Source organism: Coturnix japonica, chromosome 2 (genome assembly GCF_001577835.2).
Source record: "Coturnix japonica isolate 7356 chromosome 2, Coturnix japonica 2.1, whole genome shotgun sequence".
Taxonomy (NCBI): Eukaryota; Metazoa; Chordata; class Aves; order Galliformes; family Phasianidae; genus Coturnix; species Coturnix japonica.
The window spans coordinates 91807881-91879969 of record NC_029517.1 but is presented as its reverse complement, the minus strand read 5'-3'; positions in this window follow the sequence as shown (position 1 = coordinate 91879969).

Here is a 72089-nt window from a genome sequence, read left to right as displayed (position 1 = left end):
CATCGTATCATAGAAGAGCTCAGCTGCAGCTGCATTGCAATCTGTTTCTGAGGGTTGCTAGTGAAAGAATGGGGCTGTGACTGGACTCACCTGGTTTGATACTGGTGCAACCTGATTAATACCAGTAACATCAGTGCAACCAGCAGAAGAGATTGAACCTTATTTGATGCTTTGAAGAAGTTACAAACCTTTCTGCCTCCTGGCAGCAAACTTTCAAGTCTCTTTTAATAACACTCAGGAAAGCATATCTGAAATTCTTGCCTGCTTAATGTCAAAGCTGCATCTGCTCAGAGAGCTTTATCTATGAAAAAGTGAATGGGGATTCAGATAACCTCTGTGACAGGCCCTTCAACTCTGTGTAGGTTCACAGCGCTAGGAGGCTGGGAAGTTTAGATTAGACTAAATATAAACGTGCTGCTCAGTGAGCTGAGCAGTTGATGAGGAGAGGTCAGACTCCTGCCAGAATCATGAGTGGAAGTTCCTGCACTACATAGTCTTTTTGTAGAGGCTGAAGCCACTGAGACATCCAGCAGGAATGCTCGCTGGATGGGGCTCTTGGCCCTCCGTTCCCAGTTGTAATGCAGAATAATAATAACACTTAATTACAGAGTAGGAATAGTTAAAAAAATGTCTAAGTCAGTTTTGGAGCTGCAAATGCTTTGAGCCTCTGAACCAGAAATGCAGGACTCCAGTAGTAACAGCAGTGTGCAGAGACCAGCTTTACTGACATGGCCACTTCTGCTCTAACACGCGCCCGTTCTGTGAGCTGCTTAGAAGAAGTAAAAATGTATTGGTTTAGACATTTAGAGTTTGACAGGATACAAATACTAAAGTAATAAGGAAAACTAACAACTGTAGAACCAAGAATTCAAAAGTGAATCAGTGTAGACCCTGTATGAAAGATATGTTTAAACTTTCCAGATTGTGGCAGAAGGATAAAGGCTTTATATCAGCCTCATTTCTGCATCCTTGTAAAGCATCGTTTCTGTATTTCTTTAGCCTTATGAAGAACATGGAGGAACAGGGAATTTGACTTAAGGACGGATGCTGCTGTTTGGTCAATGTGGTACCTTCTGCTTGAGCTGATGGCATTCCATCAGGCCCTCCATCAGGAGATCCTTTCATGCTCAGATGGAACCTTCATCCATCCTCCTCACACGAGGACTCATGCACTTGAGTCTATGAGTCCCACATCCACAGGCCAATATTATTTAAGAGCCTTAGATTCAGAGGGATCTGGGTGCTTGTGGCTAAGACACAGGGGCATTACTCAGAGCAGGACCTGAAGGGTGATTCCCCCAAAGAAGGCAAGGATATGAAATGTGCATTGGTATACCATAAAACTCTGAGTCTGGGTGTCTCCCCTAAGATTGTTTCTTGAAGTCTAACATTTCTTGTTGTATTTGCTTATTACCAACAAATTTCTGCTAAGTCCTCAATCATTATAGTCTGTTTTGGGGAGTATTTTTTCTGCATTAAATAGGTTTCATTTGATTAAAATCAGTATCTAAAGGTATACAGGAATTTCAGTGCTGCTGTTTAAAATATCTGGGTAATTTATTTTTTCTGTGTGTGGTGCTGGTTAAAAATGGCTTAACTAGTAAGCAGAACAATCCCTAAAAATTATTTTTCAATTTTCAAGCTAGGGAGAAACCAAAAAACATCTCAAGATACTCATAATGGAAAGTGACATGGGGAACAGTTTGTTCAGAAATGAAAAGTAAGTCAGACTTCATATATCTTTCCAAAGAAAAACAAAATCACTTTCCTTTCCTTGACATTAGCTTTAGCAGTGCAGTACAAGAGGGGTTGGAGCCTCATGATCCTTGAGGTCCCTTCCAACCCGGGTCATTCTGTGATTTTTTTTTTTTGTTTGTTTTTTTGTTTTAGCTTTAGTTGAGGGGATTACATATGCCAGTTCATGTTCTAGGGAAGGTTGGAATCCAAAGCTTGAAAGCTTGACCTGGATATATCTGACTAGACTAGAGATAATAATTTACATGAATATACCTGAGTAGTTTGCCAGGCTGTACTCCATCCCTTGCTGTTCATGCTGCAGTGAAAGAAAATAGCTCTGCTTTGTAGTAGCAGGAAAAGCTACACAGAAGTCTTCAAGGCTGGGGCTTTCAGGATATCCATAAAATGCAGCACGGCTGTTTCAGTGCATATGTACATGGAGCCTGGAAATGCCTGAGAACATGGCCAGCAATGTGGGATCCAGCTTGGCCATCTGCTTCTCTCCCACCAGCTCCCAGCCCCGAGGGAGGGCTGCAGAGATAGAATGTGGGTGTGCGGAAGGGATGGGTTGGAAAGCAGATGGAGATGCACCCATCCAAGGCTGCCTTGTTTGAGGGAAAGGAACGTGGGTTAGTGGGTTAGTTATGATCTCAGTGGTCTTTTCCAACCTTCATGATTCTATGGTTCTTTAACTCTTTGAAAAGAAGCACAGTCAAGCTCTTGGCCAGGTTTTATTTAGCAGTCACAGAGATGTTGGGACATCCCTGATAACTCCTAATTATTCCTTGTTGCCCCTCTGACAAGCAATCGGCATGTTTCAGATTTCCTTTGTCTTTGCAGCCAATTTAATCACAGCAATTCCTAAATCTGATGTTTGGCTACAGCCTTTGAGGTGAATCTGTGATCACAAAAATCACTGCAAGACAAAACAAACCCTATTTTGTTCAATGGGCAGCAAAGCTGCCAAAGCAGTTAGTCACTGATTTATTGTGGCTACTGTTATGGACTGGGAGCATAGAAAGGGCAGCTGGAGCAAGGGAGAAGAGACATACTGCCAACCACCTCCTCTGGCTCCTGTGGGAGGCAGGCAACAACTAAAATGAACAACTGCAAAAAGGATGGAGAAGATTAGAAAGTGGCAAAATTGTGAAAAGTAAACAGCATGTAAGGAGAAGCACTACATTCATCTATGGACTGTCTGAAGGACAGGGCCACACAGATGATGGCTGGAACATCTCCTGTATGAGGAAGTTGGAGAGGGTATCTTATCAATACTCATCTAATGAGTCGGAGTGAAGTAGATGAGGTCAGGCTCTTTTCAGCAGTGCCCAGTGACAGGATAAGGGGCAATGGGCACAAACTGGAACACAGGAAGTTTCATACAAACATGAGGAAAAGCTTCTTTACTTTGAGGGTGACAGAGCACTGGAATAGGCTGCCCAGAGAGGTTGTGGAGTCTTCTCTCTGGAGCTATTTCAAACCCCACCTGGATGCTCTCCTGTGCAAGCTACTGTGGGGAACCTGCTTTAACATGGAGCTGGACTGGATGATGTCCAGGGGTCCCTTCCAACCCCTATGATTCTGTGATTCTATGATGATCTGGCTAACACAAACTATGAGATGCTAAGCCTTACCTTTAAATTATCATCTATATATTATAACCAAAATAATATATAAGCAGTATTATAATAAGATAAATATTTAAGTTTAGGAAAAAGAAAACAATGAACAAACCCATGAGCACAGTCAGAGTTATGAAATGCAACAAGTTCCTTCTGTTAGGAGTTGAACTCAGTGATCCTTACAGGTCCTTTCCAACTCAGTATATTCTGTGATTCTATAATTCCATTATTCAGTGTTAGTGGAATTTTACCTGAGCTGAGAGACTCTAATCTAAGATAAATATCCAGTGCTAGTAAAAAGATCAAGTGCTGAAGCTCTGCAGGTTCAGAAGTGGAAATGATGAGTGCTCAGTTCTACACTTCTTACACTTTTTCCCTGTCTTCCTCCTTGGAGTCATTCTTGGTATAAAGCAAGGCAGTGGCCAATCTTTTTTCAGATGGTTGTTGAGTGATATGGACCCTACAGATAGAATAGCTATCACAAGGCTTAACCTATTTGCCCACTGCAGGTATTTTATTTTATTTTTTTCTTAGTTGCTGTCAGTGAGTTTCAAGGAACATTACTCATTTCTCATGACAGAAATGATTTATTGCCCAGCTATTCTTATGCAAATTCAAAGATACGAGAGATAGATTACTACTCAGGGACAACCTGATCTCTTCATGTGGAAGGCTGTTTTGCTTCCTACAAAAAGACCAAAGGAGGTAAGAAACTGGCTGCTAGGCCTTGTTCATGATGAAAGGGTGGCATACGCCTCCTCATTTTGTCTACCATGGCTCTTTTACTCAGAGACTTTGGCTGCCAGAACTTGGGCTGATATAAATCAGGGAGCATTAATTTAGCATGTCGGAAGATTTTCCCCTTGCTTACAAAGTGCTCAGTAGCAGAGAGATCATTTTTTGCAGAGCCCTGTTCTTTGGTTCAAATGTGTGGGCACAGGAAAAGGGTGGGAGAACTTTGGAGTTTTAAAACTCACTCATATTATTAGTGAAACTGCAAAAAAAAAATGTAAATATAGACTGATTTAAATCTGTTCTGATATCTCCTACTGTGTGCACTGAACAAAACAACTCTCAGGTTGCATAACCTGTCTGCTGCAAAGATTAGAGCAACTGTAATGGCTGATATCCTTCATCATTTCCAGTCCAGGAGATCAGCTTTAAGATGAATCAAAGCACTCAGCAAAGAACAAGTGGCACCTCTGCTGCTTTCCCAACTGGGCTGAAGTGTTGCGTGGTCTGCTAGCAAGAAGTTTATTCCTGCAGCCTAAGGAGGAAAAATTGTCCTGGCAAAGTGTAATGCTTATAAAGTAGGGCTTTATTTCTTAGAATCTGAGGACACAGATGAATCAGCTGGATCAAACCTTCCTTATAGATAAAAGATGAAATTGTTGCCTTACATTAGATGCACAATTGTTTTTTAGTGTTTCTTTTTACTGACTGTCATTCATTCAGCAAGAGTGGAAGAGTCTGAGATTACATGGCCATAAATTTGCACAGGGGAGGCAGAAATTGATTTGGAGAGAGCAGGCAGAATCTCTGCACATGAAACTCATACAGACATCTTCAGGGATGACACCGCTACCTGGAGGCTTAGTCCTGTTTTTGCTATATGGAATAAAAGATCATCGATGTTATGACAAGGGTCTAGTCTGATGTTTAAAGAGCCACAAAGTAACTAGATGGTGAATTTATTCTGTATATATGGGACAGTAGGATGGCCACATCAATGTTTTTGCCTTATGATGCCTCCAATAGAAGAGAGCAACAGCATTAAAAGTTAAAAGATACAGGGAATAGTTTGCAAACTGCACATATCTAAAGGCACAATGACATTTTAAATAAGGAAAAATAAGAATAGTGCATAACCTCATTTTAAGAACCATAATATGTATAAATTTGTCTCAACTTGAACAACCGCATTTTCTTTTAATTGACTAAGAAAGAACCTTATTCACATTTCAGAAAAGGAAGCAGGTAAAAGCACATTTCAAAACTAGCAGCTGTTCAAATATAAATTTCCTATTTATTGCTATTTCAGCTATACCAAAGTAAAGGTCTCAGAGAGGCTGAGCAAGTCAATCACTATATACCTTGTTAGTATGACAGCCCCCTGTGTATTGTTTGACTGGAAATAAAACACAAATACCCCAGTCCCCTACTGTTTCTGCTTCATGGTGCATAAATCTACTGCATGTCACGCCACTTAGAGTTTTGATGGCAGACTACCAAATGGCAGAGGAAAATACACAATCAAGCCTTCATTTTCATAAATGAAATAAAAATACACACAGGAAATACAGAACAGAAGTGTTTTCATTAGTGCTATTTCAAGGGCCAATCACTCAAATTGGAGACTTTCTCAAGTCATGCTCCACGTTTGATTACATACGCAAATGAATGGATTTTCCAAGTATGTGTTATTTTCTACTCCAATTTTAATGACATTCAAGATATTTTTTGTAATAATAAATTATTTTCAGAGGTATTATGTCCTGTACCTTGTTGGACTAAGAAGGATGGAGCTTTTGGCTACTGCTACCAGCTGTTGCATGCGCTCCAAGGGCTTCCCTTCACAGAAGCAATATTGGGTATGTATTTAGACATATTTAGACACCAAAATATGTGGCCTCCTATCTCAGCAACAGAATCAGAATGGATGCCAAAATGATGTTTGGGTTAGCTGCTGTCTTCAAGTCCTGTGTTATCCTTTACCTAACTATTTACATTGAGGAAACACTAAGAAATCATTGGCAGTTTTTGGGGGGGCACTGAACAGTACAAAAAGGAATAGAAGGATCTTAACTCTAAACCTTCTTATTGAAACTGGCATGTTCACCACGTTAGGTAAGCTAGTAGTTTTGGGAAAAAAGAGTAAACAAAGCAGCAGCCTAAAGAGAACAGTTTCCTCTTCCTCATATTCATGAACTATGGAAATAAGAAATAAAACTGATGACTTTGAGAATTAGATTTTGCAATTAGATTTTAAGGAAAAGAAAAAAACAGTACCGTCGTAGAAAAATTTGGCTAGTATTTTTTGGGTTAAGCTGGATTTTGTCAGTATTATCACTCTCTATTTCCACTGCTACTTACTTTCCTTCTGTTTGCTTTGTTTCACTGAGCCCAGGAGGTTCCATGATTGAAATCATATCTGGCTTTGGAAACTTGTCCCCCAAAGAGGCTTCTTTGCAACACAGCCCAGAATAAAGGAAGAAGAAATAATTAAAGCAAAGAGATGGTGTGTAGGATCCAGTCTGCTGGACCTGAGCACAAAGCTGGTGTTGAAATGCTGTGTGCACTCTAGGCAGTTCTAAAGCACTTGACAAGCTTCCTGTCCTGTCTGTGGCAAGAATTCATGTGAAAGTCTCCAATGGGAGCTCCTGTCTCTGCAAAGTAGATGCTGTTTGCCCTTGTTCACAAACTTCTCTCTCATCACCGACAGGAAAATTAACTCAATGCAAAAATTTATAAAAGCAAGTGGGGTAAGAACAAACAAGGAGCTGTATGAGTGCTCATCACTTGTGCTAAATGATGGGTGACCTATTGTTGCTCTTTCAGCTGTAACTCCCAGGAATTTACAGGAAGGACTTTCCCTGTTGTCAGCAGCTCTCAGGTTGGGCTGTCTGTGCTTGAGATGGAGCTTCCATTTTAACAGTACTTCCAGCATCTCCCATCTCCAGTCTAAATGAGCTCAGGTTTTATTTATTTATTTATCATTTCTTTCTTTATTTTTTTTACAACCATCAGAATGTAAAACAAGCAAATCTATATAGTGAGTTCCAAATGACTTAGAACTGCTGAATCTAAAACTTTCCTGGGAACTTGCTGCTTTGGCTGTATTTTAACTTCTTATGTAGATAAGTGGGCCTCAGATATGTACTCACAAACAATTTAGATCAATAATATGTAACTTCATATCTGCTGCATCTCAGGAGAGTGGCATAATCATCCATCTCAAGAAAGCGAACAGCAGATGGTACACTGCAGATTTGTATGTTTACACCACTTATTAGTTCATAGAATAAAGAAAGATTTGAAATATTTTGAAAAACATTTTCTCTAGATATGATAACAAAGTGCCTCTTGTTGAATCTTCTGTTACACACAGGCTTCTCTTCAAAGGATTGTGCTGCAGAAGTTATCTTCTGAGACAGAACCATAGAATCATAGAATCATTAAGGTTGGAAAAGACCACTAAGATCATTTAGTCCAAGAACCTCTTAACCTATATTTCCCTTGGTATATCTTGAGGCCATTCACTTTTGTCCTATCTCTAGTTACTTGAGAGAGGAGACTGACTCCATAACCTCCTTTCAGGTCATTGTAGAGACAGATAAGACCTCCTCTTACCCAGACTGAACAATCCTAGTTCCCTCAGCCTTTCCCCGTAATACCTGTGCTACTGAACCCTCACAGCTTCATGGACCTTCTTTGAACAAGCTCCGGGACTTCAGTGTTGTTCTTGTGGTAAAAGGCACAAATCTGAACACAGTACTTGAGGTGTGGCCTCAGTAGCAACAAGTAGAGGGGAATGATCCCTAGTCCTGCTGGCAAAATTATTTCTTATACAAGACAGGATGCTGTTGGTCTTCTTGGCCTCCTGAGCTCACTGCTGTCTCATGTTCAGCCAAGTATCAACCAGCTCCCCTGGGTCCATCTCTTTCACACAGTCTTCTGGATATGCTGCCCTGGACTGGTAGAATGTGGTTTTAAGTATTAGATAGAAATGATTCTTCATTCATATGAAGAGATCTAATTTTCCCTATCATGATTAATTCTGTCTGCATGTAGTATTAGTGCTTGCTATAAAATGGAGAAAGAACTGCAAAATTATAAATTAATAGTATATGTACTTCATCACTTAGTAACAGAAACTATGCAAAAGATCTTTCAGTAAAATATTTGACAGTGCTGTTTGCTGTCTACTTTGCAGAAAGAGTCAGATCATAAGAGCTACTTTAGGAACACTGGTATTGCTAACATTAAGTCCCAAAAGAGGGAATTTGAGTTTCCAGCTATTTGTTCTTGATTCTATTTTTTTTTTTTCCTGTGCACATTTTTCTCCTGTTTAAAAGCAAAAGCAAAGGGTAACAAAATCTTCGTCTTTTTGACTATACTGGTATTTGACCCCATTTTACTTAAGAAGATGCATTACGATTTCATTTAGAATGGATGTATGTATTCTTAAATTGAAAAAAAGAAAAAGGGATCTTTGATAAGTATCAGATTGGCAGCTCTGGGAATGGAAAGCTTGTACTCATTCAGTCAACTGAACATGAGTTATTACTGTGTGATACTCCTTCCCTCTACCCAATTAAGATGTTCCAACTCTTTATTTGAGAAATCTGTACAGTCTAGGATTTGTGCCAGGTTGGTGCAGCCCAACAGGGGCACCAGTGGCTGAGAGGATGTGGAAATCCATCTGGGAAGAAATAATCGGAGGGAATTTGACCAGGAAGAACTTGGATTCTGTGCCACTGTATATCCTTAGCTTCTTTGGACATGTAGGGGCTTATATTTAAGTACAGATCCCAAGCCACTCTCAATGGATACTTTCAAAATCCTCTTCCCTTATCCCTCACCAGGGCATGCCACACGGAGGTGCTTAGCTTCACTTATGAAGGAATGTTGAAAACTTAAGCACTGAAAATTAAGTTGTCTGATTTCAACTCAGCATACATACTTTACAAGATTATCAGCCCTCTACAGCTACTCTTGAGCAAACCTACTGACTTCAGCAAGGCAGCACTGACCAGAAAATAATCTGACATCCGTATTTATGATTTTCTAAGGTTTTCCTTAAAGCAAAAAAAAACAAAAAAACAAAACAAACAAACAAACAAACAAACAAAACAAAAACAAAAAACCCCAACAAACCAAACAAAAAAACCCCAAACAAAACAAAAACAACAAAACCCAACAAATTTGAAACATTAAAGCACAACTGTCTTATTTAGTTTCTACAAATAAGAAATTATATCCTAAACCTAGTTTCAGTTGGGTAAGTAATGGCAGGGAACTATCAGCACTTCTGTGCTCAAAGTAATCAGTGATAATTTACAGCTAGGGTGATCAATCAATATTCAGGAAGTGGCCTCATTTTGGGTAAATTGAAATCTTTGACCTGGTAAGGACTGATGACTTGATCTAAAATAGACTAGAAGGGATAGTCCAAATTACTGCATTTGTTACTTAAAAGCAGTAAATAAAGGGTTAAGTCAGTTCATATGGAAAGACTTCAGTCTTTTCTAACACATTTATAATGACCTATCTGAACAACTTACGAGGTATTTGTAGCATGCAGATCATACATGTAGCATACAATCACCCATGATTAACAGTGCTTCAAGCATCTTGCATCACACAAACACCAGATGTTAGGAGCCCTCACAAATTGGATATACTCTCTTAAAAGACCCCGCTGTCAGATCACTTATAACTTCGCCCATTTTCAGCTGGTATTTGTCAACTGGATATCTATTTCTGGATGAATGTTTGAAAATACAAGCCAAGTAATACTGGATTTGAAAATGTAAGTTGTTTCCACTCATTAGAAAAGCTTGGGAACGTATAAATAAGCTTCTAAATTTGGTTATTTCAGTACCTCTCCCAGCATGTATTTCACAGTAATCCTCAGTGGGAATATTACAAAGAGGCATATCTTGATAAGTTCTTGGAAATCCTCTAAACATATGTGAACAGAGAGTTCCTGCTCAAATCATTTCAAGATTTGTGAGCAGAACTTCCTAAATTCCCAAAGGTAAATTTGTTGAACAAAATAAGTGTCCATACCTTGGCTATTAAAGCACAAGGCAGTAGGAAGTGAGTGGCAGACACATCACTTGCTGGTAGGCCAGAAGACATTGGCCTTGCAGATCTACAGTCCTCCAGGAGCAGAGACTCACTTCCCACAGATATCTTGCACTGATTTGGATGCAGGTTTGTGCATCCAGAAAAAAACTGCTAGCAAGATTTTCCTGTTTGGGGAGTTAGGGTTCATCAGTTCACAGGTGCTAGCTGAAGAAGAGGAAGAAAACCCATGACCATGAAGAGACACAAACTCCCCCCATCTTAAGTTTTATAATACTTCTCTGCTTCTTTGTTTTATTTCTTTCTTCCTACTCCCACTTGGCACATGATTTGTAATGGTATCGGATTAGAAAATGTATCTTAAACTGACAGAGCAGTTTCTTGAAAATCCATGCTGATAAACTAGTATTTTCTAGGCCTCCAGCACAGGCTTAATTTTAGCTGAGATTCAGTGCTCCATGGCTCCAGAGACCTTTTCCTTGTTCCTCTGTAACTGACTGAAAGAAAAAAAAGAATTGCAGTCTCTGAGAAAAAAAAGCATCATATGGTTCTTGTCATGCACTTCATTCCCTTAGGTAGGGTCTCGCTGTGTCAGAGTCTCTGGTTTAATAATAATACTGCAACCATATTCTGTAAGTTTTCGGGTTTGATAGGGCCTTTGCTGATTAATGTTGTCAGAGAGAGATGTGCTGAAAAACACCTTCTAATGCATTACATGAAAGGCTCGATCTAACAGATGTACAAGTTCAGTTTATTGTCATGTTCTTTTACCAGGAAAAATCAAGACTTTGGGCTAAATCAATGGTGTAATTTGTTTAATGTGAAGTTTGATTTTGCTCGAGTCAGACCTTGCCACTCTTCTCTTTTTCTGATGCATGCTAATAAGTTTCTTTTTAAGTTTCTGATTTCCTTTATTTTTTTTCTGGATTTACTGCTCCTGCTGTGAGTTTCTTGAAGGATATTTATTCATAAAGTAAATTCTTTCCTGTCTGGTCTGAATGAAAATATCTTGCAGATTCTCCTGACTTTTTCAGAAGCATTTTGATCTTAATATTTCATGTACGACAGAAGTTTCACAACTATCAAGCAGGTGAATTTGCTTTGATGAAACTTCTAAATCTTTTGTTACGAAATATGGAAATACTCTGCTGCCCGTGTGGAAAATATAAAGACACTTAGAGTCAGAGCAGGAATAAAATCTGCAAAAGATCTGAAGATAGCATTGCATCCTTGCATAACACAGAATTTTATTCGGAAGCACTGAATGCAAAGGTCCTAATCTTGAATATGGATAAAAGACATGTCAATAGTAATTTGCACTGAGTTCCTAATTATTAAGAAATCTTATATATGTGGTTTTCCACAAATTGCACGTTTTGCACAAACATTTTTCTTTGTGGAGCTACTGCATATTTATCTCTGTGCTGTTTACAACCAGTTGGGAATATTGCTTCCTGAAGGAAGGTGCAGCCCATGAAAGGTCCCATACTGCAGCAGGGCACCATCATGAGGAGGAAAGTTGTAGAGAGACTGTTGGGAATTAACTACCAACCCCATTCCCCACACCCATGTCCCACTGAGGAGACAGAAGAGTCAGGAGTGAAGGAGCTTTTCCTTCTTTTTTTTCTCCCAGTGTCCGGTTGAGAAGGGAGAGTGAGCAAGTGGCTGGATGGGCATTTGGCTGCTGGATAAAGTTAGCCCACCACATCTGAACATGTATGATGTAGAACTTACTTGAATTGACCTTTATTTACTTTATTCCTCCCCTCCTTCCTGTTTAGATGTTAGCATTATTTTTTGTCAAAGCCAAATCAATGAATGTATTTATCTCCTCTGTGTCTAGCTATCATTCTGAGAAGTACTTATCACTTAAACATCAATTAAGATGCAGAAACAGAAAACAGAAGGAACACTAATAAAGAAAAGTCTTGTCTTCAGATCTGGAGAGACATGTTGTAGGTTTAATAGAGTAATGATATAGCTGTAAACAGGTGATCATGTAGGTCAAATTAATCTCTGAAGTGCATGAGTTTTAATGAGAGAAGTCTGCTTCCCCCAGTGCTCAGCTCTTTGAATAACCTGCACTAGCTCACAATTGTTTGTTGGCATTGCTGTTTGGCAAAGCACAATGGTCAGTGTCTGAATGTATGTTCTCCATATGAGCATCATGGAACGTTGACCTTATCTATAGGAGTTTGTCTTCCTGGGGCTTTTGAAGAGCTGAGACCTCACCTTTCTTTGCAAGTAATATTTGTTGGAGTGCAATTCTCTGCATAGTCGTGCACTACTATCTGCATGAAACGAGTCCGCACTTCTGCTTTCTCAGTGTCTTCAGGAGTATTTGATGGATCCCTCTCCTGCAGCTCATGGCTTCTCCCCAAGCTGAATAGTTCCTCACTAGCTGGTCTCTCTGTCTGCTTTTCATGCCTCAGAGCCAGCTGCAGTATTCACACAGGAGCCCTCTCACTACAAATATGCACAATTTGTCCATAAGAATTTTGGAGCTCCCCTTAAACATTGTGGTTCTACAAGCTAATATTAAGACCACAACTTCTTTGCTCTGTTTCCAAACCCTGCCCTTGCCTTGAGATTTGTGTTTTGATGTTACCTCAGGTCCTTGGCTGAAGCATCCACAAACTCTGATGGGTATGGGTCATTGCTGCACCCTGGTGAGTAGAACGGGGGGTCAGTTGTTCCTGACTTAGAAAGAACATACCCCGGATGTTTTGCCTGGTCAGCTCATCAGCTATGTTGAATTCATTTGTGAGTATGGAACAACATCCTTGGAGAGAAATAGTGCTGAAACCTGTTTGTCTGAGTGAATTATCTGGAGTTTCCCCTTTGTCTGTCTCTTGCCTGGTCCTGTGGCTGGAAGATGTTAGATGTTATCCCAGAAGGCATCCTGGGGTTGCTTCACCAATAGGTGCCCTGCTGCTCTCTATGTCCTGCTGCTGCGTCATTGCATGGAGAGTAGGGACAGATGAGCTGTTCCTGTCTTGGACCAACACACTAATGAAAATGCACCACAGGCTGTATATGAGCAACTCTTCTGAGTTGTCAGAAGAGCTTTTGGTTTTGCCGTGTATGCAGCTATGACTCAGTGAAGCTTTTGTTTTGTGTGTCCTACTTCTATATTTCTAATACCCATCCTCACAGACAGAAAGGCTGTATTTATTAGATTCTCAGAGATGATGTAGACTGAAAAGGAAAGCACATGCTGTTTTAATTCTTGCTCCCTTTTTAAAGCCTGAAAATGCTTGCTTGTTCAGTGGGGAAGGAAACAAACAGTATTTAACAACTAGAAAAAAGTTAGCAGAAACTGTCATGAGAAGTGATCTGTTATATTATCTAAGTTCCCTTTACAAAGGGCGGTGAGGGTCTGGCACAGCTGCCCAGAGAAGCTGTGGTGCCCCATCCCTGGAGGCACTCAAGGCCAGGTTGGATGGAAACCAACCAGCCCTGGAAAGCTGAGCTGCTGGAGGGCAGCCCTGCCCATGGCACAGGGTGGGACTGTGTGGGCTTCGAGGTCCCTTCCATACCAAGCCACCCTGTGATTCTGTGATTAAAGCATCCTCTTTCGAAGCATTTATCATGATCCAGACAATTAGAATATCACCACGGGTTAGCATTACAATTTCTATCACAGGAAAAGTGGTACATGGAAAAAATGATGGGGATTTCCTACCATTTTACAGATTTACTCTTCAGCAAGAGGTATTCTCCTTCTGCACATTGAATAAATGTTTTCTTAAGAAATCTTTCTATAGAGATTTCACTACTTTTGCATAACTTTCTCTGCATAAACTCAATCAAACACACACAGAAAAACAGTGATACAAGCATGCTAGTGTTTTTGTATCTTATTTCTTGGATATACCCCCATAAACTGCAAACCATATAGCATGTTTGGAAGTAGTGTCAGTGGCACTTTGTCAGCACCATAGAGCTCTGCCATCCATCAGAAAACCTTGTTGTAAGAAGAGTTTGCAGGGATCAGATGCATCCCTTCAGCCTGCTGTGCTGGGTGTCTGTCACATGGCCCACTAATGGCGAAATGTTGACACTCTGTCATTTCTCACAAAGTTGTAAGTGAGCTATGAGCCAAAAGCAGATAAAAGGACAAATTAGCTCATGCAGCAAATAGCAGTCTGCCCATGATCAGCCTTCGCTGCCCAGACAGAGGAAAGACTGGAGCAATACTTCCAAAAACTACTCATTATTATTTAAATTTCTCAACACGGCAGTTTTGAAGTGTGGTTGCATAATATTTATGCAGTGTTGTGTTAAGAGAAGTGCTTATCGCAGACCTGAGACCTCAATTTGGAAAAATAATGGTATCACATGTTTGATTAATGCTCTTCTCCAACACTGATCAACGGCAGTGCAGTGGGAGAAGCGTGGGCTTCCTCAATCTGCCAACAAGAAGGTCTTTCAAGCACGCCAAGAAAACTGCTATTGTTTGTGCCCAGGCCCTCGTCCTGCAAGCTGTTCTGTGCGGGTGGACCTCAGCAGTTTGCAGAGTCCTGGTGAATTTGTTGACTACAAAATGAAGAATTCTATGGCACAAATGTGGTAAATCCCTTTTCCTTGGAAAATGGGATTCAGATTCCTTTGAAGGACAGCTCAGTCTACTTGTACTCAAATAGGGTCATTGCTAAAAAGGCTGGATTTGGTGCTTTTTAAAGAAAGGAACAGCTAGAATATGTATTTTACAGTTTTTTACTTTCTAAGCTGAAATTCAAAGAAAGATGTGATAGAAAGATGAATTTCAAAGCAAATTTTGCTATGTCAAAACCATACAATATGTGTGTCCTGGTTGATGGGCAAAGCTTAAATTGTCAGAATGAGAAGAGCTCAGGATATATTCTCAGTTACATAACATAGCTTCTATTTGTAGGAGCAGCCTAAGGTTGCATGGCTGAGGAGTCAAAGCTGTGGGTCAGGAGCTATGTGTACCACTAAGCACTGTGGGAGCACAGAAAGGTGAATAAAAAGCTGTACAGAAGCTGGATTTTGGTTTGTTAAGACAAAAGTGGCCATGAAAGACAGACAAAGTTTGAATCTGGCATTTGGCATTTGTGTATGTGCTGGTGTCTGGGTACAGCTGACATTTCTAGTCACTAGGAGGCCTGGCAAGGTCAAGAGCAATGTAAAAACACTGAGAGTGCTCAGGTTAGAGGCAAGGCCATTTCCTCCTTTCATTTTCTTCTTAGTGGAAGATGCAATTGGACTGGTCAGCACATGAAAGGAGAGATGGAAACCCTTCTTGAGAGGGATCTGATTGAAACCTTTTGGTTCAGGGCTTGCATGGGGCTGAGGTTTGCAGTGCTGAGCATCAAGGGGAGCTCTCAAATCTGTAGACACCCCCAGGGTCCTCCAGAAACTATACAGACAGTGCATTTTAGACGTAGTGCCTAATTCTGTTTTAAAGAACCATTATCCAAAGTTTGCTTGTGTGAAGGATGTGTAGAATATCCAGTAGAATAATTGCATTAAACTACTCCAAATTTACTGTATTACTGACTTCCCTATTCTAATATGAATTAGATGCTTTAACTTTTGTTTTCGTTCATATTACCAGGTGTACCAAATTCATTGTTCTATTAAACAGACACTGTAAATAGTGAATAGAAAGTAATATCTCCAAAAGTACATATTTTTAAAGGTAAATTTAAGAAAAGACAAGAAAAGAAATATTTCCAGTATTGAAGAAAAGAGCAGGTGGAATATTGTGCTTGTAAACATCTGTATATTTCTCTTCCTTAGTTGCTACACAAGTGTTACTGGAAAATGTGGAAAACAATAATCAGCATAAATATACTACGAATGACACAAATACACTACAAATGGTTCTGAAAGCAATGACTTTTTGTTTATTCAAGTCAGGACTGGAAAAATATGCATTAAAATATGGGTTAGTTACTATTTACAGAACTCTAAAATGATTTTTCTACAGCTTTTTGAATGTTTCTTATATGTTTGCCATTTGAATTCATCACACTCAATTATTAAGGACCATCTTTAAGTTCTGTTAATATAAACATACCAGTTCCTGTGCTGTAAATTAAATTTTTATTTTATTTCTATGTATGCTTTCTCTTTTACTTTAATGCCAAAGGTTTCTCTCTTGTCTAATGGCTATAATGAAAGCTTTTACTGCTAAATTAAAATAAAATGAGTTAATGGGTACCTAGTGCCTTGTTCTAGTTAAAATGTGCATCAATTTGCAATGACCACTGCTTTGGGATTATAGTAAGTGTTTTATCTTCAACAAAGTGTAACGAACAGTGTGAAATTTTGCTTTTGAAGTACTTAATCTGCTCTTCTGTAAATCTATTTATAGTTTATTTCATTTTCTAATACCTTTTCTGCCCTTTAACAAGTAATGTTGAAATTTTCCATGGTAGGTAATTGCTTCTGAATGATTTTTTTAGTGTTATTGAAAATAGTTCAAACATTGAAAAAATGAGGTTAAGCAAAGAATAGACATATATATAAACATGCATATTCATTTTCTTCTTTAGGATGTGAAACAGCAGTAGATTTTTCCAAGACTACATTAAAGATCAAGAATTTTTAACATTTCCCATTAATATTCACCTGTATATGAATGAAATAAAGTCCTCAGAAAAGGGAAGATAGAAACCTGTTACTTTAAAATTAAAAATAATGTTACTTTCAAGATCTTTGGCTCTTTCTAAATTCCTAATCTTAGTATGTTTCTTTGTGTGCAACTGAAGCTACTGAAAGTAGCTTCATAGTCACAGGCACTGGTTATCACGGAAATCTTCACAACCCTAATGTTTGATGGAAAGACAGAACTGTAAGGCACTTGCAGCCCAGGAATTTCCTGCAGCGTGCGTAGAAGATAACTTTTTGATGCAGGTGGATAGAAGCCAATGAGCAGAGGAGTCTTGCTGCACCTTGTTCAAACAAAGAAGGATGGACCAGCTGGGAGTGTGAAGGGTAGGGGCAGCCTTAGATGTAGCGACCATGAGACAGCAGAGTTTCAAATCTTACATGAAAGAAACATGGCATTAAGTAGGATTGTGACCAGTTACAACTGTCTCCCATACTGTCATCATTACTAAGCTTAGGAAGTAAGGGATAGACACGTATACAGTGAGGTGGACTGAGAACTGGCTGACTGGCAGAGCTCAGAGGGCTGTGATCAGCCATGTAAAGTCTGGTTGGTGGCCTGTAACTAGTGGAGGCCTGGGCAAGATGGAGAGTTGGACAGAGAGGATCCTAACGAGGTTAAACAAGGGCAAGAACAGAGTCCTATATCTAGAATGGAATAAACAAATGCATCAGTATTGGATAGGGGGTAACATACCGGAGAGAAGGACTACCTTTGCAGAGAAGGACCTAGGAATCCTGGTGGAAAACAGGTTGGCCATGATCCAGCAGTGTGCCCTTGTGGACAAGAAGGCCAACGGGATCCTGGGGTGCATTAAAAAGAGCATAGCCAACAGATCAAGGGTGGTGATCCTCCCCCTTTGCTCTGTCCTTCTGAGGCTGTATCTGGAGTGCTGTGTCCAGATGTTGAAGGGCCTGGAGCACCTCCCTTATGAGGAAAGGCTGAGACATCTGGGACTGTTTAGCCCAGAGAAAAGCAGACTGAGGTGAGATCTTTCCAGTGCTTATAAATATCTAGCGGGTAGGAGTCAAGTAGATGAGGACAGGTTCTTTTCAGTGGTTCCCAGTGACAGAACAAGAGGCAATGGGCACAAACTGGAACATAGGAAGCTCCATATATGAAGAAAAACTTGGTCACTTTGAGAGTGGCAAAGCAGAGCACTGGAACAACCAGAGAGGATGTGGAGTCTCCTCCTCTGGAGATACTGAAGACACAGCTGGATGCTTTCCTGTGCAAGTTACTGTAGGGAGCCTGCTTTAGTAGGAGGTCAGACTGGATGATCTCCAGAGGTCCCTTCCAACCCCTATGATTCTGTGATTGTGTTGCTCTGTGATTCCAAATCAGATACTTATCCACTGACACTGCAATTGTTATGGAGCTGTGTGCAGACTTTTTGATGGGAAAAGTGGTGAGCTGATTTGTTGTGCCTGAATTTATGGAAATACATGAGCATGTAGGTACATTTGAAATCTGTGGTCATTTTATTTCCCGTATAAATAAGTTGGCAAGTAAGAATTAAACTCTTTAAAAAGCCTCTGTTCAAATGCAGTAAAAGGATCTTGGATCTTAAGAAAATATTTATATTAGCTAACAAATGACTGTAAACAAACACATCTAGCTGAATTATTTAGTTATATCTGGGAAATTAGTCATTTCTTTGATGAAATTATATATGAGCTATCATATTCATTAGTCCAACAGTTATGTAGCTGGCTGTAACATTATCTAGCAGTGTATCAGATAATTGTTTGTCCATCAGTGGATCAATGCATTATTTACAATATGGCTTTTTTGGGCATTATTTGGCCATAACTATTGGTGAACATGTTGTTTAGAGAAGTCTCAGGACAATTTGTACTTAATTATATTTGGCTGGTGTCAAGATTACTCTACATGGCAATACTGGAGAAACAAATGGAGTCCTTAAATTCTTGGTCAGCATTTTTTTTGTTTTGTTTTGTTTATCTTTTTGTTTCATAAGACACTTCCCTTAGTATTTGTCCTTTTGTATATTTCCACATGGAAACATAAAATATGGCACCATTTGAGGGTCAATATAGCCTCCAAGATGTGCTGCACATCTCCTTTCTGTGTTGCAGGACATGCATCCTTTGTTTTTTTGCGTTGGAAATAAGCCAACTGTTAATTAAAACCCAGCTGAGAACATTCTACCATCAAACAAATTAAATCTGCTGGCTATTGCAGGTTGGCTTTTAGACTTGCTGCAGAGATGAGATTTTGACTTCTCTGACAGTTTAGAGAGTAGAAGTGATAAACAGAGTCAGAATACCACACTTAAAACAGAAACAAAAACAAAACAACTTTAGAAGTGTACCAGGCATTTGAGATGCCCATTGATCAGCTGTCGATAACTTCCCTCTTCCCCACAGTGGAAACAAGACCTTGGGAATGGTTAGGATCCAGCCTGTACAGTAGGATGGAGATGGGGGGGACATCTGTTCCAAGACAGTCTGTTTTTGTCCTCAACAGGAAGTTACCTCTCTCTGAAGGACAGGGGCATGGAAGGCAGGGCATGTGTTATACATGGACATATATTATACATGGATATGCATTGTGAATGGGCATAGCGCTATATACAGGATGATGCAATCATCATGCCCATCTTAGGGAGTTGATCTCATCCACTGAGAGGTGTCAGGGAAAAAGTTACCAGTGCATTCAGAAATTGTTCAAACATTTTGCAGCCCACCAAACACTGCATTACTCAGTGTTTTCTCAGTCTTGATGGGTTCATTAAGCAAGCTTCCATTAAAATGGATCCTGCTGACAAACCCCAATGGTATTCTCCTTAGCAGCTGCAGCTGTCTCCTTTGGGGTTCACACCCATGTCATTATTATTATTATTATTATTGTTATTATTATTATTATTTCCCAAACTACTTAGATAATAATTTACTTCAATTTTCATTTAAAATTAAGCTAAATCCAGTCTTGCTGGGTTTAGTCAGGAGTCTGAATCCAATGCCTAGATCTATGAGGCAAGCTCAGGAAATTACACATGATAAAAACTTCCTTATAGATTTAGGAGTTACATAGTTGGGACTTTTCAGAAGATGTTATTATGGGTTTGTTTCTTTTAAGGTGAAATATTATTAATTTATGAACATTTCTTATTCCTTAACCCTCTGCCCTGGAGGTCTCCAGGCTCTTCTTTCCTTCTGGTTCCCAAGCCCTTGGACACCAGCCATTTATAGCCCCCTTCTGGGCAGATCCTACTTTAATCCCGCTTTGCAGTCTCTATCCTGGTACTCAACACTTCCGCAACTATATTCCAGATAATATCTGCTAGAAAAACTTCAGTCAAAAATCTGTTCCAAATATCTTCTGGTATACCCACAGTTGCTTATTTGCTCATGTTAGGGTTCTAACTTGCATATGAGTATCTGTTGTGAAAGGCTGCCAGTCATTTCAGGATGGATTACAGTAGTCATTCAAATGTTTTTCAGTTACCTCTAGGTATGTCTATAAATTTGAGAACAATAACGGTTGTATTCTCAAATGTAGCATCTTTTAACTCACAGTAAATAGGACCTCTGTCAGGGTCAACCACATGCAAGGAAAGGGGAAGGTATTTTCTAGCTGCTCTGGTTTCATAGAAATGATGGCTAACTAATAGTTATGGAATAAATTTGTATTTAAAGAGACAACGCAGTGGGCTATTTGAATTCACTACTTAACTTTTGGTCTTTTTATTTTTCATTAAGCCTTATTAGTCTTTTTTTAGTTAAAAATATTGATTTTAGTTTCACAAAGAAGGCTAAATAGTGGCAGCTTATTTTTATCCTTTGCTCAAATAGAGCAGGACAGGAATGAATCACAAGTCATTGAGATACCATATTAACACAAGTTCGGGATGTAAAATTGTGCATTTTATTTTGCTGATTCATTTACAAAGATAATTAAAATCAGACCATTCCCTAATAAGCTCCAAGGCTGAGTACATGCCCACGTACCATGGTACCCTTTATCTCCACCAGTACTAAGAGATGAAATGAAGAGCCTCTATTTGAATGACCCAGCCACCCTCACCCACTGGTCCAGGAGATTCATTTAGGCCCTGCTGCTTGGTCCTTGAATAAACTATGTTCTATGTATGTGGGTATGGTGTGTCTGACCCTGCTGACTTGACTTTTTTGCTTGCCCATGGGCCTGCCTTTGTGACAAGGAACATATCTGTTGGCCACTGGGCTATGAGCTGAATTGGAATATGCCTCTGGATGCCCCTTGGGATCAGCTGTTCCAGCTTCTCTCTGACCTCCTATGCATATATAGTATCTTCTGTGTCAGTTTAATTAACTTCGTTATCCTCGGCGTGCCTTTTCTGGGTTGGTTACATCTTTTTGAGAAAGGAACAGCTACAGCTATATCCCATGTCCACATGCATCCCTACATCAGGGATTTATGTAGCAGAACCATGATATTTTTTGCTATGCTAAGAATTATTGTCATTCAATTTGTCTGTTGTTGAGCACTCTGTCAGCGTTCTCTGAGAACTGTCCAAACTGACTCCAACATCCTTCCCCAAGCGGTAATAGCAAGTTTAGAGTCCATTATTTCTTTTATGCATGGACTTCTTCTTCCAATGAGCATTACTCTGCATTTATTGGCACTGAATTTAATTTGACATTTTATTGCCAAGTAACCCAGTATCGCGAGAACATTCTGTAAGTTATGTTAATTTATGACTATTTGGAAAACATAAACAAACATCACTTGGAAAGGCAGTTCTTTCACTGCTCTCATCTTTTCCATTTATAAACCCTGAAGAGTAGAGTTCCCAGCATAGAAGTACTGAAGTGTAATTTCTCCTTGGAGAAAGCTTGCTTTCTACTTCAGATTTTGTCTTCTTCTCAGTTGTTGTGTGAGACAAGAGGGAAGATTTTCCCTCTCACTGCATAATGATTTAATATGCCTAAGAAAAGGGATGGTGTTAGGAGCTATTTGATAAGAAGGGAACATTCTGTTCTTTGGGGCACTCTGAGCACAGCATCTTTCAAGATTTCTAGCAGATTAGGGGGCATGAGAGTTTACTACCAAATGGAGAAAATATCTTGGCTAATATATTTGTCTCTGTGATCACTAACGCTAACCTTTGCTATCGTTTCTACCTCCTTTCTATTCCACAAACACCCAAGTAAAAGGAAATAAATATTCAGAAATTTTCAACTACACATATTCATGTTTATAAAACCCTTGTTATTCAGTCACCTGAAGGCATGGTCTCAGTGGTGTGCTTGCCCTCATAGCACATCATTTTAAAATGGGATTTGGATCATCTTCAGTTGCAATGCAAGGAGATACCTGGCTACCACAGAGCAATGTCTATCACCTATAAGCACAATATACAACTGTGTGTGATAATCCAGCAGCCGAAGAGTCCAAACATTTATGCAACTAAGTGACCAAATCTTCCACTTCTCAAAACTTTCTCAACTATGAGAAAATGAATAAGAAATATTTTAAATAACTGCTGTGGATATCAGAAATGCAATCCTGTAAAGTGCACTGAGAAGCACTAGCAGGGCCATTTGTGAGGAGATCTGGTTTTCCATAACCCTCTTGCTTTGCAGGTCTGAGAGTGGATCAGGAACACAGATTCGGGGCAACTTCTGTGGATATACAGTACAGGTAGGTGCCTGGAAACTCTGTCTGGCAACATCAACTTAGAGCAAAATTGCATTTCCAGTAAACTTCATCATGTAATTTTTCAAGTTAAACACATTCTGTACTTTTCTTTGCAGACGCTTCTTATTTTGTTGTTTGCGTTAGCGGTGGTGCATGTACATAAGGCCTATACGCTAAGCAGAATCATGTGAAACAACAAAATGGTAAATAGAGCTCAAGTTTCTGTTTTTCTGTGAAATTCAGTCTTTCTCCTAGCGTGACAAAACAGTTTAGTGTGCTGACTGATTGCTAATTGAGTTATTTAATTGGAGAAATGCCTTCTTAATAGCTCCTTTTTAGTTATTTAGCTGTTAAACAGAGGTAGATTCTCTGTTCTTGAAGCTAGTGAAAGAGGTGCTTAATGTCAGCTGAATTCTGCTGTGATGCCTGGCTGAGGCTCATCATTCAGAGATCACCATCCATATGAGTTTATGTATCCATCTGTTGCGTTTGTGCTCATTAAGAACTCTCAAAGTAAAAAAGCACCTTTGACCACAGAAATACTGGCATTACCACAATGCCTTTTTCTTTCTTCACCCCCCTCCCCAGATTAGTCTGATCTAACCCAAGTGCTACACAGATAAGAGTCTTTTGGCTAAACATTTTTGTTTTGTTTTTTTGCACACTAACACATGTGGTTGAGTTACCATAATGCTATTATCATTTTTGTAATAGATCATTAGAGCATGTAGTTAGCTTAGTTTTAAGTGTGAGCATTATTATTGCATATTCACTTATAAATTGTCATCTGAATACAACTGATCTTCATATTAGGCTCTATCTAAACAAATTCCAGAACTTGCTGTCATCTGTCAACCAAATTTCCATCAGTGAAATGATAGAATTTTTTCTTTTTCTAATTTACAATTTATTTCTCATTTTTTTTCTTGCAACTACATGACCCTACTGAAGACCTATTGGGAATATTTTGAAAAAATGAATTTACAGTTTCCTTTGTAATAAAAAATTAATTTGTTGTAAATCTCTTAGTACTTTGCTGCTGGGAAATGCTAGATTATAACTAAAATGCAAAGGTTGTCCAACTGGGTAAAAAAAGAGTGGGAAATATTGGCAAAAGAGAAGGGAGGGCGCATGGGTAAAATGTGGCAAGGAAAAAAAAGCATCTGAAATGGCTTCACATTTTAAGACAAATTCACAAATCAATGGCCCATATGGGAATCTGTGATTAGAGCGAAGTTCTGTCTTTCTGCACATCTAAAGAGTGACTCATTCTATCCATTATAAAACTCCAGCTCTCAGAAACTAATAAATTTTTGTTATAATAGTTCTCACTAGGCTGATGCAGATTGTTCAGTGCAGGAGAAGAATATTTAGTATTTCATTTATTCATTAAAAACAAAGTTTTGGCTAGAACAATTACAGATGTGTGCTGGTTCCAAGGCTTTTTGTGATAACTGTTGGGAAAGCTTTCCTGACTGTATGATACCAGTTTTTCAGTAAGGAGCTCTGTGATGGATCCTTCCCTTCCAGGACCAGCAGCAATATTTCAGTGGCAGCAATGAAGTCATATATAAATCAAAGCTATTCGCCGATACACCTTTCATGTGTACAAACTTTCTGTATTGCTCTCTAGGCATGATAGTTTCAACAAACTGTCAGTTCCATAAACAACTTCTAAAGCCTCAGAGCTGTTTTCAGCCCCAAGTGAGCAACATCTCATGAATGTCTCGCTTCTTGGCCCTTGTGACCCAGACAGGATGAGAGAGAACGGCTTTGAGTTGCATTAGAGGATGTTCAGGTTGGATGTTAGGAGAAGTTTATTCTCAGGGCGGTGAGGCAGTGGCACAGATTGCCCAGGGAGGTGGTGGAGTCACTGCTACTGGAGGTGTTCAAGAAGCATAGAGACGTGGCACTGAGTGACATGGTTAGTGGGTATGGTGGGGATGGGCTGGTGGTTGGACTAGATGATCTTTGTGTTTTTTTCAACCTTTAATGTCCTTATGATTGATTCTAGGTGTCCTGCCTATTATGTCCCATTAAGTCCATCATTCAGACAACAACAAGTGGGTTGAGATCCACAGGTTCATTCTGTCCAAAGTTCTTTCCACTGTACAAGATGCTGTCATTGTGTTTATGCTTTGGATGTAAGAAAAATCACTGTTTGATATCACACTCACCATTCCTCTGATAGTAGAATGGTATTGGTTCTACTGTGCTAGACCTGTGTCTACTTATAAGACAAACTAGAAAATTTTGCTGATTCATTTGAAGTATATAGCCCAAGGGGAAAAAAAACTTCAGTTGTTTTCCATCCCCTGCTCCTATTTTCTCCCATTCAAATAGTATGCAGCAATTTCCTTGCAAACTGTCAAAATCAAGTTAATATTGAGCCTTGTAATGCGATGCCAAAATATGACACCAGCATCAAAGGGAAGCAGAACTGGACATCAGACCGTGCACATTTTGTACAGTGAATAGCCATGGTATAGTAGTTACTTTGTCCTTACATTTGACATAAGGTTTTCATGTGTCTAAAGATACAGAGTAAATAACAGAATTTTGTCTTCAAAATAATAACTAGATTGTGCCTTCTGTTTGTACCCTTTCAGATTCTGTACAAACATTGATATTAGGTGGTCATTTTTATAACTTCAAAAAGGAAGGATCTTCAGTAGACTTATTTTTTTTTAAGGATAGGTTTGAAATACATCCAAGAATGGAAATATGCAATATTTAAGTTAAAGAAAATGTTGAAATGATCTTTCATTCGTGGATGAATCTGGTGTTGGAAAGGTGTACCAGTACCTCTGCTTATTGTTTGCCTGTGATATCCAGAGATTCACAGCTCGGGTGTCAGATTTCTAGTACAGTGATCTTATTTAATAGTCACTGTCTCCTACCATTGGGACTATTTCCATGAAGAAAAATGTAGATTAATGTTGAATTCCTTCAGCAGTTCCCTTTTAAAAGTCCAGTGAGTTTCATCAGAGCTTTGTGTTTTAGTTCTTGGTCTGACTATGCAAATAAAATCAGTCAAAGATAAGTCTTGCGAGATTAATTACTTTTAAAGTGGAAAGTTGCATGGGACTTCGCACCAACAAAAGGATTTTCTCTTTTGCATTGAAGAGGTATCTATTATCTTTCTTCTGCAATAGTTTTGCAAAAGGTTGATTTTCATCTAACTCTAAAAGACACAGCGTGATAGCTAATTTCATGAGAAGTTTTTATAATCACTTACATGATTCTGAAAGAAGTCTCCCAGATACTTGAAAGAACAGCAAGTCCTACTTTTCTCTTTCTTTTCAGACAAGTACTGTCTTCATAAGCAACTTGCATACAACCCACGAATAACTAATCTAGATAAACTTTTAAATATAAAACCTGACTTTGTATCACAGAATCATAGAACCAACCTGAGCTGCAAGAGACCCACAGGATTATGGAGCCCAACTTCTCCAGTCTTCCTGAACCTGATATAGTCCAAATCCTATGTTCAGTACTACATAGCCATGCAAAAGGTCAGTTATGTCTAAGCTGTGACTGTAGGTTGACCCTCTTCAGGACACATGATCCTGACCTTGAAGTTGTACTCTGGTTGTACTGACAGGCCTGTCTCAACACTACTGGACAGATCCTGTCAATTTTGCACACCTTGCTCTTGTTACCTCTAGGGCTCACCTCAATTCTCACAGTGATTTAAAATGCTTTGTTTCACAGCCTAGAGAGCAGTCTTGCATCTATAGAGTAACTATTCTGCCCAGCACCCCACAGGACACTTGGAAAAGATCTGGCTGCCAGACTGGGATATATTGGTCATTAGAGGCAATTCGTGACTGCAACAGGTGTTCCCTTTGGAGAACTGAAATCTAAATCTCAGTCATCCCATCTTTCCCTAGCCATCTGGAATCAAAATACAATTACACTTGTATGTCCAGAACCTCAGGAGCCTCCAGAAAATTACAGCTGTTAGTTAATATCTAGCCTAAAGATGGATGGGCTTTTGAGTTCATATGTTGATCATAGCAGTATTAAGCAACACTTTCAGTGGCTACTAATACAGATTGAGGAAAGTGCCTTGGAACACAGTGTGAGGCACCACATTACTTGTCTGTCTTGTTCTGGTCCTATGAACACTACACATTTTTGTATTAGGGTACAGTATAAAGAAAAATGATATGTGGTGACTCAAACCTGAGGAACAGATAAGCTGGCCCTTCTTGATGGCCAAGTTGTGTTTGTTAACTTATTTTTGATAAAAGAGGCTGAACTGTAGTGCATCATCCCACTAAACAATTGCTACTGCACAGCTGGCCCTATGAAGGGGCTGGGTAATGGAGTCCCTCCTGTGAGGGTGAAAAGCTGAATAGTTATTGCATGTTAACTAATCAGTTCAAAACACAAATGCAGCAACACAGTACTCCTTTAATGTGAGTCAAATTGACTCTGCATCTAATGCAAAATGAGAACGTATTTGCTTCTGGGTCATTGTTTCTCAAATGTTGGTACTGTTGGTAGATGATAATAGGTCAGGACCACCTCTTCTTTATTTTTCTAGTTCTTTGGACTGTCTCTGAGCTTTTGGGTGCTATGCATTTTTGCTATGCACCCAAAATGATTTTTCTTCTCTCCAGCTGAGGTTTTATCATGATCACTACAAACAGCCTTCATCACACATTTCCTTCCTCTTGTTTTCTGAACTGCCTCCATCTAGTTTTCTGTCACTGAAACTCTCAACTGTTCTGCCCACTTGGGATTTAAGAGGTGCTAAAAAACTTTTACTTCAGTGTACTATATGAGTTGATTTGAAAATAATGTCTCTTGTTTTGCTAATGCTGGCCCATGATGTCAAAGGCAGATAGTGATGGTATGGCAGTAGAAGCTGAACCTTTGCACCAATATACATGTTGTATTACTTTTAGAGTGACCTACATACATTACAATATCAAGAATACAGCAAAAATCTCATGACTTTTTTGAACATGTAAACAAATGATTTTCTTACAATTTCTTTCAGCATGGAAGATGTACTCAGGAAAAATGAAAGATGTTTCATTTTCATTATTATTTTTCAGTTTGCTTCCTAAATTCTATTTAACTGACCAAAAATCATCTAAGGTATTGCTCTAAATCTTATCAGGTGCCAAGGTGCTTCTTCTTAACCACCTAAACACCTTTTAAAATCTGAGAATATATGATTTGTCTGGTTTTTTTTTGTTTTTTTTTTTTTGTTTTTTTCCGAAGGAGAGACAAGGCTATCTTTATTACCAGCTTCACCTGATTACTTTGTAGCCTTCATTTTATTTTAAGGAATCATGTACCTATAAATCAAGAAGACAAATTAGTGCAAATTTATAATTATCCTGCTTCTGCTACCCTATTTGTCCACAAAGACATCCGCAAAATAATAGCCCACTATTTATATTTAATTCCTGTCTTCATGGCTGTAATGGATGGTGCTTGGTTGCCCCAGATCAATAATATCTCTTCGGAAGTCTCATATCACCAGATCACTCCATGGAATAACAATCAGAATAATTTCATTTAAATGGATACAATTAGCGCTGGAGATGGAGCTGTTAAATAAAGTTCATTGATTGTTTATCAGGAAGTGAGGTGAGATAATTTAAGCACACTCACTGTTCAGAGTGATAAATAAATTGCCCACATACTAGTATGCAGTTACAACATTTAATTATTATTTGAACTTGTTTTAAATTACAGAGGCAAAGGTAAATAAAAAGGCTTATCTGAGTTCCTTTCCTCAAAACCAATTCAAGGACAGTACTGATGATTACCTTACAGAGAGCAAAGAAAAAAAAAGCATAGCAGGAATTTGTTCTTTTAGAAGTTACAGACTACATAGAAACACAGTGTGTTCAATATGCAAAAAACATATGACATACACTCAATATGTGGTAAAGTGTCAAATGAGTGTTTAATATGTTAAAATATAGGTAGATTTTCTCTTGCCAGTGTTTTAGAGGAGCTTTGATATTTCAAAAAAACAAAAAATTCATAATTCACTGTTTTTTTTTTTAACCTACTGAAAACTGATAGAATTCTTTCATCCATTCTAAAGCAAATCTATGTCTACTAAACTGTAAATATGAAGATAGAGCTAAGCTCAATATAAAATGCATTTACTGAACCTTTGCAAAACCTTCAATGGTTTAGTGCTGCAAATCTTTATTATGTAAGTCACTCCAAAAGTAATGCCTCCTATTTGTTTCCATGGAAACTACAATAGATAAGGAGAGCACAATAACACTGCTACAAAACACTATCTTTCATCATAGTCACCACCCTTAGCCAATGAGCCGATCAAGACTCTCCTCAATTTGTTGTGTGACAACTGTGCATGACTGTCTGAAATGTGGCTTGTTCTTCACATTGCTCTTGCCACTGCTGAAACACACCGCCCATCACCTCTGTGTGCTCACAACCACGGGTTGGTCTCCAGAAACATTCAGCAAGGGTTAATAAATGTCAGTAGGTGCCATTTTTGCTTCATGGAGGAATTCAGTGACGCACCTTTGCTTCATACGCACTTCCATGTCAGATGCCATTCTGTAAGAGTACCCCTCTGCTGCCATCTGTCACACAGCAACAACACGTAATGGAATATTGGTGGGAAGGTTCAGTGTCTATTGTCATACCACCAACATCTGCCTCTGACATGGTGGGCCAACATGATAAAATAGAAAACATTATTTCAGAGCACCCTTCCTATTTATAATGGCACAGTTTCTTTGAGGATCTTGTGAGACCAGGCTCCAGATAGCCATATTTTTGTCCCAGATTTGACTTATGCTTAAGAATGATTTTTGCAAGGCAATAAAGTTCTCCCTTTTATTCCCAGAAGGCAAAAATAACAGGAAAGATCTGGATCTCATTCAGTTCCAGTTCAGTTATTAGGAAAATTCCCGCTAACTCAGAGAGTAGAAGGACATGTCCCAGGAGCAACCACAGCAACTTCTCTGGGTCAGATGGTGGGACTGGAGAACAGAGCTGCTATCTCTTACCAGCATTCTTCCATGACTGGTGCTTCTTACAGGAACACTGAGGATTTTGAAGTCATCAAGTAAATTATTTATGGGAAATCATTTACCGCATCTAGTCTTTCCCTAAAACACTCAAATGCATGCCTCTAATGGGTTTATAAAGCTGTGATGAGGATAGCTGTTGGAAAATAAAACAGTGTACAAGTTCAAATGATTTAGACTGGATGAACACTGGGTTGTTAGGTTCTTTTGAGGAACACTTCTACAAAGAATAACCCTTTTTCATTTCACTTAATACTGAGAATGAAAATCCCCAGGAGCTCAAGAAATCAAAATTTCTTTATTTCAGTTTTCTTCCTCTCCACTTCCTGTTTTCCATAAAAGAGGGGAAGGGATGGTAGTGAATGGGGAAAACAACACAAACAAGAGAAATAATGCTTGCCTTTTGTGCTTTTACAAAAATCTGGAATTTTCTGAGTATTTTTTCAGGTTTGCATTCCTTTGGTGAGTTGAATTCATGTAGGAAGCAGCAGAGGAAATAAGCTGAGAGGATTATTTACATCCAAGCAAGGGCAAGATCCTTCTTATGTGCCACTTCCTGCGGTTCTGTTTTCTAATTAAAGAAAAAGCTAACACGAGTGAAGCCACATGCTCACGGTGCATAATTTTTGGAAAGGCAGCAGCAATTTAAAAGTAAATTTCACACTAGCTCTGAGACTCATGTCAGATGCTGCCTGCTCGCTCTAGTTCATGAAGGCCATTTATATTCTAAATTTAAAAATAACTTGGTGCTGGCACATTCCATTAATAAATTAGGACTAGAATTTTATGTTTTCAAAGGATATGGTGAGGTATAAATAGACTTGCTAAAAACAGCTGAAATTCAGTGTTTCTTTTTCACCTGCTTTTACTTCAAGCTCTCAATGCTTTATTTACCTCCCTCTTATCCCAGCCGTTGGTCTAAATCCTGAAATCCTTACTGCATGCTGATAGAACCTGAGGAGTTATTGTCATCTGAGAGGAGAAGATATCTGATGAACAAGACCACCAATAAACTTGGCTTCCATCTCATCCAGTGACAGAAAGGTGCTTGGCGAGGTCTCAGGAGGAATCATAATAAATTGCCTTGTGCAGTCCTGGAGTCTCAATGCCCAACTGGAATAGCTTTGCATGCTGGTGGCTCAGAGGGCAAATTTTTAATCGATACAGTTATTTGCTTTTTGGACATATGCCTACACCACAGAGAACATTTCAGAGCTCTGCTTTCTATTTTTAAGAGCAGAATAGTAGATATCTGGTCTAACTTGACAGATGCCAGGAGAGATTTTCTGGACTTAAATGACGGGTTTTGATTTCATTCATTTTTGTAATGAGAACTAGAGATCCAAGGCTGGGACAAAAAGCAGAGTTTTCAAAAACTCAAACATAGTCTGCCATAATCAACTATTCCTGCCCCATTTGTATGAACCCCACATTTTGAATTCTGAAACAATTAATTTTTGTTGTGGTCTTTTCAAGAGAGTTAATTTAGTAATTCCAAGTTAGTTTTCCCAATGGAATTCAAATACCTCAAGAACTTTATTTGGATCAGAAATCCCTTAATGAAGCCCAATATTATGATAGTGTCTAAACTCTGAAAACTGTGAACAGTGATTTTTCCACTATGTGGTCCTCATCCACCTATCCTCTAATGATTTTTTGGACAAAATTCTGACTTGTGGTAATGCACACCATTTTTTTGGACACGAGTTAGACTTCTCCGGAGCTTGCAGATCTACCTGATTTGGCAAGTTTAGGAAGGCTGTGTATGCTAGAGTGAAACACATAGCCCTGTGATACCTTTCTCTTGGTATTGTTTGTCATGTTGACGCGTCCCTGTTCTTAGAAGCTCCCGAAATTTTTGATGGAGACCAATTTATTTAGAAAAATACATACATGTGAGTGTGGTGCTCAATGACATAGTTCAGTGATAGACTTTGCTATGTTAACGGTTGAACTTGAGGATCTTAGATGTCTTTTTCAGCCTAAATGATTCTGATTTTATAAAACCACCAGGTTAGATGCCCAGGGCCCCATCCAACCTGGCCTTGAGCATCTTCAGGGATGGGACATCCACAATGACTCTGGGCTGCCTCACTGCTTTCGGAGTGAAAATTTTTCTTCTAAAATCAAATCCAAATCTCCCTTCATTCACTGAATATTGTGGGATAGGATATAAAGACAGACAGAGAAAAGAGAAGTTCAGAATTGTAGAATCATGGAATTGTTTGAGAATGAAGGGACCCTTAAAGGGCAGCCAGTCCAACACAGCTACAGCGCTAGATGAGGTTGCACAGAGCCCATCCAGATTGACCCTGAGTGTCTCCATGGACAGGGCATCCATCACCGCTCTGGGCAACCTGTTCCTATGTTCCACTAACCTTATTGTAAAAAACTTTTTCCCCATATCCAATCTAAATCTCTTTAAGTTTGAAACAATTTCCCCTTGTCCTATCACAACAGACCCTGCTAAAGATTCTGTCCCCTTCTTTTTCATAGCCCACCTTTAGATGTCAAAAGGCCACTATCAGGTCTCCCCGAAGCCTTTTCCAATCTGAACAGCCCCAGCTCTCTCAGCCTGTCCTCACAGGGGAGCTGTTCCATCACTTGCATCATTTCTGCGGCCCTTCTTTTGACGTGATCCAGCAGGTCCGTGTCTCTCTTGTACTGAGGACTCCACATCTGGATGCAGGACTCCCAGAGAGGTATCAGTGGTGCAGAGAAGAGGGGCTGCATCACCTCCCTTGATCTGCTGGTCATGATTCTTTAGATACAGCCCAGGATATGGCTGGCTTTCTGGACTATGAGGGCACGTTGCTGAACTATGTTAATCTTGCCATCCACCAGTACACTCAGGTCTTTTTAGCAGGGCTGTGCCTCATCCTTACATCCCCCAGAACTTGCCTTGACCCAATTCCAACACCTTGCACTTGGATTTGCTGAATCTTATGGTTTCTGGTCAGATTTGTTGGAACTCTTCTGGTTTCCACTTTCTTGGCAGTGCCAAGGTCCCGTGAGGTTTTATAGCAATGTAGCTTGTAGCAAAAGGCGGAAATACTTTATCTGCAAGTATTTGTGAATGCAAATACTTGTAATGAATCCTTATGAAAGAAAAACAATATCCTTTGTTGGCTAATGTCAGTGTAAAGCAAAATGCTCTCTTCAGAGGAAATCAAAGTCTTTGTTCTACACATGAAAGACCAAAAATCCCTTAGGCTTACCAATATGCTTTTCATGGAGTCAGTGAAAAAATACATAGGAGCAGCTCCCTGTGAATGAAAATTACAAATTTCTGTGTGGCAGCACTGCTTGTATGTCACCTGGTGGATACTAAATTTCATTTGAGTTTCTTTCTGATATCACCTGTAGTCAGAATATAATGAATATTGTTTGGGTCAGTGTTCTGACACTTTGAAAGCCTGCATCTGTTCGACATCAGAATAATTTATACTGTGTTCATGAGTACAAGTTAATACCAAAAGACATTTCTCTCTTAAGAAAGGGTTACAACTTAAGTATCCGCTTTGTTTTAGGACATATTTAGGAATCTAGTACAATATGGTTTTATATATTTTGTGTCCATTTACTTTATAGCCATACATTTTCCAATCACTGGAAACACAGAGGTCTCTATGGAGTGAGTTATTATTTGAAAGTGGCTCACACAAGAGACTTGAATGCATCTGTTTGCGTATTCATGTCATATACAAAGCTCTCTGAGTGCCCAGCTTGCAAATGTCTGTTTTGCAGGTGCAAAAAATTGCTTTGGGTCTTGGTTCTTATTCCCTAATTTGGGTCTCAGTTCTTATTCCCCGTCATGGTTTAATTGTGGGTTTCTGATGGTTTGTTTGCATTCTGATGTTGCAGGTATATGTTTTGCCATTGTTGGATGTCTGTATCCCACTGGATGCCTTCCTAAGACATATACAGGAAACTTCAGTCAGACACTGCAGCCTTAACTCTGCTTAAATTTAGCTTGGAACTCTTACGTCCTCACATGCAGATTGTATCCCAGATACTTGGTGTCTGATTTTTGTTACTTCAGCTAGTGCTATAAACAGCTTCCTTTACTCCCTATGATGTCAAGAGAGATAGAAGAGTGTGCAAATAAGGCAAAAAATGGCTCTAGTTGTTTGTGTGTGATCTGTTTGTCCTACATAATATTAGATAGCTCACCAAACTGTATCTACAAGGCTTCATAAAGCAAAGTTTCATTTTTATGTGTGACATCAAAAGGATGAATTCAGTGTAGTAGGAGATCTGTTATACTCCCCTTCTAAGCAGTAAACATAAGCAAAGAGCAGAAATTTATAACCTTTAGTTGTAAATAAGTTGAATGAAGGAACATTGTCTTTAACGGAACAAAAGTCAGTTTAAATTCATGCTTTGACCCATTTTACATGACAGTAAATTGTAATTAAGAGCATTCCTGTAATTTGCCCCTGAAACCCATCCCTTCAGCTGAACAGCAAATCTGCATTCCAATGAATGCTCATCAAATTTTGCATTACTTTCAACCTGTTGGTGTTATCTGAAGAAAAAATAAAACAAAAGATTTGTTTTTAAAAAACCCATAACAAACTAATTAGAATATCTGATGTGGTGCAAACGTTGAAGGGCATATGCAAAAAGGAAAGGAATGTAAAATCAAAATAGAATGAATGAATGTTTTTATTCTGTAGTAGGCAGGGGAAATCATTACTACTTTCTTTATCTCAAGAGCTGAGCCTTTGGCACTAAATCAGGAAAGACTTCTAACTCTAATCAGGATATTTCTGGACCTACTTGGAGAGGTTATGCAATATGTAAAACAGAAATAATGAAAGAAAGATCAACAGGTTTGCAATGCATTCCTTCTAGTTTGTTTCTCATTTAAACAAATCGTACTTACTTTTCTCAGTTCACAGCTAAGGTAACAGCATTAAGTATGAAGTAACTATCAAAAAACACAGGCTGCCAGCCAACCCTGGATGCTGATGTAGTAGAGCAAAGCATGCTGTATATAAAGGTCACCTTTCAATTCTAATCCTCATAGAATTCTGTTTAGGGATGCGTACTGTACCAGCAATGTGTATCATCTTCTTGTGGCAGAAAACCAATCTCTAAAGGCAGAGCAGACGATCTTGGGCTAGAAAATTCAGAGTAAATTAATAAAGCATGCAACAATAAGGTGCTACTACTGTAAGCGTCAAGACAGTAGTGCAGTAGTAGTGGTACTGGCAATACTAATAATAAGGACAGAAATAAGGAAAATTTTTGGAGAACTGCAGTGATCTGTATTATTTTAAGAAGAAAGACTTGATCAGTTTGGAACTTACTGAGATTGTAGAAGATTCCTGAGAGTTATGCCCAGAAGCCGTGGCAAACAACCCTGTGTGGGCTAGGCAGGGGTGTAGCTCTCTCCTTCTGTCCTTTCAGTGGGAAGTGCATTAATGGTTTTTTAATGAAGTGCATTATTCAATGCTCCCCCTCCCTGCTCTCCATTCTACAGTTACAAGTTGAACAATTTCATCCAGGGGAACTATTTTCTTTCTCTTTGCCAGGCTGTGAGGGTCTATACATTCTGTTTACAAAAAAAGTAGTACAAGTCAGAAACCAACATGCCGGCCATCAATCTATAAGGCATAGATCCATTTTCAGGCCCTAGTATGGTGTCCTGATTGGCTCTCTATCTGTTGGAGTGAATGGGCACAGCACTGCTTGCTACAAAAGTGGATGCTAACTGGTGGGGAAGAGGAAAAAGTACAATTTATTGCCCAGAGCATACGTTCTGCTTGTTCAGTGGTGACCAGCATTTCTAAAAATAAAATGTAAACAATGTAATGAAAATGTCATTAACTAGAATACAGACTAAAATATGCATAGTACTTTATTCTTTGTTGCTTCTGCTTAGAAGGAAGAGCAACTGAAGAGACATTAAGAAGCTATAGCCAGATCCTGCTGTGCTCTTGGCTGGAGGAAAACTTTCTGTTAAAGTCAATGCCCTGCTTTGCCATACTTAGGACTCAGTACAGCTCTGTCAGCTCTCACATTTCAGTTGACCATGATGTATGGATTTTCATGTCTTCAGTGCTGGTTTACTCTGTACCACTGCCACAGAATTGCAACACCAGTCAGATCTCTCTCAGTGCTTTTGCCTGTTCAGTGACAACTTGGGAAATGCCTCTGCAATATCTCTGTTTTCTAAGCAGACTTATTCATGTTACAGGGAGCACACAACAAAATAAACAAGTATTTCACCTGAAGTAACTGGAAAAAAACAGCATGGATTTCTCCAGTCCAAAACTGCATCATTTTTTCAAGCTATCAAGTCTTAATTATAAGGAAAACACCACATGTACATTCATTTTCACCTGTTTGAAGATGAAGATTATTCAATTCTGCAGCATTTTTCTACTTTATCTTAATTTATTTTTTTTTTTGCCTTTAATATTGCCCTTACACTAAACAGCATAAGAAGGAATTACATTTTAAATGAGAGCATAAAATGAAAAAAAAGGGGCACACCTTTGGCATTGAGTTCTTCTTCATGTGTAAGAGGCTTCTGAAGAGTTTTGAAAGACCTCGGAGATAACTCATTCAACCAATGAGATGTTGCAGACTTTGTTGCACTTTGCTTGTATTCCTTAAGTCTGGATCAGAAGTGTAGAGAAAGAAGCTTGAAACCTCAGGAACTTTAAATCATGCCCACATATACTAGTTTTGCCTTTTTGCTCTCATTTTCTTAGTTTCTCTACTATTCCTGTTCTACACAGACTCCTCCCTATCCATAGATCTGTTCACTCCATTGTCTTCATATACAGAGCAGAAGCAGAAGCCTGTTCATCATTCATATCCAAAGGATATTTATGAAGGATGCTCCTCATCATTGCAAATGCCTCTTCTTGTTAAAGAAATGTCAGCTCTACCATAATCTACAGCTGAGGATCTGTAGGTGACAGGAATATTCTGCTGTGTGGTGGAAAAGCTAACCAGTTTTTGGTTGTCAGTGGCACAGCAAACTTGTAACTTGCTCAAAATTGCCCAGGGCACAAATGAGACCCAAGCAAGTTCCCTCTCCCTTGCACACATCAAACTATGCCTCAAGCAAAGTAGCCTGTTTCTGTTTCAGGTGAGACGTTATTTGCACAGGAAAGGTTTGAAATCCCACAAACAACCTCCTTCTAGTAACACAGAAATCCAGTACAGTTTCTGGTGATTTAAGCATTATGGCTGAACCAGCTGCTAGGAATGGACATGGTAAACAGACACAAGAATCTATGAAAATGCAATGTGTAGGTGTTAGTGAGGATGGAAGCACACAGCAACAGCAATGTGGAACTGCTCACAGGCATACCTGCTCCTGAAGCTAAACTCACTTGTTATGAATTGAGATTGTTAGCTCTGACAGATGAGGTTTTAAAAAGGTTCATCACATACCCTGGCTTGAGGTGAGGCTGTTACTAAAGGCCTCTTTTATGGCCACTTTGTGCTCAGCTCTTCACTTCTTCCAGTGTGAACGACAGTGGTGTTTGACTGGCGGTTCTCCAGTAAAAGTCACAGAACAATACATTTTTCTGCTTACAAAATGTTAAATTTCACCCAAGTAGTTTAAACACACTGATCTGTGATGAAAGAGCACCTATTAGGAACTGGCACAAACCCAGAAGAATCATTTCCTTCATGTAACTGGTTGTTACACTCCTGAATTTTCCATTTTACAGATTTCTAGTGGAGAAGGATGATTGTTGTTTTCATTTCTGGCAAGGACGTAATCCTGAGGATTTCCCAGTGGTGTATGCAACACTTCAAAATTAGGCAGGTTTACAGCATAAATTATTGTGTTAAAAAGTTGACTAAAAATGTATCTTTAAGTTGTTAAGAAGTAAATGAGGAAACATTTCAAAAACATAAATTAAAATATGAAATACAAGATGCAGTATCATTATCGTATCTGATATTTAGGCTTTTTCGTTATAGTTGATGTCTTAATGTTTCAGTTGTTGAAATGTTGTGTATATTCATATATTGATATAAAATGTACCCTCAATTTTACATGTTAAAAATCTGCTTCTAATCTTGAGGATGAAAAGCGCAATGAAGATGCACATTAGAATTTAGAAAGTCAAAGATGACTATAGATTCTCATATAGAACAACAAAAATAATAATATAATAAAAATTCATTGGAGCTTTTTAATTGAAATGAACTTGGGGCTCCTACCCTGTGAATAAAACCAGCTGATAAAAACAGATATTGGTTAACATCTTAACATCATCATGCTTATCCTTTGTGACCTCACATTGCTTCTCTACACTGGATTATGCTTCCATACTTAATAGAAGAACTGTGAAATTATATTACGCATCCATAGAAATAGATAATACATACATATATCAAATATAAATGAGTTATCAATATCAAATATAACTGCAAACATATATGTGCATGTATATATTTGATGAACAGGTACCTAAGAGGGCATGTATATAAGGCTCCAGACAGATAAAAGACGCTGACTTTTAGATTTAAAGTTTAGAATGTCTACATATTCCCACACATATGTAAGGAAATATTTTGGTCATCTTTGCTTTATGAACTTTATTTCCTTTGCTGCCTGGTAAGCCCTAACTTTATTCATTATTCTTACACTTTTCCTGAGAAAATTAGTAAGCTCTAAAAATTCTCTGCTAAGAGATGTGGCTTATTTTTCACATTGCACATGAAAAAAAAAAAATCAAATATTTTAATTTTCAACTATTTCTGAAGATGCACAAAGCCAGACAACATGGAAAGAATTTCCCTGGCATCCTTTAGTAGAAAAGTTAATGCAAAAATAACTTATACATCTTGTAGGATCACAGTGTGTTTGTGGGGAGAACCATGGAAACCAATAAACCAGACATCCTGCTGATTCAGAAACAACACTGATTTTGTGTTGTATATGAAAAATCACTTCACTTTGATTTCTTTAACGGGCTTTTGTACTTTTTATACTTTACATTTCTATAGGAAATGTTTTTTTTCACTAGAAAGCACTTAATTTAGACACATTTCCCATACTTAAAAGTACTGTTGATTATAAGTTGCTCAGTATGTGTAGGAAGTAGTTCCTTAGCTTTGATAAATGTCTAAAAGAGTATGAACTCTTGGGATTCCATATTAAGAGGATACTAACAATCAGTATATGATAATATATGATAGTTCCCTCCTGAGCATGCTTAAAATATAACTGAACAATAGTAATTGTTGAGCTGTAATTCAAATTACAACTAGAGATTAATTTGTAGTGTTTCAGAATGATGTGAAAATTCTTATTAAATCATAAGAAACATCCCATGCTCAGGTTGCAAATCTTTCCCACTTCCACTAAAGTGTAGAACCTTAGCAAGCCTGGATTTTCCAATAAGTTCACTACACTTTGCCTCCTTGTACCTTCCCTTCAGTTCTGCTCTGTTACTGTTCATATCACTGATGCTTTCCTAAATAATTCATTTGAACTCTCACATATTGCAATGCCTGGCTGTCTTGAAGAGAGCTGTGTATGTATAGTCCCGTTAGCCTTTCCCTAGCAGTATGGCTGTATGGTGCCAGCTCTGGGCATCTATCTCCTGAAACTGAGGGGAAGCCTGATGGCGGCTGCAGCTCCTCACAGGGAGCAGAGGGGCAGCAGGGCCCGAGGGAACAGCATGGAGCTGTGCCAGGGGAGGGGCAGCTGGGGGTCAGGGACAGGGGCTGCACCAAAGGGCGGTGGGCATGGAACGGACTGCACAGTGGGCATGGCCCCGAGTGCTGGAGATCAAGGAACATCTGGACAGCGCTCTTAGACACAGGGGCTGGATTTTGGGTGGTCTGTGTGGAGCCTGAGGTAGGACTCAGTGATCCTTGTGGGCTTCTTCCAACTTGGGATATTCTGTGATTCTGTGATCACATCTTAACACAGAGACAGAGAGCACACTGATTTAACTTATTAGCAACTCTGCTCCTGACGCTATTGATCAAATCAGCAAGCAGCCTATCTACTTAAAATGAAAGAAACTCCATTTTGAAAATTAACTTTTGGAGGCAAAATGATGAAATAAGGTTCTATTTTTGTTAGGATTGGCCCAGTTTGAATGCTATTTAAAGATATAAAAGTGAATAATACCAGCTTTTCATCATTTAAGAACAATTTAGTAGACTTAGTTCCTTAGAAATGCTAAATGACATAATCGTCTAAGCCAAAAATCAGGGCTATTAACATACTTGTATACCCATGCTACTATTAAGTCCCTTTAATGAGTTCATTCCCTTATTTCACCCACCTTTAACACTTTAGTATGTGAAACTTCAGGCAAGCTTGGTGGTCTGTGGTGAAGGAGCTCTAAATTCAGCTTTAAAAGGCACATACAATCTTCTGACAGTAAGACTTAGGTGATAAGTGATGAAAGCATTTACTGATTAACCTACATAAAAGAAATATAAATTCTGAGCCCCTTTGCTGTAAGAAAAGTACCAGTGTTGGTACAACCCTTAAATTTAAACAACACTGAATATACAAATGTTTGTGTAGTTCTGTGGGTCAACCGAACCCAAACTTGTATTTCTTACTCATGAGCAATAATATATTTACAGAATAAGGCAACAGTTGTTTAATGATCAGTCTAAAAAAATAATGACAAAAGCAGAAAAATTGATACTGCTAAATGTTTTATTTTATTAAAGTTGTTGAGTTGATTTTTTTACAGGAAATTCTAACAAACATGCTTCTCCTGAGGAGCTGGCCATATAAATTAAACAGATGTAATTAGTTGTAGTCAATGAGAGGTGTTTTCTGAGAAGCTTTGTTTTTCTCTTTTGTTTTTAAAGAAAGCTGGAAGGCAAATTTAAATCCTGTTACATTATTGCCATTCTTTTTCAGTCCTGAAATAATAATGTATCTTTAAAGGAAAAAAGAAAAAAGTTTGTTATTTTACACTCTCTGATATGGACAGAAGGAAAATGAAAATTTAATTAAATCCACAAAGAAATCTAAGAATATTTAATGCATGAATTAAATAGGTTTATGATGCTGTTATTGTAATACTATTTTTTTTCAGTTTTCCTTTACCTGAAGTAGATGGATGTTTATGAAACAGCCTGCATCTGATGAGAATATGCCTAGCAACTTGTAAAATCTGCTTATTTTCTTATATATTCAAACAGAGGTTCACATACTTGATGAGAAACAACCCTACTTGAAATATGATTACCTGTTTGTGTAAATGTAACTTTTGTTCTCATGAAATAATGGATGTGATTTCAGAGGTCTGATTTTTGTATGATTTAAATTATCATTTAAAAGCCCAGGCACTTCATCACAGTGTTTTAAGGACATAAATCAGCTTCGGGTCAGCCTGATGGTCACAGGAACTGTATGAAAATAAAGCTTGCCACAACAGTTGTATTAATTTGGAATAATATGAGACAATTTATCTAACAGTCTGTGCTTCTCATATTGTTGGTCTATTTCTTGTAATTTTACCAGAACTGTAATTCAAATACCATTCCTTTGTATTTAACATTTTGTGGTAACTTAGAATCATAGAGCTGTTTGGGTTGGAAACAACATTTAAGATCACCTACAGCCCCCTGCTGTAGGCAGGAATACCTCTCTGTAGACCAGGTTGCTCAAAGCCCCATCCAGCCTGGCCTTGAATGCTTCCTGGGAAGGGGCATCCACAACCTCACTGTGCAGGCTGTTCCAGTATCTCATCACTCTCACAGTAAAGAATTTCTTCCTGGTATCTAGTCTATATCAACCCTCTTCTAGTTTGAAACCACTTCCCTTTGCCCTCTTGCTATTTACTCATAAAAAGTCCCTCTCCAGCTTTCCTGTAGGATCCCTTCAGGTACTGGAAGGCCACTATAAGGTCCCCTCAGAGCCTTCTCTTCTGTAGGCTGAAGAGCCCCAACTCTCTCAGCCTGTCCTAGTAAGGGAGGTGCTTCAGCCCTCTGATAATCTTCATGGCTTCTTCCTCTGGACCTGATCCAACAGCTCAGTGTCCTTCTTGCATTGAGGACCCCAGAACTGTACACATATGACAGGTGGGGTCTCATGAGAGCAGAGTAGAGAGGAAGAATCACCTCCCTTCACCTGGTCATGTTTCTCTTGATGGATATAGTTGGCTTTCTGGGCTGAACATGTTGAATCTTTCATCAATCGTCACTCCCAAATCATTCTCTTCAGGACTGCTTTCAAGATATTCTTTGCCCAACCTGTAGCTGTGATTGGAATTGCCCCAGCTTACATGCAGGACTTAGCACTTTACCTTGTTTAAATTCACGAGGTTGGCATTGGCCAACTTCTTAAGGCTCTTCAGGTCCTTCTGGTAACATCCCTTCTTTCTAGGATGTCATCTGCACCACTCAGCTTGGTGTCATCTGCAAACATGCTGCGGGTCCACTTGATCGTGATGTCCATGTCACCTATAAAGTTGTTAAATAACACTGGTCTCAGCACCAGTCCCTGAGGAATGCCACTCATCACCAGCCTCCACTTGGACATTGAGCTGCTGACCGTAACTCTCTGAGTGCGATCATCCAGCCAGTTCCTTATCCAGTGAATAGTCCATCCATCAAATCCATTTTAATGCAATCTGGCAACCAAGATGTCATGCAGGACACTCCAAAAACACTTTGCACAAGTCCAGGTATGCCAGTTGCTGTTCCTTTATCCAATTATGCTGTAACTCCATCATAAAAGGCCACTGACTTTGTCATGCATGACTTGTCCTTAGTGAAACCATGTTAGTTACCACTAGGCACCTCACCTTTATTTTCCACGTGCCTTAGTAGGGCCTTCAGGAGGATCTGCTCCATGATTTTTCCAGGCACAGAGGTGAGACTGACAGGCCTGTAGTTCTCTGGATCTTCTTTTATTCCATTCTTGAAAAAGGGGGTTATATTTCCCTTTTTCCAATAAGTGGAACCTTTACCAGACTGCCACGACCTTTCAAATATGATGGATAGAAGCTTGGCAACTTCATCGGCTAGTTACCTTAGAACCCACGGATATATCTCATTGGGTCCCATGGGCTTGTGCACCTTCAGGATCTTTAGATACTCTTGAACCTGATCTTCACTTACAGCAGGCAGATCTTCCTTCTCCAAGTTCTTACCTTTGTTTTCTGCAGCTTGAGCACTGTGGCTTCAACCCTTCCTGTGAAGGCTGAGGCAAAGAAGTCACCGAGAACCTCAGCTTTCTCCCTATCCCACTTGTCCAGGTCTCCACTTTCCTATAGAGGGCCCATGTCTTCCCTGGACTTCCTTTTCTTACTGCTATACCTGTGAAGTTTTTTCTTGTCCCTGGCTAGATTTAATTCTTTCAGGGCTTTAGCTTTCCTAACCTGATATTTGGCTACTCATACAACTTCTCTGTAGTCCTCCTTGGTAACTTGCTCCAGTTTGTATTCCCCATAGACTTTATTTTTGTGCTTAGGTAAGTCCAGAATCTTCTTGTTGATACATGGAGGCTTCCTGGCATTCTTGCCTGCCTTTCTTTTTCTTGAGATGCACTGCTTTTGAGCTTGGAGAAGATGGTCCTTGAATACTGACCAGCTTTCTAAGACCCCCTTTCCCCCCAGGTCTTTATCCCATTTCACCCTGCCAAGCAGTTCCCTGAAAAGTTCGAAGTCTTCTCTCCTGAATTCCAGAGCAGCAAGCTTGCTGTGCACCCTCTCTGATGCTCTAAGGATCTTAAACATTTCATGGTCAACTTAAATGATAATATATACAATACATGTAAACCTATAAATACATAAATTCACACAGTGGCATTTTCCTTCTATTTAACAAGCCTGGTGTATGCATCACTTTGTTGAACTTCAGGGCAGTTCAGAATGTGTACTCAGATGTCCTAAATGTGACCATGCTCTGACTGTTATGGGAACCATAGTTATATATTATTTCCTGGTTGAAGATACATTTGGAACACTAACATTGTATTAGGCTACAACTCTGTTTCCTTTGAAAATGAATGGTATAGATATATTCATTTGAATTTGCAGTCTCTTCTGGACCTGATAAATTCAGTGTCTGCTTCTTTACATCCTTCCCCACTGTGCAGTAGCTGCAAAAAGAGAATGATAAATTGCTCTAATTCTCACTCAGTAGTGTTTTCCATTCACTTTGCACAGGTGTAAATGAGTGCATGGGGATGAAGACAGTGACGAAGCAGAGCTTGAGCTTAAAGTAGAAACACAATTTTGCTTGTGGATTGGGTAGATTGCCAAATGTCTCCCAACAAGTTTTTCAGTTGTGCTTATGCTGCCGTATATTCTCCTGTCCTGCAAAAATTAGGGACTTTGTTGCTTCATTGGTGTATTAAAATATCCTTGAGACTTCTACGTAAGCTGCTGTGTATCTGGAAGGTCACATGTGAAGTTTTCTCGTAAGTGCACTGAAAGAAGATCTGCTTTATGCTTTCCCCTGGGCAACCAGCTGGGCTTCCATCAAACTCTGCGTGCACTTATGGGCTTCTGTTGATGGATGATCATGGATCCTTTACATGTATGTGTGCTCACATATGTGTGTGTATATAGAAATCTACACAGACACCAAAGTGTAACTGAGTAAATGTGTCAAATGCTAATAAAGGCAAAGGAAAATTTTCCAGTTGGATGTTAGGAAAAAATTATTCTCAGAAAGAGCAGTGAGGTCTCAGAATAAGCTGCCCAGGGAGGTGGTGGAATCACCTTCCCTGGAGGTGTTCGTGAGCTGTGTGGATGTGGCACTAAGGGACACGGTCAGTGGGCATGGTGGGAGTGGGCTGATGGTTGGACTAAGTGCTCTTAGTGGTTTTTTCCAGCCTTAATGATTCTATGATTCTAAGTAGTTAACCTGTGGAGAAGCTCATTGCTACTTGTACAATTCTGAAGAATTTTTAGAGTTTCCCTTCAAATGTTTAAAAGCGAAGTCTATGGGGCCAAAGCCAAATTTTGAGAAGTGTGGGGAAGAAGGCAAAGTATTTTGGCAAAACTACAAGCTTTGGAAATTCAAATTTGGAGTGAAAGTTTTAACTTCAGATGTCACAGAAACAGAAATATGTGTTCGGAGGACTTTCTCCTGAGTTCAGTAATATTACCTTTTGGTCATCAAATACGGTGATGTTCTCTTGTACCTTGCTTATTTCCTCCCCATACCTTCTGAGCGAGGCTTCTCCAAATGGATTATCTTCCTTCTTCTAAGAGGTTAGATGCTTCATCTGACAGGAAAACACACTGGGACATAACTGATGAGGCACAAGGGACCAGAGGTGGAACAGCACACTATATATTAAAAAAAGGTCTTCTGCACAGTTAGTAACTAGGGGTTGAGCATACAAGTTCCTGAACTCAGACTGACCTCTATTTGCTGAATCATGTTTTCTTAAAATAATTACAACGTTGACTGTGTTGATTGCCTGTACTGGGGTTATTTCTGTTTGTCTTTCCTGGTGTTGAGCCAAAGTTACCCTTGGTAACCTAGGTTTCGCATTGTAATTAAAACAGAGTCCCAAAGGCTTAAAAAACCTGCTTCTGGGCCCTGAAAGCCATCCCCGTGCCACTCTGTGTTGGTGGGTCATTGGGGTCCTCCCCCATGGGCAGGCCAGGTGCCAGACATGAGTTGGCAGCAAGCATGGCATAGCACAGGCATGAAGTCCCAAAAACATGGGGCAGAAGTGGGTCTATGAATTGGCACAGTCCCGCATATTCACCACCAGCTCCTTGTCCTGGTGCAGCTCACCAGCTATCTGCTGTGCAAAGCAACTGTGCTGCCAGGGACTGAATCCCTTACAGCTCTGTTGTTAGAGAGAAAAGGGGATTTTTTCTTTTTTTCTAAAAGGTTTGCATTTATAGGTGCCTCTGTATGGCTTGTTGTTGAGTATGTAATGGTTTTGATGGAGCTTTCAATAGCTCCACTCGATTTCTGTTGCACTAAAGACTTCACTTAATTGGGATGACTGGTAGATCTGTAGCAGTCCCAATTAAGTGGTCATAAAGTGTCATGGAGATAATAAGAGAGATAATAATGTTCTGAATAAACATATCAAGGTAGACATGTCTCTGTGCATGTATTCATTATGAGCCTTTTTTTTTCTTTTATTCTGTATTTGGATACACTCTGTATTAAAAAATGACAAAGCAAAATCTCATCACCTAGTGGAAGCATCAGTTTTCACCATCCATCTGCATCCTCACTATGTGTAATCCAATAATTCCTTGATCAAACATCTGTCCTAGTCACTCAGTATTACCATGCTACAGCTTCTCCTTGTTAGATTGGCAATAGAATCACTATCTAAATGAAGGAAAATATAATTAAGTGGTGTGTTGAGGAGTAGCATATTTAGAGGGTTCGTTTTTCTGCAGAGGGAACCATTTTGCCAGAGCTCCAACTTTTAGTTGTTGGTAATTATAGTGGAAACCAAAAGGTTATAACTTTATTTCAGGATATTAAGTAATTAAAGCACCTATTAAAAATAGTCTCTTTACACTAAGGAAGTGCGGATTTTTGGAAGTAAGTGTTCAATGTCCTTTTTCTTCTCTTTGATTTTGTATGGAAGGGTATATCCTATGTATCTAAAAAGATTATATATATTAAATGAAACATTTCCCTAATTTCTACTGGGCAGATTAAGTAAATGTTTTCTTTTGTCTTCAAACAGCACTAAAGATGTCAGGGTTTCTACCCCAACATATTGCAGGCACACATAATACTCTAATGAGCAAAAAAGAATAAAAGAAAGGGCAGTGCTTTAATTAGAGCACAAATGCACCAGTTATTCACTGAGAGACCTTGAACCCACTACTATGCTTTCCTATTATGAGCTCCATATGCTGGTACTCTTTAGGGCTCCTGGAGTGTTCAGCAACCTCACTTTTGCTGGCAGTCTCTTAAGAAGGGGGCTGCCACTGTGACTGAAGTGCAAATCAAAGGAGATGTACTTCCCAGGAAAGGCTTTATATTTTCATTAAAACTTGAAGCTTTTAATCAGGGTGAATCCCTATTAGTTCCATCTGTTGGAAAACATGGTTGTTTCATTGATTCCATATGCAGTGTCTACCTACCACTAATTATACTCTTTAGAAAGATGGAGATGCTTTCCATGTGACAACACCAGTGTCAAGATAATATTCTAATACACTATTAAAAAAAAATGTTGGCAATGGAATGTGTTGGACTGCCTGACTTGTAAAATTCAAACAGCAGTACTGAGAAAATGGGAATGTCACAGGCAATACAGCGTGGTTTTTCCCATAACATGCTTCATCTTTGCAGTGATAAAGCTCTGTCTGGGATGAGATGACAATGGAGTATTGCAACAGAATTAAGAACAAGAGATACCAAGGCACTTTGCAAGGAAAGGAAGGCAGAAAGGTGTGTCTTGAGTTTTAAATTCTTCTATGAGTTATTTCACTAACCAACTATTATGTTTGATGTTATAAAGTATATATGGCATATATCACAGCATAACAACCTCTCTGAACTGAGAACTTTGTACACTGGGATTAGTGCCATGTTTCTTGCTGTCTCTTTGCAGTTAGAAACAAAGTTTTTTTTTGCCAACATAATGGCCCAACTTCAAAAAAGAAGGGAAAGTAGCATTCTAACCTCAGTTTCCAGCAGTGGGTAGTCTAGTAATTGGGTTATCTGGGATATGTGGGTTACAAATTCCTTAGATTTAGGAGTGCACTGAATCTACTTTTTCTATTTTCCTGGACAAATGACTCAATAGATAGACAACAGCATTAAAAAGAAGGCATCCTCTAGTCCTGACATTTGTGTCACCACTAATAATTTTCTAGGAGGACACTTTAGCAGATGAAGGTATAAAATGTCAACAAATTTGAAAACAGAAAGTAGTAAAATTCATAGGAAAAATAGATTTTTAAAATTATTAACAGTGAGCAAAATCTGCTTCTAGAATTACTAAAGAAGAATTTTATTGGTTTTCCCATTATTGGAAACTTTACAATTGACATTGCCTGTTCTTCTAAAAAACATGTTCCAGGTCAATCACAGCTATTGAGTTTTGAAGCAATAATTAATTCAAGGAAGTCTCATGACCTGTGGGACTAGGTGATCATAATGGTCACTTCTGGCTTTAAAATCTATGGAGTTCCTTGCTTCTCTGCTGTGAATGCCAATGAGATTGCCAATTAGTGGGTTTATTTATTTATTTATTTATTTATTTATTTATTTATTTAATGTGGGCATGTGTTCATGGGGAGCTAGGCTGGGACCATCAAATTAATTTTTAAGCTATCAAAATAGTTCATTTGATGAATAATGATTGTCATGAAACACAATCGGAATATAAAAGAGAAAGTGCCCTATTCTTGGAATGAAAAACGTAAGAATATGGAAATATAAATACAATACATCCTTTTTAACATCTCATTCTTTCCCATCTCTGAATGTCATAAGTAAATTGTTTAGTCTTTCACTTCATTGTTATTGTTATTCCTTAGAATAGAGGAACATTACTAAGACAGTGCTTGATGGGGAAGGTTTGTATGCCAATACTAAAAACTAAATATCTAAGTAGTGGCTGATCCTTGATCCCTAGGGAGAGATGATGCCTTTTTCAAAAGACAGAGACAAATCTCAATAGTTAATCATCTTTAGTCTTGATTTTTCATGCATTTCAGATGTATGGTATGCTCTTGCATTGGTGGACCTGTAATCTTTTTATAAATTAATGGCACATCTATCATTTTCATAAAAAGACTTGAAGTGCAGCTATACATGTGGATTAAAGAAGATTAAAAGGAGAAATGGCTTCCAATTAACAGGAGGTTTTACATATTAATTAGAATGCAAGTATAGAAACATGAAATCAGTGACCATATTACAAGCCTTTGGCAGAGCAAAGACAGCAAGCGGTGAATCATACTTTGGGTACAACACAGGGTTACGTGCTTTCTCTGTATGCTTTATTTTATTTTTGTTATACCAGATAGCACTGGAGTGCTTAATACCAAAAGGTATGCACAGTAGCATTTCAACTGCTGTGGGATGGAGTTTTTTGCAAAGCCACGCAAGGTGAAAGGATCTTAAGTTAAGAAAGGTTCAAAAGTTAATAAAATTAATACCACTCTTTTAGCTTCAAGGTAGAGACACTATTGCAAAATCTAATTTTATAATCCTTCCTTTGATTACAGATTTTACTCTGCCTTTCCCTTCAATATGCTGTAAACTTCACAGTAGAAAGGCCATGCTAAATGAGAACACTTTTTTGGATTTGGTGGTAGTCTGTATCTCACACGGTACCTTGCAGCATTAATTTTTCTGTTTATTTATAAATGGGTGCAGTCTCCAGGGCTCAATCTTGAAACTCAATCTCTCCTCTTTAACAAGGTCTAATATTATTGAGTGACAAGAGAAATAAAGAGCACTTGTGATTGTCTTGCAGTTGGCAAACTCCAGGCTGCAATATGCTTGTTTCTTGAAGCCTGTTGCCATTCAGAATACTAAAATTGAATTTGCAATTACTGACTAAGAAATGCATTCCTGGTATTTTTTAAATCATGCCCCCTTCAGAACAATGAGGCCATTCATTTTTGTTTCATGTTGGACCAGTTTCTGAGGAAACTTCAAGAAATGAGACAGCTATTTCCCAGTTACCAATTGAACTGTAAGAAAGAGGAAAAGCCTTTACTTTCTTTCAATGAGATTTCCAAATATAGCAGCAGCAGCTTGCTGTTCCTATGTACTGGATTCTGAAAACTCACTGTGTGGAGAAAGCTAGCTGTCTGGACCAGGATGAGCTTGGAAGAAGCTTGGTTTCCTCAGTTTGCAAAATCATCACTGTAAGCCATGCTTCACAAAACCCTGCATGAAATCCTATTGGATGCCTGAGGAGGACTACCTAAATAAAATGCTCTCAGCATCTTTATACCAGGATGCTTGAACTATCTTGGGAGGGGAAAAAAATAATGTGGCTTTGTGAAGCATAACTACATGGCAGTTCATTTGAGTTGAAGGGAGCTATTTTAAAATACGTATTACTTCCACTATTCATTTTCTTTATTTGCTTACATGTTCAGGAAGGGCATAGAGAAGTTTTTCATTGTTTTCGGTTTTTTTTGAAAATCACCTTTTGGTGCTTTATAGACAACTGATTGCCCACTGATTCCTCTGAGAAACATTCATTATCACAGTTTTTTGTTGTTGTTGTTGTTGTTTTTTCTCCCATTTGCAAGAATAGGAATCAGATGATATAGTTGCCTTTTAACCAGTTTGGGATCACCCAAGAAAGGCAGTGGTCACAATTCAGTAATAAAGAAGGAATAACTTACCCCTTTCTGAGGATCAGGGCAAAGGAGGATTGCCAAAGGAGACAATCTCCAAATAAAGATGCTTCCTTTTTGGCTGCCAGCCCTTAAATGAGGTTGGGGAGGACTGGACCCAGGGTCTGCCCCTGCCAGTTGCACAGGTGAATTGCTTCTACCTGTGCTCCCAGGGTTGGCTACACCACTTCTCCAGGTCCTCCATCACTGGTTCACGCTGTGACCTAACGGTTCTCATACACTATTCAGGAAAATAAACCTCTTAGCTGAGAAAATAAGAGAAAGCCTCTAGTGACAAGACTTTTGCACTGCAGGGGCAGCTAAACCACTTCTTGTTTGTATGGACACAGAAGAGTGCTCATTATGCATGGATACCATTAGGTGTGGTAGTAGTAGTTCATAGGTAATTTTTCCTTTTTTTCTGGACCATGGTAGTAGGAAGAAAGACGTGGCTGAAATATCTTTATTGCACTCAGTATGCATAGCAGATGTCAGATGTGAAAGCTCTTTCATTTTAATGCCAAAAAATAGAGAAATATGCCTTACTGGGGGTTCCCGCTACAGACAGTGAGATAAGGTCAGCCAGTCTTCTGCCAGGGCAATTACCCAATAATGTTGTTTAACCTGGCAAGTAGCTCAGCACCACACAGTGCTTTGCTCATTCCTCTTGCTCCTGATGAGAGTGGGGAGAGAATCAAATTAAAAAAAAAAAAGAAAAAAGGATAAGTAGAACTCATGGGTTGAGATAAAAACTATTTGCTAAGACAGAAAAGGAAGAAAGAAATAATAGTAATTATATGTATATGTACAAAACAGTTGACACACTAGGGAATTGCTCACCACCAACCAGTGTTCAGTCAGGCTGCAAGCAGCTGCAGCTCCCCAGACCAACTCCCTTCAGGTTTACGGTTTTTTTTATATGACGTTTTATGGCATTTAAAATCCATTTGGCCAGTTGAGGTCAGCTGTCCTGGTGCTGTCTTCTTCCACCTCCTTGTACTTCCAGCCTCCTTGCTGCTAGGATAGTATGAGAAGCTGAGAAACTGAAATGCCCTTTGCTCTGCACAGCACTGCTCAGCAACAAGTAAAACAGTGTTATCAATGTTGTTTCCCTCCTAAAGCCAAAACACAGCATCATATCAGGCTCAATGTAGGAAAAATCTGCTCTGTCCCTGCTGAAACCAGGATACTCAATCACAGATGTGGGTAATTTTTGTGGCGAATCATTTATTCACTGAATCATTAATTTTTAACTGATTAATTCTACTTTTGTTTGTATACCAAGGTGATCAGTTAAGTCCAGCAGTGTCTCTTTGAAACAGTACTGTTTTTTGCTGCTGTTTTTCATTTGTTTCCACTTGAGTACATCAGGAGTTTTGCTTGTTTCAACTTCTTGAACTTTCACCCTACACCTCCTAGCTCTGCTTGGTTCATGTGGTGTGGTCTGAAGACTGATGGACTGAATGAACACTTATAAGTGTTGCTGTTTCATGCTTACTCTGTCGATAACTATAGTGCTTCCTTTGCCATTTTTTTTTTCTTCTGTAATTTTCTTGGCAAGATGAACATATATGTGTAAAGCTCCTTATTTGCCCTCATGATTACCTTTCTTTTTTGTATTTTTATTTTATTTTTTTAAGCATTAGTGTGGCTTATTTTGTTAGTTCACTTTGCAATTTGCAAAGCGTAGTAATTCCCAGAAGGCATCCCATTTTTCATTAGTTCAAATTAGCAAGATAAGACTGCGGTATTATTTTTTTGTTGAAATATTCAGTGCCAAAACCTACCATTACTTTTACCTAGATGTCTCCTAGGTACTTTATTATTAATCACACAAACAAAACCAGAACAGAAGTAGCTTAATGGTATAGGCTACCAAAGATGTAACTCAACAAAGTTTGCTGGGCCACATCATGCAAAGTTTAGTAATGGAATAGATCATAATTAAATATTGAAAGAAAACCCCACATTTAGTGTAATAGCTACTTTTCTCAGAGCAAAGATGAACTAATGGGAACACTGCCTAGCAAAAGAGCATTTCATATTGAATAAGGATTGATATCCTTTTGCACACTTAATATGTTAAAAAAATTTATCTATCTGCCTATTATATACGTACAATGCATTTGTATGAGTCAAAGCTGTTCCCAGAGTTGTTTAGAAAACATGTAGTGAGAGTTTTCACTTGTGCATGGATACAGTTGAATAAAAGTGGTTGCTAGCGTAAGGGTTTGGAGAGTTCTTCTTTTCTCTTACATCTTGGTAGAAGTGCTTTCACTTGATGAAATTTCTTAGTGTTCTGGCGTATAGTTAGTCCTATTCAAAGGGTGAAAGATCTTCTATTGCCTGTGTGGATTCCGTATTTCCATTTCAGCTCCTTGCAACTCTTTTTTTTTTTTTTCTTTAGAGAAGTGTTCTGGAACCTGATTGACATTTCCATAATAATTTCAATCTCTTGGAGTAAGGTGTGATAATCTGGTTTGAAATCCTGTTTGGCAGCTAACCAGTTCTCCAGATGCTTGTTTTCTTTGTCTGTGTGTGCGTGCAGTACTAAAATACTCCTATCAGACTTGCATATAGGGCAAGTTCTACTGAAAATCTGAATATTTATCTTAGTGTGGACAAAGGAGCACCTCACTGTATAAGGTGAAATTGTTTTCTTAGCCAGTATTTGGTAAATAATACTGAAATACAGAGCAATCTCATGGACTCTTCTGTACACCAAATGGACTGAGAAGAAAGATCTGTTCAGCAGTGTTTCGGTCTCTTCTAATACAGAGAATTATCATAACTCTCCATATTTCTTTTCTTTTTTTTCAAATTAATATGTGTCCAGATGCTACTTCTCTAATCAATTACATTTCCACTGTGGTAATATGTACCTGCAGTATCTGTGGATCTGAGATTCTGCTTAAGCAGTTCTGAGGTATCCAGGTTTTCTGGAGTAACGCTGGAAGTTGAAGGGAAATTTGCCATTTTATGAACATAAACATTGGCATTGCCATAAAAACTTTTATTCCTCGACAAGTCCAGAAAATAAACTCCAATCAAAATTGGCAATTTATATATGAAGAAGAAAAGGTGAGAGGTAAAGAGATGATCCTGTAGTTAAGATTTAAGATCCCAGAACCAGATTCAGTCTTCAGTTTGGCCTTGTGTTTCTCATTGTTTTAATGACAGACTGACTCTTTGTGCTGCAGGGCCCATGTGTAAACGCTAATATTTCTATCCCCTTCTGTTTTCCTGCAGAGACAGCAGACTCTTCTAATCACTCATTTACTGCTTAGTGCAATATAAGCCCTACTCAAACACAAACTGCAGTAATAATGAAGGGGGACAAACTGTTTCCTTCTTATTTCTGGTCCTCACAAATCCACACATCAAAAACAATTGGACTACTCATTATCTTTCTATCCAGAAGCAGAAAAAGTTTTCCTAGCCAATGAAGACAACACATTTTTTTCTGAGAGGATACCTGTTGGGTTACAGTCGGCTAATTTAATAACACCCACCTGAAAGACATTAGTTTCAATCTTAGGTGCATCAGGAGGATGGGTTAATGACAACTTACCATTTATAACTGTATTTACAGTCCCCAGGTAAACATAAGAATTTAAAGCCAGCAAGTAAATGCATCCAGGAAAACAACTTTCCCACACATACCAATAAACAGCAGAAGTTCTAGGTTTCACAGGCAGTTTTGGCTCCCAAGGTATCCATTTTTTTCTACCAATATCTTGAAAGAAAATTACAGCAACATGATTAGTGAATTCATTAGATTCAGATGAGAGAAATATTCTCCTTGCTGTATTTGCAATGTTCTACTTCAGTACTGGGTTGCAAAGCTCTCAACAGCCTCCAATCACCCTGATACCTACCCTGAACTTTGCAACATAAGCTGATAAAAGGTAATTTAGTCTTATCACTTATGTCTGTAGCATTTTAGAAGAGCTGGCAGCAAAAGCTTGAGTATAGCTTGCTGATGCAGTTTAGTTCAGCATTCCTGCCTTGGGGATACTTAGGTTAACCCTCTCTCAGTTCTGAGGAAGCTCCATTGCATATCCCCTTTGCTGTACCTAGCTCTTCCCAGTATGCTCCACTATTACTCCTGCTGTCTTGAAAAATCTTTCTAGAAACTGAAGAATAACTTAAAGCTTATTTATTTATTATTATTATTATTATTATTACAAAAAATTAATTAGAAAACCTGGTTCTTACAATCTATTTGTACAGTACAATTCTATTAATGGAGGTTGGTCCATATCACACCCTGAGGTTCCTTTCAACCTCAACCATCCTGTAATTCCATTTTTCTTGAGCTGCATGCAGTACTGTCTGGAAAGGTTAGAGATTCTTGCAGAAGTGGCCTCCATCATGTGAGGTGGCTAGAGGAAAATTATCACTGTGTATGAACTGAGTGAATCCTTTCATTCTTTAAATGAAATTTTCAATTTTCCCATCAGCTGTCAAAGATACAGATAAACCAGCCAAGATGCCATTCAGATCTTGCATTATTTTGTCCTTTGAGACCTCTTCTGTAAGAGGAACAATTGATTCATGTTCAAACGTGGCCAGGCAAACCAATAGCAGTGTGCTTAGAGTTCCCTCCTATGGCTACTCCATAACATCTCTTCAGAAATTAATAAGACCAAATATTCTGTTGTTGCTGGTGGTGATAGAAGGATATTTTTTCTACTGTAGGGAGGGAGGTAGTAGTAAATAAAACCAGTACAACACAACTGATAGTGTTATTGAAGCAGATTTCTAGTTTTCACCAGTCATCCTGGACTAGACTTTGTGAAAGGTGTTTTCTTCTTCTGTAGAAACACTGTCACAAGCACAGCCCTTTTTTATGATAGCATGGCTGGATAAAGTGGCAGATTGGAATCCTCTTGGGTATCCCACATAAAGAGTTGAGGAGACTTGGCATTGCAGTTCCCCTAGGTGTTTAGGGATCATAGGGATGATGGCACATTGAGAAACCTGCTTCTCATGTATTAATTAGTATTTGTGCTGAATCAGGAGTATGGGAATCCCTCAGTTTGTGTGGGTCAGCAGGACATGTGGCAGAAGAGAAAGCTTTGCAAAATAATCAATGAATTGAGGGAACATCTCTCTTCCATGTCAGACTGGGTTAGGTGTGATTTAACAAAGCATGCAAGTATGGGATAATTTGATCAGTGTGCTAATGGTTTCACTCATCCACAATGGTAAAATGATACTCAGTTATCTGTATTTTATGTTATACATGAAGTCAGTAGTATTAGTTTAGCTTCTGATGGATTGCATTTAATTGTTCAGGTGAGCAAATATCTTAAAAAGAGACCTGTATCTGTCAGGTTGACCAGTTGTTATTGGTCAAAATCCAGATTCACTTTGACATGTGGTATCAGCAATAGTATTTGTATGTAACTCTGCACTTAAAAGAAAACAAACAACAACAAAAAAATCCCCAAATCATACAATGATTAAAGTTGGAAAAGACCTCTAAGACCATCTAGACCAGCTGTCAACCTGTCACCCCCATGTCCACTAATCCATGAAGAAAGGAGCTGTTTTGGAAGATAACATGCTTGTTGTACAGTTTGGGATTGTGAAATAACTGGATAGCTTTCAAGAATACAGAAGAGGTTTCATAAAGGGGTTTTTAAAACCTTCTCTTGTGACTCTGGAAGTCCATGATGATTTCACTTGGAGTGGGCTTAGTTACTTTGTACTTGCAAATCTCAGATGCACTTTCAGTACAGAACAGATAGGCAAACAACTCAGAATTTGTCCACAGTACGAAGCAGTGGAGACAAACCATAATTGTCAGTATTCTACTGTAGGTACTTTAGTACTGTCACACTTAGCTCTTTTTTGCTCAAAGGCAATGAACTCAACAGCCTGCAGTGTTCGAGCGAATGAAATCAATTTGTAAAACTTGCCGTGAAAATACTTATCAGGATTTCAAAAAATATTTACTGCTTTGACTTCAATAGAGCTTACTTACTGTCTCAACCAGGAAGGGAGAGCATCTATTTCTCTATAAAGTGCTTACTGTTTCAAAGAAGTGTTATAACCCTGATGCAGTGCAAATGTGTTTTGCTTTTTGATATCTTGAGCTTGGACCTGATCCTGCAGCATTTATTTACGTGGTTATTGCATTTCAAAAGATTAATTCTCCTTAATTAACTTGGACTACATGAGAAGAGAGGTAATTAGGGGTAATTGTGATGGGACAAATTCCCTGACATGGCTTTCTTGGATGGGGTTAGAAAGCTCCCAAAAAGAGAAAGAAAAACCCAGTTTCCAGATGGTTGTACTGAGAATGTCTGCACGAGTCAGCCTGGAGAGGGGAAGAATTTTGTCAAGGGAAGTATTACACCTGTGGTTAACCTGGAAGTTATATCTCTTACTTGGAAGAGTGCTCCACTGTTGCCTTAGAGAATCAAATCTGTTGAGAGTGAACACGTTGCATATGCAGGCTGTGTGGTGTATTCAGTGCTAGACCTACTTTGCACTTGCTTTCTGAAGTGGAAGAATGATGACGCTCAGATGATGTGGACAATGACTGACTGTGGGCCAGCGGCCTGCAAGGCACAGGGAGAGATGTCAAGATGCTGCTGGGCTGCCACAAAAGGTAAACTTCCTAGCGGCAGGTTTCTGTGTTTTTAAATAGTCTTCTCTATCTCTTAAGGATAAATGCTATTAACAGAAATGTTTTCTGAGAATGGTTTGAGATTTCTCCATTCTTTGTGTAAATGAAGCATACTTTTATCTAAAAAATAGTATTTTACTATTTCTTTTATTCTATCATTTGTTTCTCCTGTGTTTCATGTGTTGAAGCTGATAAAAACAGATGTTTATGAATTAATTATTTTATGATCAGACCTCTTCATGTTTTGCTAAGTATTCCTTAAAGAAAATTAGCTTTGGAATACTGTGTATCTTTTATTGTCATTCTTTCCTCCGAGAGGAGTGTCTGAATGAAAACACTTTGCTTTTTGAGAGCTGATCATCTTCTGTGACTAATTACCTGTTGTTCACAGCAACAAATGTAGTTCTAGTAAAATTATTGTCATTACAGAGAAGTATGACTTCATTTGAGTAATCAGCAGTGGAAGAAACATTAAATTCTGAGAAGCAATGATGTTACTTTTTATATCAGTATGTCAAAATGGGAGAAAGATTAAATATAGGGCATTTGGCACAATTCCTTCTAAGTGGAACAATTTTCAACATTTTCCGTGTACATACAGCTGCTCCAGAACAGGTGTGCTCATTTCATGGAAGCTTTATTGAATTTGAGTTAGATTTTAACAAATTTGATGACTGTCTGCTCTTGAGAGCTCCCCCAAAGTGGATTTTGTCCCCTTAAGTCATGACTTTATTTCCCAAGGAATCCTTAATCAGTGTTTCCCTTTGAATTTCTTGAATAATTCCCTTGCAGCTTGTTGTAGACAACCTTGGATGAGTAAATCTGTAATGCATAAATGTTCTACTAATTCAAATTTTCATATCTTGTAATTAGATGGAAAAATAATAAGCAGATGAGATTAAGAAGCAACTTAATGACTATATGGTATTTCTACAGTGAGCAGAAATAAATAGGAATATCGTGCTAGTTCTGTAATCTCCCATCTGGTGGTCTACCTATGCTCAGTGCTGTGTACTGATCAGTGCCTTCCTTTGCCTGATTCTGAAATGATTTCTTTGTCTCCTTTCAACTCTGACTTTTTTTTTTTTCCTTTTGGTATTATCAATTCCAGAACTCTAAATACACTATTTTCTGATCAGTGCTGTCTACTTTCTCTAATACACAAAGTACTGATGCCACATCACTTCCATCCCCTCATTTCCTCAGTTTGTTCAGACATTGCCTTCTACATCTCTGTGTTCTTGCCATGTGTGGCACTGACCTTCTCACCCCTCCCACAGTCTCAACATGGATATTTTGGCAATGGAAACTACCACTGAAACAGTTTGTCTTTAAACTCTTCCAGCCCTCCACTACTTCATGTTACCTGCAAATGCCTCTTTGCCTTTTGTCCATTTGCTTTCTTTTTATCTCCCCAGTAGTCACTGTTGAGCTGTGATGTTCCTCTCAAAATTAATGTGAACACTGAGAGGAAAGGGGGGTTCACATTTTCAGTTCCTACATACCAAATCTGTAGTGGAAAGAACATTTTCCTTGGGCAGGAATGCTTCTTGCTTCTCCTTGCTGCTTTCTTCCACACTGACATGTAGATTTTCACAATTTGTATGGGTCACCCCAATTTATTTAACTTGTAAATCAGCTTGTGGAATCTGGCAATATTAAATGACGGAAAAGATAACTACAATCACCCAGACAGATGGCATGTGTATTTAGGCACAATATATCAGACTATTTAGTGTTCCTAAAAAGAAAGGCAGTGTTTTGGTCCTAGAGACAAGTCTTCAATTCAGAATAATCATCACTGTAGTTTGTATTAACCTAAGCCCTTGAAAGCTGCCTGAACAGAGAAGAAATTACAGTTACATCCTCCTTGACCTGGTTGAGGTATGATGATATTGTGAGGAAGTTTCTCTAAATATCTTCAGCAGGCTAACGTCAGGCTTCTGCATTTAGACATGCACTTAAGTACCAAACAGTGCCTCTAGAAGCTGCTGGCTATGCTCTATCAATAAAAATTCTGAAGGGCTTTGATTCTAATGTGGTGTGTTGAGCTGCTCCCACTCTGCATATTTCCACATGAATTGCTGGATGAGCCTGTGAACCAGTAGAGGTGTGTGTCAATATGCAGGTAGAACTAACACAAATATGAGAGAGAAGTCAAGAAAGCATTGGAGATTTCCCAGTATGATCTTTTTAAACATATGAAATGCATAGTAAATTTGATGAATAAAGCTATAGTCCAATGGAGAGGCTAAAATCCATATGAGGCATCAAGGTAATTTTAACTGGCAGGAAAAGAATTTGATCACAGTGACATGCCAGCCATATGACAGCACTTAAGCAGTTTCTGTCAATCAGATGCTATGTGTCAGTACTATTATTTATTCTTTTGGGGCACATATCTATTTACATCACTGTCATCTGAAGGAGGGAACAGCATTACTGAAAATAAAAGCCAGTGCTGGTAACCAAGTGAAGGAGAAACCAAAGATATCCATCACTGTAGCATATGCATGGTATGGCAGGGATTTCTGATATTATTTATAGGAGAAGCCATTCTAGGGCAAAAAAAAAGATAAAAAAATCCTGAAAGTAGGTTTTAAAATTTGGATCGGAAACAGCAAGGAACAGAAGAGACAGATGTGCATTATTGGGTCTTGAGACATGACTACTTCAGCTTATGTAGGTTAGTGTCCTCATCTGTGGAGACATCATTCTGAGCCATTTGCTTTATTTTCAACTGTAGCCCCAATCCAGCAAAAGATTTAAACATATGCATAATTTTAAGAATGTATTGTTAAGGGATTAGAAAGCAATTATAGCTTGTCAAACCTTCTCAGACATCAAATCCCTTCTCTTCATCACAGTCCTCTGAGAATTGCCGCATCAAAACAGGATAAAACTTCAGAACCACTGGATCCCAGTTTTTCTGCCAAGGTGGGACTTCCATGGGCACTCTTTCCTACCCTTCACATATCCTATTTTCCTTTCTAAGGAAAGGACATGTGTAAGTGTAGGGCAGAGTGGAACAGAGTTTGAGGAATCAGGTTGCTAAGGTGTTGAGTAGTGCACCGGGAGGATGGCATAGAGCAAAACTTGTTAAAAGAGAAATTGTGTCCAAAAACATACTACCTCATTCTTTTCCTTCTCCTCAAGACAAACAAAAATGGCATTTACATATGATGAAGAATATTGAACTGTGTATTTTGAAAGAAATTATTAGATGAAAATGAATGCATTTTCTCTGTCCTCAGAGCAGTGGAGGCAGGTTAGCAACTTGTTAGAGGTCTTTTCTACCTCTTAATTTTTTGGGACATGATTACTTTAAGTCAATAACATAAATACATACCTTTTCTCCCTGTTTACAGCATGCTTGTAAAAAAAAAAAACAAACAAAAACCAAAACAATATTGAAAAAAAAACCCACACAACTCTGTGAAAGCCAGTTGCTGTATTCTTTAGTAGTGTATAACTGTACAACATTTTCTTTTGAAAATGGGGTTCTGGGGGCATACAACAATCTATGGAACAAGCTGTTTGAAGGTATGCTTGACACTCCCAAATGGCTTTATTTATCACTCTTTATGGTGTCACTCAGAGGCATCAGAAATGAAAGCCTTCATCCAAATATTATTTAGATAGCTAAAATTGCATAGCAGTGGGCCACCAAATAGATACAGAACACTGTGGCCTCATTTATTAATTTCTGGTGTAAAAAAAAACAGCAAATGAGCTGCAAAACCTTTACTGAGCAACCAACTGAATCATAGGAACAAAGCTGTTTGCAGCAAATGAGGAAAGGTCGTTTGACTCACTCAAGCTCATTAGTCTTATTTAATATTGCCCTTATCCAGTACCACTTGATAGTTGCACAGCCTTACCTTCAATGCTTCATCCCCAAGGCCATGCCTTACAACTCAGTTTATCCTAATAAAGTTCCTTTGGAAAGCAACAACAAAAGAATGAGAGATCTTTATTTGAAATACTTTTCTTTTTCTCAGATACATTCTCTTCAAGTTTGCATGCTTGGTTTGGCTGGGGTGAAAGTGGTGACCTTAAGCTATTTATTACTGTTCTAAGACTTTTTAAAAGGTATTAAGCTAGAAAAGTGTAGTGAGAAGCACAGATATAGAAAACAGGTAATGGTAATGGGTTGATCTACTGAGAACAAATTGTATCATTTTGGAAGTCTGATACCTGTTAAAAACCTTATGTATTCTTGAGAGGAATGTCAACAAGCAGCTGACTATTTGGAGAGCCTGAGGCTTTGGTTGGAAAGGAAATCAGAGTTTTCTACTTGGACTGGTGAAGTGTTCCTTCCCTGATCTGAGCAGCCTTTGGTGCTCAGAATTGACTCCCACTGTGCTGGGAGCAGAGAAAAGCAGCAGAGTGGAGCAGGAGCTTTCAGCCCCTTGGAGGCAGGACAGACATGGGGTTGCTACTGCAGGAAACTGGGATTTTACAGAGTATTTTGTGTTGGTCCAGCCAGAGGGAGATGTAGGCTGCAATGAGAAATGATGAGGACAGTCTCATTCAGAGACTGCTGTTGTTAGTGACAAAACATTCTCCAATGTCAGAGGGAGCAGAGATGGACAAGGACAATGTGCTACTGAACACAGCTATCTTGCTACCACTTCTCAGCTCACTCATTGCTTGAAAGCAGTAGCCTGTGGCAAGGGATTCAATCAGAAACTAAGAGGTGAGACCACCAACTAAATCATACAGTAACATGAAAAAAGTGAATTACAAAGTGAAAAAAAAAAAAGTTTTCAGTAACTCCTGCGGGTAACAGACTCACCTCTCAACAATAAAGTCAGTGCACTTGGCCCTCTTGCCAGGAAGGAGTCACTGCTCACTCCCTGGCCATTTGTTAAAAATCACAATTCTTATGTGGTTGGAATGTGCTGAACTTTAGGACTCAGCAACAAGTTTATTGTAGGGTGCATGCACTGTGCTACTTTATTTATTTCATCATGTGACTAAGCCATAGATCTTGACTTTCATGCGCTGGCAACCTGAATCCTTACCAATAATCTACCAATGCAAAATGTTCAGGCCAAAATTTCCAAATGTAGTTGTCTGAACTAAAGCGGTAAGAAAGGACAGAATGCCTAAGCATCTTCTAATTCGCTTCTAGCTTATACTGGTTAGTAGTAAAGAGTCAGAAACAGTCAGAAGCAGAGATGGAAAGAGGAATTACATCATTGGAAGAGAATGGCTGTGCTGGATTGAAACAAAGGTCTGTGAAGTCCTTATCCTGTCTTTAGTGCAGTAAAAGTGTTTGCAGAAGAACAAGAGGTCCAGCAAAGATACTTCTTCCCAATCAGCTCCTAGCCATCATCTACTGTTGGCTCAGGGAATTTCCAAAAAGAAATCCCATTCCCTTCATTTTTTGTCCAGTCTATTTAGGTTGTAAGCCCTGAGACTGCATTTTCTAACTATTCAGTTACCAGTGTTGTGGTGTCACATGTGGGCACCCCAGGAATATGCATGGGATACATCTGGGCATGTGTGTCTGTTTGTATAAATATGCATTGGAAAAATTATTTTGCATTTCTTGAGATGAAACCTGAAAAACTTAACTGAGCCAATAGAACAAAATGATAGAAAGCTTGTTCTGGCTCAGACTGATTTTTCTTTCATTTTTTCTTTCTTTCTTTTTTCCCCTCTGAAAACCAATAACAAAGGATCTACACCTTAAGTCCCCCTTTTCCTTTATAAAATATCAATAATAGTTCATCTCATTTGCTTGGTTATGGTTATTTCTTTGTTCTTTTCCTCCCGTGTCTTTAGGGAACTCATTTGCTGTGCAGTAGGTAAGAGGTAGAAAAAAATTTGGTTAAAAAAAAAAAAGAAAAAAAGAAAAAGAAGAAGAATGAATCCTATTTTCTGTCTTCAATATATTACTGATCTTCACAGAGAGAGAAGTCTAAGGAGAGCTGTCATATTACATAACAAATACTTTACTTCTTTGTCCATAAGTAGTTTTATTTGTCTGCATGCTATTTCAGGCTTTTCCTCTTTTTGCCTAATCTCTTTCTAATTTTCAGCTTTTTGTCATGCTGAAATTTTTTCTCTGACCATGAGCTGATGCCAGCATAGGCCTGCATCAGCCTATGCAGGGTTGCTTAGGAGGGTCTTGGAAAAATGAACCTCCTACATCTCTCCTGCTGCTTTCCTGATGAACTGTAGGGGCAGGCAGAAAGATGTGCTCCCCAAGTACACTGCTCTCTTTTCTTGTCTGTTCCCTGTTGTCCTTCATGTTCTGTTGTGCTCTGTGCCTTAAAATAGCCATGCTCTGACCCTTCTCATAATCATCAGAGATCAAGGATATCTCTCCAAGATGACAGTGTCTGCACTCTCATTGCATCCTTCCAGTCAAAAGCCCCATCTGAGAGTGCATGTACATGTAGAGCCATGTAAGAGGAGTTATTTGAGACCTGACAGCACATAGAGCAACACACAGAGAAAGTGAAAGAAACATATTTGATTAAGTCATGTGGCTTTTAAAGATGCACTGGAATATCAAAGTAATTACTAAAAAATATGATAAAAGAGAATACCTCTAGTAGTCCTGTCATGGCGTTAGTACATGTTTCGGTAGACAAAGGGTTACATGACAGAAATACGTGAACATTAATACTGAATTTTGAATGTCTTGGTATTTGAAACCAAATGTCAGAGTTTAGAGAAAACATTTTTCTATTGACGTAGGCATTGACTGGACATCCGTAAGCCAAACATCTCCCTTCATAAAATAAACATTTTGTAGCAGTCAGTTTAGACAAAGGTGAAGAGAATGGCACTGGTTTGAGTGGTTGCTATTGAGGATTTCTGTGTTTTTAAGAGGTAGTTTTTATGAGTATTTTGTTAACTTTATAGAAAGGATTGCTTAAGGAACAAAAACATACCCTAGAGGTAAGAGTGGTTACAGGTGGCGAATGAATCAAGATAATGTAAGTCAATGTGAATAAAAGTGGAGAGCCTGTGAGGTACAATATAAAAAACTCTATAAATGTAGCTTTAAAATCAAAGCTGTCACAGCCAAGTCTTATATTCATTGTTGAAACCCACTGGCAATGACTTCTTTTAATTTTGTTCTGTTTGCTTTCCACTTCAGCAGTTTTAGTTTCTTTCTAGTGATTGCCATAAGAGGCTATACAAAACTTTCTTGGAAGCCAAACCTTGGGTCTCTGCATGTCAGCGTGTAGTAAGTTCATGCACAAATCTTATTATAATAAGAAGATTTGCAATGCATCTCTTTCAGATTGCTTGGAAAAGGTGTTTTTCTGGCTCCTCTCTAACAATTTCTCAGGTTCTTGACTCTACTACAGAACATTAAGAGGAAAAACTTATTTTGCTTGTATTTCACCATAAAACCTAATATGACTCTAATCCGAGGAGTGAATAAATATTGCCCCTTTGCTACTGCTTTATACAATGAAATAGTACAGTATTTTTTATTTCTTGGCCTTCTGAGTCATGTTTGTTTGGAGATGTCTCTTGCCCTGTGTGGGTATGTACTGAGAGTAAGAAGTTTCCTGCTCACCTCTGCATAGCTGTTGTGATGATGCAAATGGCTGAAGAACAGCCTGTTCTACAAGCAAGTGTCTAGAGGAGCAAGTTGTGATATCCAAAGAAGGTCACTATGACTCTCACTATATCTTGTGGCTCTGGATTGAGGAGCTCAGGGGACTGTTGGGGGAGTAACTTGTCTGTTTCCTCTGAAATCACAGGTGGAAATAAGTCAGTGGATTATATCAGGCATAGGGGAGAAAACAAAGAAAGGAAATTAGAGAGATTCCTGAGAAAAAGCCTCAACATTTAGTAACAATCACTCTTTGGGAAACCAAAGAAAAGTACAGATGTCAAGTAGGATAGCAGTAGTAAAGACAAATTATCAGTCCGGAAATAATGACATTTCATTACAGAAGTTATAATTCAGCCTCACTTTTTCAGTTTCAACACATTTCAGCTGGCCACATTAACAACTCATGATGATCTGTACTGTCTTACTGCTAAATCCCAATGCATGGCCTACTCATTTACAGAAGAAAAGAAGTCTCTGAGCCCTTAAGCTATGTAAAAATGCCATGAAAATTACCAAGAATGTGGAATTATGTGTTTTACTGGTGGTACTCCTAGAAATGAGTAAAATTACTGTGTAATTAGTTCAATTTCCTAGCTGGACCAAGCATGCACTGTGGTGGTCCTGCTCACATATTGGCTTCATACTTAGGGAGCTGAATCTTTGGGTCCCCCATGGCGACGTTAGAAGAAGACCTAGCAATGTAAGAAATCTTTTATTTACTCATTTATTTTTTGCTTGAATTGAAATAACCATGATGTGAATGGCAAAAGTGGCTTCAGAGGCTGAAGTTTTGCTCTGACGTATTAATAAACATTAATACTGACTTATTTCAAAGTTAGTGGTTAGCAAAAAATAATCTTTGTTCCCACAAACTAGCTTTTTAAAAAGATGTGATCACAGAAGTAGATAAAGTGGCAGCAGCCATTCTGAAAATGAATTATATTATAAATTAAAGAGAGGAAAAAGACATACAGCCTGTGTTTCCTGCTATAAAAGGGACACTTTCAGCATGTCATGTACTTTCCTGGAAAAATTTAATGAAGTTTCAAGGATGATTTACAGGTTTAGAAAATTACTTGCAACAGGTTTCTTCCTTTCTTTAAACATTTGTAAGCGATTGTAGAAGGTACAGCCAATTAAGGCTTTGTTTCTCACGTTAAGCACTGTTGCTATGGAAATTATATGGCATAGGAATAACTGTAACTGGTTGCTGCTGCAGATAAGGTTTTTGGAAAACAATTTAAGGAGTAAAATCTACCCTTTTTTTTCCAAGGGGGTAAGAAGATAATAAATTGATTATCGCCGTATCTTCAGAAGGATGTAAACAGGCTATAAAAATAATAACAGACTGAGATTTGGTGTGAAATAGCCTCTCTTTATAAACTCGGAAAAGAACTAACAGCTTCACAGATACTGTGAATAGGGAAAAAGTGTGTTCTGTTTTAGGCAACTTTTTGTACTTGATATAAAACAAAAATTGTTACTGAGACAACAGTTAGGCTACCACTGCACAACTGCACAATGGTGACTTTTGTAGCTCTCACAGTAAGTGTAATATTTAAATGCCATCACTACAAAAACACATATGTTTTAAAGAGGAAAAAAAGAGTTAATATTGTTTAAATGTTGTCCTCACTAAAATATGTATTCAGCTGCTCTATTTTATAAGCACTGAAAGCAAAATATGAAACTGCATTTACTGCATTTACAAGCCACTGTGCTGAAGGAAGATTAATGCCTGAAGTAAGTCTGTCCTTGTCTGGTCTGAAAAATATATGTGGCAGAAACTCCTTGTCCTTGCAGCGTTTGTTTTGGGTGCTTCTTTGGTCTATTCAGAATTAAAAGCCTAGCCAGAGCTTGCTTACCACGATCAGTCAGATGACAGCCATGCACATAGAACAGGTTTCTGAAGGGCTTTATGGTGGACTAATCTTTTCCTTCAATGGGAGAACGATTACTGGTGACATTAATAGTGGAAATGGGCCAAAGACGAGAATTTATGAGCGACTCCTGCTCATCGTGTTCATCTGCTGATAATTAAGTGAGCGTGTCTGACCTCAGCCTCAGGGAAGGGCACGCCTGGCTAGCAACTACCCCCAGCCCTCTGCTGCTCATGCTGAATCCAACAGAAGATATAATAGAGCATTAGTGCCTCAGGCACTTCCTTGTCCCACCCACAAAATTTTGGCAGTGCACTCATTATAAGCCATAAATTAAAACTGTCTTGTTCGGCTGATAGATAACTCACCTCAGCAGCCGCAGAGCCTGCAGCCATCACAGCCTCTGGTCTCCCTGTTCGTATCAGCTCCTCTGGACTGCTGTCAAGTTCATTTAGTCATACTGCTTTAAATTACTCTGCTTCTTTCCTTTTCTCCTACAGTCATGCTACCTCACCTCTTTAGAAATGGAAAAGGGAGGGGAAAAAATAGAGTTAATCACAGGTGTGACATGAAATACATGGTTATGTCCCCTATAGTTCTTGGTGAAATTTTCACTGTTTTCTGGTTGTATAAATATACTCATAGCCTGGTAAAGGTCTTTGTTCTTTTCATTCTTATCAAAGTCACACCCAAAACTTCCAGTGATGCACAGTGCAAATCTGCAACTGTTTTAATTCTCCTTCCCAGACATTTTTCTCCCTACATCTTCATTATACTCTGGGTGATGGTTAATACTGACTGAATGAGTCCAAATGGGAGGATCTGTTACAAGGTACAAACTGTCCAGAACAGGGACAACTCACATTCAGAAGCCCAATATATGCATGCATACTTCCTACCTTTACCGTGCTGCTGATGAGTTCTCTATTGGATGAGCTTGTTTACTAGCCTGCCTTTTACACACCTGAGATACAGCAGTAATAAATCTGACTAGCTGAGTTTCCTTCTTGAAAAAATTGTTTGAAAAAAATGCTTTGAGAAGACTTGTTGAGGAATTAAATTCCTGTTTTGAAATTCAGTTTTTGTAAAGATATTGAAAACAACTTTGCCCAAAAAAAAAAAAAAAAAACCAACAAAAAACATTGGAATTCCATTGGTGGAAAAACCTTTTTATATTGATGTAATTATTTATCGTGGACAAAGAAGAGGGCAAACTACATTAGGAACTGATTTATTATGTCCTGCAGCCACCTTAAGCTACTAGACCTTGTCTATAAATACAGTGTTGGATTTGCATTGGAGATTCAGTGGTTGGCAATAGGAATAAGGTATATTGGCTGAAGAACAAAGGAACAGCCTTGGTTAATGACAAGAAAAGACTGTGGAATTATAATGGAATTATTCCCCTGAACACCTCTATCAGCTGGATTTGCAAATCGAATGAGGTATTAAAGCATAACAAAAGTTATTCCTGATGGGATTCCCTTGGAGACTTTTCCAGCATGCTAAGACAGAAAATCTGTGTTGTATATAGCTTTTTATATTATAGTTCCCTTTAATACTATACACAGTGTTATGATGTATTAAACAGGCACTATGCCCTCTGGGTTTTCTTGGCAATTATGCATGAGTACCACTGATGTGTACTGCAATTTGTGCTTCCCTATAAGAACCCAGTGGTGAAAGGATCCTGAAGGTATGGAAATCAAGGAAGACAAGCATACCAGATATGCAGGAAACTTTGCTTTTTATAGCATGCCTCCTGTTTTACTTGCATTATTCTTACCAGTCACCATTAAATTTCTGTCATCAATACAACTGTAGAATTTGTTAATGGTAGTAAGACATGGGTTATGGGAAGTCTGAAGAACATATAATCAGAGTTGCCATGGTTACTTGTGTATTCATATGTTTTATCTTATCTAGAGAACTATTAATACAAAATGATTGAAGATGCCTCTCAAGAATGAATTGACATGTTGGATAGATTAACACAAGGCTGTAAGCTCAAAGTTAAGTTCTCCAGTTAGATACAAAGGTGTAAAAAGAAAGGAATAGAGACTGAAGAGTGTAGGATGAAGCAGAATTATTACTTTCCAAGCCAAGGCACTTCTTCAGAAAATGAACATCCGGAAGTTATGACTTCAGCTTGCTCAGGAAAAGCTGATAATTGCAAAAGGAGACTGGAGAGTAAGAGAGAGATCTAATTAATAGTTCAGCCTTTGATTTGTCTCATGTAAATCAAGTTTTTCTGGCTGCATCACAAACCTAACAATGTTTTTCTGCCCAACTGGTTTCAATAGAATCTTATAAATGAAAATGAATTTGAGATGCAAATCAGTGCAAAGCCTGAATGCATGGTATCTTTGAATGTTGCCTATTCATGAAATGCCAAGCTTTTGAGGAAGATTGTTAGAAATGAATAGTTGCCTCAAACTGGGGAGTCTTAAGCTTATTTATTTTTTTCCCCTTACACTGAGGAATCATGGTTATATCCTAGATATATCCTGTTCTGGACTTAAGAATGAAACCAGACAGATGGAGAAACAAGAGCTACAATAACAGTCATGTTATTATTGGGAAAAGCTGGGTGGTGACACTGCAGGTAGCCTTATTAGATTTATTTATTTGACTTTACGAATGAGGAAAGACCTCCAAAGACTCTTGGACTTTGCTGTAGCTCAGATCTTTCTGCTGTCTACATATCTCAGCCTTTGTTTTGAGTTATTCCAAAAGAATTAGGCACAGAACAGTTGAACAGTTGAGTGGTTTGCATCAACATCTCATGGAAGCAGCAAAAATTTACATCTAAAACTTGAAGCTAATACCCCACTATGTTCTTAAAACAATATGTTCCTAGCCTTGAGGAAGTTATCTTGTGTTATTCTTCATAGTGTAAGGTTCTAAGGTTGCAAAGCAGGTTGAAAAGAACTCTTTGAAACAAAATGAAGTTCTTGAGATTCAACTTTGGTCTATGTCTCCTTGGCTACTCGTTAGATCAATTTAACACCTTATTGCAATACATCTCTACAGGGAGTACAAACAAACAAGTACTGTGATCCACAGATTGCAAATAATCAACTGTGTGTATCTAGTTAGTTAAATGACTCATATGGGATATCCAGAAAAAAGTATTTGATTTGCTGCTTAAGTTATATTTTTCTCTTGTGCAAACTGTAATTAACTATAGACTGTGTTTAATAATGGTAAATATTTTTCTCACAGCACCACTGTTGTATTTAAATTACTTATGTTTACTTGTGATTACTTATTGTAACTAAAAATGGTTACCTCAGAAGTGAGAAAGAAATCATTTTAAGTCGGCAAATCCTTATTGATATCACTGTGGGCAAATCTTTGGTGATAACAGTGTATTTAATAATGCATCTTTTACTCTTGAAAGATATAGGAAGTTTAAAACCATTGCTTATGCTGGACATTCTTAACTGACTACAAGCTTACTAACTTTCTTATAAAAGCGAGCTTTAATGTGGAATTCAAAAGTAGGAGAAGTTCCCCTTCTTTAGAATTAACCTTGAAATAGTGAGAATAGAGCAGGCAGTGAAAGTGAAAGACAAACTAACTGAGTGATATGTTTTGTATGTGGAATAGGAAGATAAGAAATAATTTGATCTATATTTAGGTCTACTTGGGAGTATCTGTAACTTTGGGCTTGTAAAATCACATACCATTCACTTAGGATGAGAAACGGCCAGTGATGCTGAATTCAAGTGCCCAATTCAGGACATGATTTAAAGAATTCAAAGAACTAGGAAGGATTAAACTAATTGGTGGTCTGGTGGTTGACCCATGGTGATCGATACTTCACTACTTAGTCTGACATTCTAAAGAGAAAATGGGGAAGCACTTATGTTGTTCTTCTTCCTTTCTCTACAAGTAACCACCTTCCCTTCTCCCAGAAACTTGCTTGCTAGTTCTCATTGTATTTGATGAAGTAGCTGGATGTTTTATTCCATTGGATGGTAGAGATATTCTCAGTGTCTGGTCTAAGGCTGCAGTTTGCACTACAGTCATGCAGTTTGCAGTGCACCATCAAACACTGGAGCATTCACAAACAATTCTCTGTGTTTCTAAACCATACAAAAGCTGAATGCCTTGTTGGATCCCAGAGAATCCACTTGCTGTTCAGAGTATTTTTCTCCGTTAAAGAAGGAGAATGATACTAGGACCTCAAAAAATAAATATTTTTAAAAACAAACAAACAAAAAGCTACAAAGGCATAAAATAAAAAATATTTTTCAACATTTTTCTACATTGTGAACAACCACGATCCTCTTCTGCAGTTTGCCATGAAGAGGGGTATGGGTCTTAAAACAGTATCAGGACTACACAGAATGTCATTTTTTATGTCTATGGTTTCAATGCTAACAAAGCTTATTCATTAAAACCATGCTCCATCAAAATTAGTAGTGTCTTTGGGGCAGGGGTATGTTTTAGCCATTCTCATCTCTTAGCAAGAGTCTAGTGGAAATGCAAATTTACATTTAAAGTGAATTTTAGATAACGTTGGAAAAAACATGCCCTAGTAATAAATTCCTTAAATACAATGCATATAGTATTTTTCATATTGCTTCAGGTAGAAACTTAACAAAAGTGACTGTTTTTAAATATGGTGTGCCAGCTCCTTTGAGTAATTGGATTATGTTTCTTGAGCCACAGAAACATAGATCTTGTCAAAGTGGATTACATCCATGATCCATCTAATCCACCATCCCTTTTCTGAGGGGCCAGTGCCAGATGCTATGGAGCATGGCACAGCAACCTCATGCTAGACAGATGCAGTTCTGTCTGGCACCATGCAGATCTCCTTTCAACTCCTAATGAGTGACTTTTTTTTTTCTTTTTTTTTTTTTTGGCTAACATCAATCTTCTTTAATACCATGGGAACAACACTGTGGCAGTGGAACAAGAAGTACTGGTGAGTGTAAAAAGAATTTTATCCACAAAGGGAAAAAGAATAGGAGGAAGAAAAGGAGAAAAAGGACACTTAAATGTGTCAATGAACTTTTCATTCAGATCTTCTGACATAAAAATACTTTTACTTGTTATCCTCCCAGTCTCCACTGCCAGGAGTTCTCCAAACACAGCCCCTGAGATCAAATGGAAATGTGTGTAGTTAAGTGTTGATTAAAGCATCTTGATAGAGATTTTTATCCCTTACCAGGATCTTTTTGGATGAAATGCTGACTCAATGTTAGCTCAAAATAAAAATCAAGAGCTGGTAAATGTGGAAAAAGAGCAAAGATTGTACAAAGGATAAGTGAAATTGGGAAGAAGTTTTTGTGAATGGAAAAGCTGCATTTCCTTTAGAAGCCAGATCTGGAACTTTTAATAAAATGTTAGGATGTTTTTTATGAAGATTTCATATGACACATTTTATAGAGCAGCTATGTCATAAAAACTGAAAAAAAAAGTATACCAACGATGTTTGGACAAGTTCACTACACCCATGGTAGTATAACTAAAAGGTTTTTCATATAATCTTGTCAATCAAAAACTTATTCTGTTTCTCTTTGTAGAGAGCATCTTTGTCTGTCTAAACTTAACATTACTTTTCAACTACTGCTCTGATTCGTGGGTTTCACAGATCTCTGAAGATGGATGTAATACGATTCTACAGATACTGCTTCTCTTATTGGTTTTACTTGCTGTGCTTCATCTTATAGCTTTTCATCCCCTTCCCTCAGGCCACATGTACATCGTAGGTGGAGGAAGACTACTCAAACACTTTTAAATCTGGAATGATTCACCTTGCTGCTCATGTTAGCTACTTTAAGAGATCTGGATTTCTTTAGTCAAGCCAGTTAAAAAAACTAACCAATTTAAAACTAGTCAGTGAAACTGACTGATTTGATGTTGATTTACACTACCTGTTCCTAACAGCTAGATCTTTCATCACTACTCTTGTCTGTGTAAGTATTGCAAACAAAGAATCTTCCACTTTTTCAGGGTAAGTATCTTAGTTATTTAGAATGAATCTAGAAGTGCTACAGATATTTAACATATAACTGTCTTTTTCAGTTTTCTTTATGTTGAAACAGATATGAGAATGCAAATGAAACTACAGATGTGTTATGAAATTCCATACAACTACAGTGAGAAAAAGGGCTGACTAATGGATAAGTTATTTTTGCTCAAATTTAAAGTGCTGCTGCTTATTATAAATAGCTATCTTGTTATTAATTTTTT